This window comes from Carya illinoinensis, chromosome 5 (genome assembly GCF_018687715.1).
Source record: "Carya illinoinensis cultivar Pawnee chromosome 5, C.illinoinensisPawnee_v1, whole genome shotgun sequence".
NCBI lineage: Eukaryota > Viridiplantae > Streptophyta > Magnoliopsida > Fagales > Juglandaceae > Carya > Carya illinoinensis.
The window spans coordinates 25,549,913-25,622,001 of NC_056756.1; the positions used below are offsets into that span (position 1 = coordinate 25,549,913).

Here is a 72,089-nt window from a genome sequence, read left to right on the forward strand (position 1 = left end):
CTCAATCCCGTTCTTTTGATAGTGCGCATACTGTAAGGCCGAACATTAATCGGTTTGGTTCCTTCCTTGAGGGCAATGCCGTGGTCAACCTCTCGTGTTGGTGGTAAGCTTGAAGGCTCAATGTACAAATTTGAAAATTCCTACAATAACTTACGCAAGCTTGGATGAATATTCAATGGAAGTTCCGTTTGGGCAAGCTGTAGTCACACAGCAAACAAAGCATGGCTAGGACGAATCCCCTTAGTTATCTCTTCGATTGATGCTGCTTGAATATTTTGTCATAGTTCATAGGATAGCACATCTCACTGCAGAAACCTTGAAAAGAAAATTTGCATTTTGTTTTGTGCTGGCTCACTTTCTTTTGCTGGAAAGAACCATGTGAAAAATCCTATTAAGTTGAGTTGGAGCAATAAAATGAATATGTTAAACAGGAGGATTAATAGCAATAGCAATCATGATACATTTATTCCTACTGTAATTGTCTGTATCCAATCTCAGCTCTTACTCAAACTCTTAGTAACTATCTGCCAAAATAAATCAACTTTAATAAACTATTATTTCAGTACTTCTAATGAAACAGGTGACGTGCCGTTTCCTTCCATGTTGCTTACTCTCGTTTCGTGATCTCATGTTGTTTTCCTGAATCCTGAGTACTCCAATGTAGCATCCTCATCATGCTATCATCCCTTCATCCATCTTTATTTTTCCCAAATGATTTAAATTTTTCATTAGAAGTAACATATTGAATCTTATTATGTACAAATCCCTAAGTTATTTGAAACTATAATGATTACATGGGAATAAGATCACTACTCATTCTTGTGGTGCTTCATATGAAAGGTCAAGGTAAAGATGGCAAGACTGAACTTATGCTCACCCACAGCCTTGCCAGAAAGGCAGAAAATATGGGAGTAGCTTCTACTACAGGTATTACATGCAGGAAAAAATAAATTTGAAAAGTAGAGGGCAATTTGAGTAGCAAATATTTAAGTAGAGGGCAATTTGAGTAGTAAATATTTGGAATCAACTTTGACACAAAAAAAGACCAGGGGTTGATAACAAACAAATTAATATCCTTGAAAATAAACATTCCAGCATGTACAGTACGGTTTGTTGTAAAATTATTTGTAGGGAAATACCTTTTGGATGATAAAGATATTATGTGCATGCCACACAAATCTAAATTGCAATGCTTTTTATGCATCAACCTAAAACTGATGCAAAACCCACAAATATGCAACGGAAATTTTAAGCATTTTCTATTCCACGCATTGGTTGCAAAAATGTTGTCTAATGTTAATGACAATGGGAATAAACTGCAGTACCAATTACATCCAAATAAAGTTAATTTTGCATCGAGTTATTGTGGATGCAAATTTCCATTCACATCCAAACACATCAGACATTGGGATGACTAATCACAACCAATTTTGGATTATTTGCAGCAGATAAAAATCGATGCAAAAAGCAAAGAATTAGCGATCATGTCATCAAATGGATGCTGAAACTCAGAAAGAACCAAATAATTGCATCCAACTGTCAACGATAAAAAATAGATGCAAAAATTATTTGCATTTGTTATGAAACTAATAAAAAGAGAGAGAGGGAAAGACACAGAGAGAGAGAGAAAGAAAAAGAGATGAAAGAATGCGTAGGATTATTCGATATTGAAAACCTGAAATGATATCCATATATATAGAAGTACAAAGGAGTTTAGGTATAGATTAAGTCTTAATTGACGGCTAAGGGTGGTCAATTATGACGGCAAAGGACGGTCATAATTGATGATTAAGGGCGGTCAATTATGACGGCTAAAGGCTGTCATAATTGACGATTAAGGGCGGTCAATTATGACGGCTAAAGGCGGTCATAATTGACAGCTAAAGATGGTCTTAATTGATGGCTAAACATGGTCTTAATTGACGGCTAAAGATGGTTATACAAATTCGTTTATAACACTCCCCCTTTGGATGACCATACATAAAGATTATATGCCCCATTAAAATCTTACCAAAGAAAAACCCAGTGGGAGAAAAATCAATGGCGAAAAAAAAGAGTACAACATGCATGTGTATCGCTAAGTGCTTTAAGATTGCCTCATTAAAACCTTGTAAAGGAAAATCTAGTTGGATAAAACCTTAGCAAAGGAAAAAGAGTACAATCAGCACAAGTCTTCAAGACATTACTTCCCCTGAAAAGTGGATGATAATAGGTTTTCAAGTCTCCACATTCTAATGTTCTGCACAATCTTCTTAAATGTTGCAGTTGGTAATGCCTTAGTGAATAAATCTTCCAGATTATCACTTGATCGTAGCTGCTTGATATTAATTTCATATTTTTCCTCACGAATTGCAATGATATCTTTGTGTGAATCTGAAAGATAACATGCATTTGCATATCCAACTAATTGTGGACTTCATCCATGTTGATAAAATAATATCATATCAATCGTACCTCGGAGGTAACAAATGACATGTTTAATATCATTTCAATGTTTTTGAGTTGGTGCAGAACTATATCTTGCAAGTAAATTAACTGAAAATACAATATCAGACCAAGTGCAATTTGCAAGATATATTAGGGCTCCAATTGCACTGAGATAAGGTACTTCAGGATTAAGAATTTTTTTATTGTCTTTACAATGATGAAATGGATCTTTCTGCACATCAAGTGATCGAACAACCATTGGAATACTCAGGAGATGGGTTTTGTCTATATAAAAGTTCTTCAAGATTTTATAGTAAAAGGTCTCTGCATTGATGTATCTCAATATGTGTACTAACTCTTAACGGTGGCCACCTTTTTAGACCAAACAAGCATCATAGAATTTTATAGCTCTTCTGTAGCTTTCAGGCGCCGCAGGGCTATGATACTACATCTTTTGTCTCTTGCAGAGAGATGTTTCACGAGAGACGCTATGAAGCAATAGAGATGCTTTGTCCTTCCTTTTACTCACCTGAGGATATTGCTCTTATGATAGGAGCAAAGATTCATTTTGCTGGAAGGAGTTATTCTAATGTCGTTTTAGAATCAAGATTTCTTAATGCTCAATATTCTGCCTCTGTTACGACCATGTCTCGGAGGTTATTAGCTAAAGTGAATGAGATCAACTAAATCAATAATCAAATATCTTAATTGTACTAGGAGCTCTCTGTGAAAAGTCGTAAGAATAAGAAACTGAAGGAGGAGAATAAGGCGCTAAAACAGTATGCCCGTGATCTTCAGGATCAGCAACAATGGATATTTGAAGAAGTCCAAATATTTAGATAATAAGGACAAGCTGCATTTTTATCTCACTGCGGATATCTGACAATGTCCAACTTCTAATAGAGTAGGGGCAAGCTATTTTTAATTTTACAACCTAGTGAATAACTGTATGATATCTGTATTTAGCGTATCCTCTATCAATATATATAATTTTGTCTTGCTTTCATAATTTTCTCTATAAAAGAAAAATTCAGCTCATCTTCATTCGCATCTCATCTTTTTCACTTTTCTATAATTAGTCTGCACTTTTACTCTGCAATCTCTCTCTACATTCTTACTCTGCAATGGCTCAACAACTTTTTGTGGCCAATATATGAGGTATTCTACACCTCGTTCACCAATTATTTCTACTTCTACCACAGGTGCTATAATGCAATACAAAAATGATCTGACTAATAAGTCAGATGATAATGCTATCTACGAGCTTGTAAGTCTCAGTACCCGATACTCATAAACTATTATTGCATTTTCTCAGCGACTATAATCCAAAACTTATGAGATTGACAAACTCAACGAGAAAATTTCTATCTTTCAACGACTTCTTTTGGAGTCCAACATGAAGGTAGGAACAATAAAGCAAGAGAATAGGAATTTAAAATCCTTACTTGACTCTTCTTTTCAATTGCCTACTCCTTTAGGTAGGGAAGCCATGCAAATTTTTGAAGAGTAAGATCGTTTAAAGAATGAGACGAAGAGCTTCAAATTTCTGTAATTTTGTTTTAAGATAATAAAATAATATTTCACAAATATTCACGTTGTATTTCTATCTTCTGGTAGATGTTCTGTGTGCTCCATTTTATTTCTCCTTTAATTATACACATCTCTTACAAAACTGTAATATGAATCTGAAATACTAATTGCATTTAAGAGATGGTATTTCAAAACTAATAATTTCATTCATCTCCCACTCAAAGCCGAACAGGTTTCTGATTTATATTTTAAATATGTGCAGTTTTTATAAGCTCTTCAAGAGTCTCAATGACATTTAAATAATCTATATAAACTGCAATAAAAGCTAATCTAGATACTGAAAATATATAGAAAATAACTTATTTCACATGCGTTTAGATTGTTTTAGATCATATAAAGATTTTTGAAACTTGATAGAATAAGTATTTCAGGAATATATACGTCATGCATTTCATATCTAGTGATCCAAATAAATATGCAATTAATCATGCATATCCAAACTCTCAATAACTATCAAGCTAATAAAAACCTCAATATAATTTCATCAACTTCAAAAGCATATCAATATTATTTCTGCGAGAAACCGACTCATGATTTATTTATCACATTTTCATTTCATTTATACAAATACCCACTGATATTCAACAAGCATCACTTTTAGGTGTTTGGACTAAAAGTCTATATGTATCATATTTTACTAGTGATATCAATTTTACAGGAGTTGTTTCTTTCTATTTTGGCCAATATTTTTACGTCGATATTCTTCGACAGTTCTTGGCTCACTTTCTTCATTATTTCTGGTAATGTCAAATGTCATCTTATATGAAAATAAGTTGTCAACAATGATTTTATTTCTATCAAAAATTTCTCAAATACTCATAAAATATATCGAGATCTCGTTATTTTCAAGTACTTGTGCCTCTTCAAAAGAAGACATTTTATTAAAAATCTCTTTGGGAGGTACTCTTCAGGAAGATTATACTTTTCAAGAGTTTTTATTATGAAAGAATTTTATATAGAAATTTTGGATGGATCTTATTGCTTGTTTTTGTGGGTACAATCTCTTCAAGAGCACCAATTTCTTTTCTTTGTACTTTTCTCTTTCAGGATGCTTTATCTTTTGTATCAATAGATCTCCTACACTTTTAGACATGTCTTATGTTTATTAGACTACTAAATTTCTTAATTCTCCTACAAGGACTTCAATCCTCATTGGGATTTTAGCAGCTAGAATATGAGACCTTTTTATCTTATTGCATCCATAAATTAATTATCATATGAACTTCCAGTTCACTTATAATAATCAAGATAACGTCGAAATATTATTTTATTTTATTTGCTTCTAGCAAATTTTTCTTTCCGCTCATGGTGGGAAGACTTTATAGTAAAAGAATCTTATGGTTCTTTTATAGACGTTCATATGAAAATTATTCAACTTATTGTAATTGATTTCGAATGATCAAGTTAATTATGAAAAATATACAAATATTTTGAACCATATCACTTTTGATGCATCATAATATTTGATTCAATAGTTGTATAATATCATCTCAAAGAAAAAGCTGGTAGTTTTCCAATACGAGCTTCTGGCCCGAAATCATAGAAGTACTATAAAAATATTCATTACCACGTCCAAGCTCTTAGTTTCTTTGAAAAAATGCACAATTCTCTTCTGAGAATAATATAAATCCAATATCATTCACTTCAAATATCATTATTTTGATTAGGACGTGATTAATGATTATTTATAAATATCACTTCAAATATCATTATAAATATCATTATTTATAAATCCAATATAAATCCAATATCATTAGGACGTGATTAATGATTTCTTAACAAAAGTTTATTATTTTGCTCAGCCACTAGAAGACAAGATATAACTTTAGAATATCTTGTAAACTTTTACACTCGATATTACTACTTCAGGAGCACATTTGAAGCATTCATTTTAAACAGATATTCTTTAGTTGCTTTTCTCTGCACAATTTTAATTATACAACTTCAAGTACATTAATCATAACGAGCTTTTGGGAGGAGCCCGATTTTTGGTACACGTATCACTCCCTTAAACTATCTCACAGAATCATTAAATATTTTATTATGAGATACTCAATAAAATTATTGGTTTATGGCGATCCTTCAGGGATGTTCTTTTTCTATTCCAATATAAATCTTATCATCAATAATTCATAACAAGTATAGAAAAAAAATGAATGGAACTTGTATATAAACTATGTGAATAAAAATTGACCACAGATATAGCTAAATGTAAATTGTAAAAATTTTAATTCACCATAGATATAACTGAGATGTAAACTATGTGAATAAATGTAGAATTTTAACAAGTAATAATAAGGAATATAATCTTTAATACTCACATTGGGGATTGCAAATAATATATTGAAAAACTTACTTGAAGTAGAAGACTACTAACTTTAAAATCAACAGAATCTCGTACTGATAACTCATTATAAAACTAATAAAAAGAGAGAGAGGAAAAGACAGAGAGAGAGAAAGAGAGATGAAAAAATGCATAGCATTATTCGATATTGAAAATCTTGAATCATACATATATATCTATATATAAGAGTACAAAGGAGTTTAGGTATAACTTAAGTCTTAATTGAAAGTTAAGGACGGTCATAATTAAGGGTTAAGGATGATCAATTATGATGGTTAAGGTCGGTCATAATTGACGGCTAAACATAGTCTTAATTGATGGCTAAATATGATCTTAATTGACGACTACATATGGTCAAACAAATCTGTTTATAATAATATTGATTTTTTTTTTTTTTTTTTTTTTTTGCAACCAAAATAAACTATGTAAATGACTATATTTCTTGTAGTGGCATGAGCACCGAATATTGCTGTTGCGGGTTGCTCAACAAAAGGACTCCACAAGCTGCTGCATCTTGCCCCTGCTGCCCAACTTGCGTTTCCATCATGAATGAACTCCGCAGTCCAAAAAGCTGTGCTTCCATGTGCTTGCTGTCTTCGTGTTGTGCCCGTGCTGCTGAAATTCCATGTGCTGAAACATGTGCCCATGCAACTATGCTGACTTCGACACATGCCATTTGCTTTCTTTTCTTTATTTCAGGAATGGGTCCCGCATGAATGCTGAAAGAAAGGAGGAGAAGAAAGGACTGATATCCCTAGTCGAATCCATCAAACACGTATACAAAATACCAAAAAAACTACGAGGATAGTTTGTGGGACATTCTCGACGAACATGCCACTATGTTTACAGCGGCCAGACTGTGTTCCCGAGGTAGCTTTATCAGATAAAAAACCAGCTCATCATTTGTTTTGGACTGCACTCTTCTTTCATATAAAACAGTACTTACGTCTGATGTACCCATTTATGAGTTAGATTTTTTTTCTTTTTGGAGTGGAATGTATACTTCTTTATCTATAATTTATTTTATTTTTTTTAAGTAATATCTATGATTTATTTCTATACGGTCCGTAATAAAAGAACTTTTACATTCTACCCAATAAAAATTTATGTGATGAATTGGATGAAGTTATTTTTGTCTACGTATGTCATGTTAGATTGAAATTTCCTTATTACATATGTTAATCCGACCAAGTGCTCTTGCAAGAGACATCATGTATAAGGCTAAAATGTCATAGCCATATATCCAAACTGATTAAATTACCCTTACAAGTTACAACAAATGAAATTAAACACAAGCAGTCTTCATGCAAATCAAATCGAAATCTCTACTGACAACCAAAAATTCCAAAAGCTAGACTAAAAGTCTCTAGAATCGTATTAGAAATATCCAGAAGTAGAAGCCAACAATCTCCATAACGGGTGACCCACTATTGCGTTGACCTAGCAACCCATGATAGAGTTAAATAATCGAAACAAGAAATATTCAAAATGGGTAACCCAGCAACCACATTAAAAACAGATTAATTAAACATTAAACGAATGAGGCTTACGAAAAAAGAAAAAACATTAAACGAATGAGACTAGATCACTTACTACTCAGCTCGAGCTCGGCTCATTGCAACTAGCTGTACACTTGAATGCAATAACATAAAGAAATATTTAAATATTATAATATTTTTTCATCCACAAATTAAATGCGTGGATTTGCTTTCAAACAAGTTCTTGGATTGATAGTTATTTAAGTTATGGTAATTTGGATAGTAGGTTGAGACGATATAAGTTAAGATAATTTTTTAATGATAGTGATATATTTGAGTTGAGATGAGACGGGTTAGAAATAGTTTAAGTTAAAATACTTCATAGATTTTGGAAAGAGAGAGAGAGAGAGAGAGAGAGAGAACAACTTGAATAATAATATTATAAAATCAAAATATTATTATAATATAATTTTTAATATAATTTTTATTTTAATATTTGAAAAAATTGGATTGCTTTTTTCATGTTTTGTTTAGAAGTTTAGGAAAGTTAAGTTGTAATAATTATGTAATGATTAAATGAAAAAATTGAAGATTTAAAATCGAAAAGTATTTGTGTTTATGGTATTTAGATATTGAGTTGAGATAAGAAAAGATATGATAAGATGAGATAAGATAAAAATACATTTTTATTCAAATCAAGCTTAGTACTTTCTTTATATATTTCTATTTGAGTTATGCTATACGACGTGAGAATTTTATGCAAACACATACATGCATATATATATATATACTAGTGAAGCAACACGTGCGATATACGTGTATCGAGTTGATATTCTTTTTAGGTTTAACATCTTTAAAATTTTCCAGTTTAACTATAAATGAATAGAGTTTTATCTAAATTTTAATAATTTTTTTCCTACTTATAATAAATATTATATATATTGTCTGCAAAATATTCATAACTACGTAACTTTAATAAACATAATTACAACTACACACGATTACTTTGTACATACACTACAAGAAATTTAATTTTTAGGGACGAAATTTCTTAGGGACGAAATTAATTTCGTCCCTAAAAGTACTTTTCTGAGACGAAATTTTAATTTCGTCTCAAAACATGGAAAACCTTATAAATCCGTTCGAACTAAAAAAAATTAGTTCGAACTTGAGATTCTGAGACGAATTAGGTCGTCTCCAAAAATCTATGCCGTTCGAACTAATTAAATTTAATTCGAACAGAAAATTAATTAATTCGAATGCAATATTATTTGTTCGAATTAGTATTAACGTGTTCGAACGGTATTATTTAATTGAAAAGATATATTGTTAAAATTGTAAGAATACATATTTTTTCTATTAATTTTTTATCATTTCCAAAGTAAATAAAAAGTTCTATATATTATATATTATGATTTACAATGAATTAAAATATTTACAAATTCATAAATAATTAATTTTATGTAATTAATTTAAAAATATTTTAGTTAACTAAATATTAATTTAAAGATAGTGTCATTTTTTCAATTATCGTGAACACTAAGTATAATGAGAAGAAATGTGTTATTAACAATAAAGAGGCTAGCAAACACTAAAAATAAAAACTATACTGCATTAATTACATTCCAAAATGAGTTAGACGTTCTATACAATATAAAAAAGTAAAAAAATTACTAACAATATTTATTTATTATATAAATCAAAATCCTCCTGTAAAGTTTGCAACCGTCCTTCTAGGTCCTTAAGCTTCTCCATCATGGGCTGAATGAAGTCCCTCAATAAAATGTCGCGGTGGTCCGCCAATATAGCTCGTACCTCATCTGGAGTAGCCCCAGCAGGGTGTCTCTCAATAGGGGCAGCAGCAGTAGAAGCTGGATCAGTAGGCGGAGGCTGATCCTGTAGGACTGGACGAGTCTTCGACAAGTGACCCTTGCTCTTACTGAATGTGATCTTGTTAACGGGCCCCATCTGTGGCGACCTCCGCTCAGTCAAAGTCACTGCAACCCCTGAATGGAGTAAGAGGTTAGATATCAAAAGCGCAAATGGTAGACTACCTCCACCCGAATAGCGTGACTCTGTGCGAATGCGGAGGAAGAAATATAATGCCAGATCAATCGGCTCCCCCTGTGCTAACCGTAACAAAAATCTGGCCCGCTCGATCCCGAAATCAGTCTTGTGTTTTTTCGGATCAATGTTATACCCAACAATCAAATTAAGCATTCTGAAAAATGCTATACAGTCGGCCTGTCGGATCACTTTACCGCCATCATATGGAGGAGCCTCAGGGTCTCGCACTAGGTCACGAACCTGATCGTCTGTGAGACCATCATCAGGTACCTCATCACCGCTCTCGCTATCATCCGAGCTAGCATCCAGCTCTGCGGTCTGTCTATCCGGCACTGGCGATGAGGATGCGACTGTAGTGTCCTCTCCAGATGGTGCAGTCGCTGATCTCGCTGCTGCTGCTGCAGGATAGGCACCGGGCTCTCGCCGCAAATCTAGGAACTCAGCAATAACGCGAGGAGAGAATATAATACTCACTCCCCGGACTACTAAGTTATAGCATAGAGCATCACCAGGCTACTCACCCATGGCACGGTAAAACTCACCGACCATCTCAGGATATGCTGTGCCCCTCTGTTGACAGATCGGGGTCCATCCACGATCGGTGATGATGTCATGTATGCTCCGCCCCTCCCAAGTGAGGTCACGGAAGTCACCTAAAATGATCTCCCGCTCAACTAGTATAGGCCTGACGGCCGGCTGAGAAGGAGATGCGGAGGTACTTTCTACTGTCTGGGGTCTGGAACGTTTTCTTCCGCTGCTGCTTGCCATTAGTATACTGTTGATGTATAAAAGATATATGTGATCTAATTAAAGTGAATTAGAGGAATGATGATATTGTGCTATCATGGTTGACAACTGCTTATTCGAATGGCCTTTAATTCCATTCGAATTAAATTATATTCATTCGAATGAAATTTAAATTCATTCGAATGAACATAATTTTCATTCGAATGACCTCAGATATGTCCATTCGAATTAGCCTAAAATCCATTCGAATAAAATTATATTCCATTCGAATTAACATAAATTTAATTCGAATGGACTTGACTTCAATTCGAATGAAATTTGTATTCATTCGAACGGACCTGAGCCAAACAGACATGGCTGAGTCGACTCAGAACCGAACCGACACATTCATTTTTATGAAGGAATCCAATATTTTAATCGGTAGAAATGATTTAGGAGTAAATCCCTATCATTTCTACCGATTATAGTTGTGTCATTTGCCCCCAAAACAACAAAATGGGGCCGGATTGATTCAAAATCCGACCCCCCCAAAACTAACTAAAAAAATTATAAAAATAATTAACATTTAACCCATACCTCTTGTTCTAGGAGATTTGAGGAGTTGGTCGGAGTTGGTGGCGGCGTTGTGGCTGCTAACGGCGGAGGAAATCGAAAAGTTCGAATGAGAGGAGGCACGAAATCTCCTGGGGAAGAAACTGGTTCGCGGCTTAAATAACGTGATTTCGTTCGAACGGAAGTATAATTAGTTCGAACTAAAAGGGTATAAGTTCGAATGAATTATATAATACTTCATAAAAATATATATATAAGTACAAGAGGTAAAACAATTGAGAAGTATTAGTAATAATAGTATATAATACAGAGTATACTAGTACTAATGGCCAAATTTCTCACTAGTATATATAATAATATATATTAGATAACTATATATCGATAGTATAGAGTTTTATACTAGTTACTTATATATATTGTAAGTATCTAGTATATATATATGTAATAGTATATATATTATGGATTAGATGAGTATAAAATAGTATTGTCTAAAGTATTGCATTATAAAGTAAATATAGTAAGTATATAGTAAAACATTGCATTAATTATACTAGTATAAAAAACATATTTCTAATATGTTTAGTTTGTATATTAATAATAAACCAAGTACTTGGACTATATTATAAAATATTACAGTATTATTAGTTTTCATATTTTGATGGTATCTATACTTTAATATCACTTAGTATTATACTATTAGTGATACTTAGTATTATACTTATAGTGATACTAACTTATAAGTATAACACTATTAGTGATTGTAAATAAAATATTATACTATTTTAAATACTTAATATTATAGATTGATAAGAAACTTAGTATTATGATATTAGTGACACTTAGTATTATATAGTCTATATAATTTTTACATATACACATAATAATATTGGGTGTATTATGTGTATAGTTATATATTTATCTAATTATCTGTTCGAACTAATATAATGTTAGTTCGAATAGAGATAATTCATGTTCGAACGAATTTTTTTTGTTTGGAGGGAAAATTCGCGCCAAGTTATCAGTATATGCTGGAGAATATTCCTTTTTCTGTTCGAACTGGAAAAATATTAATTCGAACGCGAAAAAATTGTGGGAAAAATTAGCGGTATTTGGACTTTCGCGTTCGAACTGATTAAAATTTAGTTCGAACTGAAATGCACATATTATTAATCCGATCCTTTCACTTCATTTTTCACTCGGATTGAAGATTGAGAAAAGGAGAGAGAGCGTGGCAGAGGCTGTGAGAGAGTGTTGTGGAGAGAGAGAGCTTGAAAGCGTTGAGAGAGAAGAGATTCTTGAGAGAGAAAGGAGAAGGACAAGAGGTAAGTTGTGTTTTTTTGTATTTTTCATTTCGATTTTCGTTTACAAATATCTATAGAGTTTTTGCATTTATTTGTTGGGATAGAACAACAGTTTAATGTGTTTTATGTATATATAGGTATTGTGGATTGACTAAAGTTTGAATTGCTAGTACAAGAGGTAAGTTTTATTAGTTTTCTAAGTTTTTTAATAATCATATTTAGAGATATTCATGATGTTTTGAGTTTGTTGTATTGAAATATGGCATCATGAATGCAGAAATTGTGTTTTGTTTATCAGTTTTGTGCTCTGTTTCGTGACTGGTTTCTGGGTTGGTTTAATTCGAACGCTCTGAATACCGTTCGAATTAATTTTTATTTGTTCGAACAGAATATAACTTCACCAGCGTTCCATTCGAACTTATAGAGTGTTTGTTCGAACAGTATCACAGAATTAAATACTTATTATTTGCAGTGATAATTAAATAGCTTAATACTCCAAATATAATAATAAGATATTTAATTAAAAAATTATAATTAAATATGTGAAGATATTTGAGTACTCAAGTAATAAGATGATTAATACTTAATGTATAATTAATTATATCTAAGTACACTAATTAAATAGCTTAATACTCCAAATATAATAATAAGATATTTAATTAAAAAATTATAATTACATATTTGAACATAAGTAAGTACTCAAGTAATAAGATGATTAATACTTAATGTATAATTAATTATATCTAAGTACACTAATTAAATAGCTTAATACTCCAAATATAATAATAAGATATTTAATTAAAAAATTATAATTACATATTTGAACATAAGTAAGTACTCAAGTAATAAGATGATTAATACTTAATGTATAATTAATTATATCTAAGTACACTAATTAAATAGCTTAATACTCCAAATATAATAATAAGATATTTAATTAAAAAATTATAATTACATATTTGAACATAAGTAAGTACTCAAGTAATAAGATGATTAATACCTAATGTATAATTAATTATATCTAAGTACACTAATTAAATAGCTTAATACTCCAAATATAATAATAAGATATTTAATTAAAAAATTATAATTAAATATGTGAAGATATTTGAGTACTCAAGTATTAAATATTTCAAGGCCCATCATGTATACTTGTAATGTAATCTTCCCATGTATTTGTGACATATGCTTGTTATGTTTATTACTAAGTGTTTGGATTTTGTAGTTATTTTACATGCAGTTAAACCTTAGACCCGTTCGAGAGTTGTGGCCAAATATTCTCTTAAAGAATATTTGGGTATAACTCTTGAATTGTCCAAAGTGGACAGTTTGGGATTCTATCATCTATATGACATATATACTTAGTTATAATTCCTGTGTTAGTCAATTTAAATTTTGGTTTAACATTTTTCTACATTCTTCGAGTATGTAGTTCATAAGTTTCTCGGCTCATGAATAGGGTCGACGACTTATCGTGACTAGCATACTTGGAGAATTGTAGGGAAATGCTGCCGAAATTTAAACTAACATACGAGTTTTAGACTGAGTATATATGCGATATAGATGATAGTCTCTCGAATGGGATAGGACCAACTACCTTAAAAGTACATGGTAATTAAACACATGTATTGTAATAGTTGAATGATAGTGTTTATCCCATGATTGTGGTTTTCCTTTATAGATGGATAAAAGTTGGATGTTGTTGGGAGATAGACTTGGTCGAGACTATATACAATATGCACAAGGGGTGAAGTCTTTCTTAGAATTTGCTTGTGGGAGTGTTGATAGTCGAGGATTTATAAGATGCCCATGCAAGAAGTGCAAAAACCTTAGTTCTTATAATATGACGGTTGTGGAGGATCATTTATTCGTAAATGGAATTGATGGTAAATATTCAGATTGGGTTTTACATGGAGAACCATTTCCCCAAGGAGTTAGATTTGGCAGTCACACCAACCAGATGGGTGAATGTAACGAGATCGACACGGAGGACATAAATGTTGATATTTCTGATGATGGTTATGATAATGGAGAAGATATGACTGAAATGTTAGGAGATCTTGGCGCTGGTATATTTGGTGCCAGGGTTGGAGAAGGAACATCTACCCAGTCATTTGGGGGAAATGAAGACTTTGGATCATTGTGGGAGGATGCACAACGAGAATTGTACGAAGGGTGTACCCGTCATAGCAAGTTGTCATTCACTGTCAGGTTGCTCCATATAAAATCTATTTGTCGTATTTCTGCAAAGGCTATCGATATGCTGCTTGAATTATTTAAAGAGGCTCTGCCAGAGGATAACGTAGTACCTCGGAATTTTTATGAAGCGAAGAAATTGAAGCGAGGGTTAGGATTTGATTATAATATCATCCATGCATGTAAGAATGATTGTGTTCTCTTCTGGAAGCAATATGCAGAATGTGAATCATGTCCGGTGTGTCTTGAGTCAAGATGGACATCAGATAAGCGTAATGTACCCCAGAAAGTGCTAAGACATTTTCCGCTTATTCCTCGACTTCAAAGATTATTTACTTCCCGGATGACTGCGAAAGATATGACTTGGCATCACACAGAAAGAGTTCAAAATGATCAATTTCTCACTCATCCTGCAGATTCCTTACAATGGAAGAAATTTGATGACGAGTATCCATGGTTTGCTGAAGAACCTCGCAATGTACGTCTTGGTTTAGCAACTGATGGGTTTAATCCATTTGGCAACATGAGCACTTCTCATAGCACTTGGCCTGTCATAGTAATTCCTTATAATTTGCCACCATGGAAGTGTATGAAGGATCCTTATTTTATGATGACTCTATTGATTCCAGGGCCAAGGTCACCAGGAAATGAAATAGATGTATATTTGCAGCCAATGATGGAAGAGTTGAAAGAGTTGTGGGAACAAGGTGTCAATACATATGATGTGGCCGCTTCGCGTGAATTCAAAATGCATGCTGCAATACTTTGGACAATTAATGATTTTCCGGCATACGGGAACTTGTCTGGGTGGAGCACAAAGGGAAAAATGGCTTGTCCTGTTTGTAACAAAGATACACAGTCTCAGTGGTTAGCGAATGGCCGGAAATTATGTTTCATGGGACACCGTCGATATCTACCTCATGATCATAGATGGCGAAACAATAGGGTAATGTTTGATGGAACGGTTGATCGTAGGTCATCACCACCAGAGTATTCTGGCAGTGATATTCTCACTCAATTGGCAGATGTCCCAGACAACAGATTTGGAAAGAATGCAAGATGCCTAAAGAGGAAAAGACAAGCAGTGGAATTGAATTGGACCAAAAAAAGTATTTTTTTTGAGTTGCCATACTGGTCTACCTTAACACTGCGTCACAATCTAGACGTAATGCACATTGAAAAAAATATATGTGAGAATATTTTGGGTACCCTGATGTCAATACAAGGAAAAACAAAAGATACAGTCAACTCTCGTAAAGATTTGAAAGAGTTGGGAATCAGATCAGAGTTGCATTTGCAAGATACTGGGTCATCAGCTTATATGCCCATTGGATGGTATACACTTTCAAGTGATGAGAGAAAGAAATTCTGTGATTGGTTTATGACAATCAAATTACCCGATGGTTATGCTTCGAACATGTCAAGATGTGTCCGACCTTATGATTGGAAGATAACTGGTCTAAAAAGTCACGACTGCCATATATTTTTACAGCGATTGTTGCCAGTTGGTGTGCGGGGAAAGCTTACTCCAGATGTTCGTACAGCTATCACAGAATTAGGGCGATTTTTCAGAAATATTTGCAGTAGAACGTTGAAAGTTGATGCCTTATTAAAAATGGAAGCTGACATTGCATTGATATTGTGTAAATTGGAGAGTTTGTACCCGCCTTCATTCTTTGATGTAATGGTTCATTTGGCTGTGCATCTCCCTCGTGAGGCTTTAGTTGCTGGCCCCGTTCAGTATAGATGGATGTATCCTATTGAACGGTTTTTGGGAAAACTTAAGCGATCTGTGGGGAATAAGGCTCGTCCGGAAGGATCGATCGCAGAGTCATATATTCATAATGAGTGGCATACATTTTGTTCAATGTATTTTCGTGGGGTTGATACTAGATTTACGAGACCGGATCGAAATTATGAAGGTGGACAAATGGGAGTTTCGTCAGCATTTATCGTGTTTTCCCAGAAAGTACGTCCTATAGGTGCACAAGGGGGCTATGACCTATGTGGGCGAGAGTTTGAAAGAGCTCGATGGTATGTCTTAAATAATTGTGAAGAGATTGAACAGTATTTGAGGTTCGTGATGATCATCTAATTTGGTAGTAGTATTAAGTGCATTTCTAATAATATAGTATATATTGATACAAATTAATAATTCACATTAACATATGCAGCGAACATATACAACTACTTCGCACGAATGGTGTGACTGACGTAGAAAAGACGCATGAAGAAGAATTTGCCTCATGGTTTGAACATACGGTATTGATAGTATAAAAAATTATGCTTGAAAGTATTTTAAACTTTATTTAATTTGTAGGTGTCATCATATTTATATATGATATTGATATAAGTAGAATAAAATTTATTTATGTAGGTTGCATCGAAATATAATGAACATTCAGGTGAAATCTCACCAGAAGTATATGCTTTGGCATGTGGTCCGTCTAAGCGGGCTATCCAATATTCAGGATGTTTGGTGCGTGGATATAGATTTCACACAGCAGACAGAGAACGATATAGGAAAACTCAAAATTGTGGGGTTGTTGTCGAAGGAAGCCATGGGGATGAAAATATTGATTTTTACGGAATTGTGGAGAATATCATAGCATTAAAGTATGTGGGGGGATATATGGTTTGGTTATTTAAATGTAACTGGTGGGATGTCTCGAATCCTAGATTGGGAGTGCGTAAGGATGAATATTTTGTAAGTGTCAATACATCTCGCAAATGGTATGAGGACGACCCATTTGTTCTCGCATGCCAAGCAAATCAAGTTTTTTATTTAGATGATCCGGAGTTCGGAAATCCATGGAGAATAGTCGAGAAATTTGCGCCGAGAAATGTGTATGATTATATTCCAGAGGTAGACAAACCACATGAAGAAGTTGATAGTCCAGACCATGAAGAAGCATATCAAGAAAATGAATCAGGCATCAATCTATTTGTTGATCTCAGCCATTATGACATGGTCCCATTGCGCAGAGAAGATGTTCAACCCGAAGTAATTGAAGGTGACATGTCGGAAGAACATGAATCAACTGAAATGTCTACTGAGGATGAGAGCGATTGGTCCAGCAATACTGATACCGAATGATTTTCAAACAGATATTTGTGTAGGTAAAATTCTTATAAAAATATTTCATGTATTTTGTTCGAATAATAATATATTGTGTAATTTCAAACAGATATGCCTCCTAAACGCAAAAGAACACGTGAGCCATCCCCACCACTTAGCGAATCCCCCTGTGCTTCACCTGCCAACAATGGTGGGCCACCGTCAACAGAACCAGAACAAGGTATTTTTTCAATGTATATCTTTCAAATAAGATTAATTTAATTAAAATATATTCTAAGCCATTTGTATATATAGCTGTTGTAAACCAGCGCCGAGTTAGAGGCATTACGAGGGGTGTCTGCATAGAAAAAGTAAGGAAAGTGGGTAAAATTAAAGTTGATATATCTGATGATCACACCGGTGGCTCTGGGGATTCGGCAGCTTGGCTTGCTTCTTATGTTGGTACACTTACTCGCACGTATGCACCGATGGCTACATCATCCTGGGCTAAAGTTCCCCAAGATGTGAAAGACCACATAAAAAATCGTTGTCTGGTAATAAGTTACTTTGTATAACATTTTTACTTAAATGCGAATGTTTGAAATTATACTAATTGTTTATAATTCTTTGAAGGACGAGTTTGAACTAAATTTTGGTCGGCGGGAGGATCGACTAACGATTGAAGAACTCATGTCGAATGCATTTCGGAGGTACAAAGGTCGATGCCATGCACACTACCAGAAGTTCAGTACTACGATAGAGGCGCGTCAAAATCCATTCTAAGCAATGCCACCAAACGAATGGGAGAAAGTTTGTGATCTGTTTGAAGATCCTGCTTATCAGGTAATTTCGCTACCATCTTTTTTTTAATAATATATAATAGATGTATTAAATAAAAATTATAATTCTTTTTTTTAGAAACGGAGTACAGTGAACAAAACAAATAGATCAAATTTAACGATACACCATCACGCGGGTTCTCGATCTTTTCATCGCTTGGCAAAAAAAATGGTTAGTTCTTATTGTCTCCAATAAATCTTAATATATACACTTTTTTCGTATAAATTATGATATTAATTTTCATTTTGCAGCAAGAAGAAAATCCTACTGATTATGATCTGACCCAATTGTATGCTAAAGCACATAAAAATCGTGATGGTGTTTGGAGCAATCCTGAAGCAGAGGCAAATTATGTAAGTTTAAGTTTATTTAATTTCATTGTCTAAATATATTTTTGTTACATATACTAATTTTAATGTTTTTCTTTTTCCAGGACAAGATGATATCTCTTAAAGACACTGTTGCGGATCCATCTAATGAATCATCTGTCAACGATGCTCAAATCTTTTCTCAAGTTCTTGGATCACGTTCTGGATATTTGAGGGGCTTAGGACGTTGCGTGAAGCCATCCTCAACATCTTCATCATCTTCTAAAGCCAGATCGAATGACGACAACACTAAAAAATTAGAGGAAGCTGCACTTGAGATAGAACGATTGAGATCGAAGGAAAAAGAGTTGTTGACCCGATTAGATCAAGCAGCAGATTTAGAAGCAAGATTAGAAGAGAGGCTACAATTAAATAACCAAAAAATGTTTGAACAATTTCAATTAATGATGTCCCAAAACCCTATACCACCACCACCACCACAATCATAATTCATTTGTTTTTTTTTTAATAGCCTTTTATATTTACGATGTTTGTAAACATTTGAACAATTGATGTATATAGATTACAATTTGTATTAGTATCAATTTCATTTTGTTTGATCAATGCCGTTTGAATGGTAAATTACCATTTATGCATACATTCGAACAAAAACATATCCATTCGAACCAATAAATTCCCATTCGAACAAAAATATACCCATTCGAACTTACCGGGAAATACAATCCATGCGTTCGTTCGAACAACTAAATACTCGTTCGAATAAATTCATTTCTAAAAGTCCGTTCGAACAGAAGATTTCTGTAAATAGATTATTTGTTCGAACAGTTAATATTTTTCTTCGAACAAACTTGGTCAGATATGGTTATTGGTTCGAATTAACATTTCATGTTGTTCGAACAAAAATATTTCCGTTCGAACTAGATTCTGAGACGACATTCTTTTGTCTCAGAAAAAATTTCCCGTTCGAACGGTTTCGACCGGTTCCGCCCAATTTCGTCCCTAAAAATACTTTTCGGAGACGAAAATCAATTTTCGTCTCCGAAAACTTTCTGAGACAGCCTTTTTGAGACAAAATAGAGACGAAATTTTTTCGTCTCCCAAAACTTTTAGGGACGAAATTTCCATTTTTTGAGACAAAATTTTTTGTCTCAAAAAATCATATCTCTTGTAGTGATAGATATTACAACAGTCGAGAATTAAAAAAGAAGAGTCTGAAACTTATTCTACTGTTACTGGAATGTTATTAACAGATGTGAGGAATAAAGAGAGAGAAAAAGAGAAGAGAAACTTCAAAACTGTAAAAAGCAGTGAAAACTTTTACACCAAGCGACGAATTTAACCTACTATAAACACGTACACCCCATTTTGTAATCGTGTCATCAGATTTCCTTGACTAAGTGGCAAATTTAATCTAGCATAAACACGTACAACCTATTTTGTAATCGTGTCATCAGATTTTATTTTATAAACACGTACAACCAAGTGATGCCGATGACATGATTAATCCTAATTCTCTTCCCCATCTGTGGTCGGACAAGTTTCTTCCGCTCAGCAGGTCAGCACATGTTTTTTAAAATTGTATTTTTTTAATGAGTTCAACGGACAAATTGTGATTTTTAAATTAAATTAAAAAAAAAAAAGTGTTTATCACGTATGCAGAAATATTAATCGTTGGAAGATATTGGATTGAACATAATTTGGGGAAAATTCTGTGATCTATGGAAGGTGGTCGATGTAAGTGGAACTGGTTACAATGTTGCATCATGGGTTGCGTCCGGATACACCGCGTCATTGACGGCAACATGAAATATTTATATTTTTATAGATAAGAGTCCAAGACATTTGTGTTTTACGGCAAGGTTTGCCGTAAAACCATGCCGTAATTGGAGCAGGTTTGCATGGCGTCATGGCTTGCGTCCGGATACAAACAAAGAGAAATAGTGTTTTATAAGAAGTCAGTGTGAAGAGGGACAGAATGAGTGGTGAAGCAGAAAAGGTACCAAGGAGAGAATGAGTGTTGGAGCAGAGAAGGTAGTGTGCGTAACCGTCAGGATACATTGCGTCGTGGCTGGTGAAACTCTTGCTCCAACGCGGATACACTGTTAATGCCTCTGTTCGTGACCCAAGTAAGTACTCGAAAGTATTATCACATATTATCTGATTCTCTCGTCAGATTACATAAGGGTTTCTTCTATAATCGATGTTTTCTTTAATTTTGAGCTCCTTGAGTTGGGAGTGTATAGGATTTTCCTTTGCCATATGAGAGGGATACGGCTAATACTACATATATTTTCTGTTTTTTTTTTTTTTTTTAAAGCTCCTTGAGTTTCTTGGAACCAACTCTTATAGATTAAAGTAGTTGAACAGCTTCGATCAAATGTCGGTTCACTTTGCTCCAAACTTTCTTATAATCACTAAGAAAAGATTATTTTTCGCTTTCGAAATTAGATGCTTTAATACTTCTTTTGGATCTCATAAACTTGATGTTTAAGAAGGGAAAGATATGAATATTGGTAATGCTAAATGGATGATTGTCCCCCCTGAAAGGATGCACTATATGTAGACATTTTATGGGTTCAACTTTAATTGTGTGCCACAGATGACCCAAAGAAGACAGAACACTTGCTCATGCTGGATGGAGCTAAGGAAAAACTTCATTTGTTCAAAGCAGACTTACTGGAAGAAGGATCGTTTGATTCCCTGGTTGATGGATGTGAGGGCGTTTTTCATACAGCCAGTCCTGTTTATCTCAGTGCCAAAGATCCTCAGGTACGTTCTGTTTCATGCTAATTGAACCAATGCAAATGTCATGTATTATCCCAATGGGGCGTATAATGCTTAGCTGTTCACCAAAAGTGGATTAATTTCAAGTCCCCTTATAATTTGAAGTAGTCCATGTTGTGACTTTATTCTTTCATGGGTTTATTCAGATGAAATTACCCTCTTGGGCTGTCACATTTGCTTGTTGATATTCATTGGATACATCTTTTATCTACAATTAATACTACCAATAGATCTTCTCCAATGTTCACATGCAAGTCTTTGTTAGCATCTCTTTGAACTCATTCAAATTTAAGATGGAAAAATGCCATAGTCTGTCCAGATACTTTGCAAGAGTTACATTTAAATGCACTGGTGCATTATCAACTTACCCAATTCAATGCCTTTGTTTATGTAGACGTGATTTGATGAAATAATATTATGTTATTTTAATCACAATGTACACACAAGTGTATATATATACCCTAAATACAAGAGACCCATATACCCTTATACAAACACATTATAGACAATATATTCTAACACTCCCCCTCAAGCTGGGGCATATACATCATATAAACCCAGCTTGAAACAAATAGGTTTTAATCGACTCCAACACAATGATTTAGTAAACACATCTGCGAGTTGATCTGCGGACTTCACAAAAGGTGTAGCAATGTCACCACTTAGTATCTTATCTCGAATGAAGTGACAATCAATCTCTATATTTTTAGTCCTCTCATAAAACATAGGGTTAGAGGCAATATGCAGCGCAGCTTGATTATCACAAAATAGCTGGAGAGGGATAGGAGCTGGAAACCCAATCTCTTGAAAAAAGTGTTATAACCATGTCAGCTCACTAGTAGTATGTGTCATTGCCCTGTATTCAGCTTTCACACTAGAACGAGCTACTACTATTTGTTTCTTACTCTTCCATGTAACCAAGTTACCTCCTACAAAGGTATAATATCCCATAGTAGATCTTCTATCTGAAGGAGATCCTACCCAATCAGCATCTGAAAATGCTTCAATTCTAAGATGTCCATTTGGTCGATATAGTATTCCAAGGCCAGGTGCTCGCTTGAGATAACGAAAAATATGAGTTACAGCATTCCAATATGAGATCCTAGGCATTTGTAAAAATTGACTCAGTACACTCACTACATAAGAGATGTCTGGTCTAATGATGGTAAGATAGTTCAATTTTCCAACAAGTCTTTGATACATACCTGGATCTCTAAACAACTCCCATTCTTCTTTCAAGAATTTACAATTAGGATCCATAGGGGTGTCAATAGGTCATGCACCCAACATGCCGGTTTTTTCTAAAAGATCAAGTACATATTTCCTCTGAGATAGGTTAATGCCCTCTTTAGATCTACTGACTTCAATTCCAAGGAAATATCTAAGCTTGCCCAAGTCTTTCGTCTGAACTGATCATGTAAAAATTACTCTAGTCTAATAATTCCAGTAGAGTCACTCCCAGTAATTACAATATCATCCACGTATACAACCAACAAAATGTGACCTGCATCACTATGCAAGTGAAATACCGAGTGATCTGTTTGGCATCTATGAAGACCAAATGTTAATACAGCATCAGAGAACCTTCCAAACCATACTCGAGGAGATTGTTTCAAACCGTATAATGCCTTTTTCAACTTGCATACAGTACCTCGATACTCCCCCTGAGCAACAAACCCAAGTGGTTGCTCCATATAAACTTCCTCATGCAAGTCGTCATGGAGGAATGCATTTTTTACTAAGTTGACACGCTTCACAAGAAAAGAGAGACACACTTCCCAAGTTCCTAATTTGACACTTCAAAAGAGAAAGTGAGGGATGACCCAGGCGACAGTGCCATTCAAAAGCAGATGATGAGGGGGTTGTAAGGGCTCGAGTGGGTGACTGTTGAACATCAAGGTAATACAGACCACCAACTTCATGCCCCATACCAATCTTGTTCCCTGTCTTGAGATCCTGAAAAACACATGAAGATGGATAAAAAGTCACTGAACATTGTAGATTTTGAGTAATCTTACTAATAGACAACAAACTAAAAGGAAAACTCGGAGCATGTAGGACAGATGACAAGGATATGAAGTCAGTGAGTTTAGTGGATCCAATGTCTGTAACTTTAGCAAGAGAGCCATTAGCAAGAGTGACACTTTTTACAGATGGTACAATATTTAACTTAGACAGGGCAGAAGACAAACCGGTCAAATGTTCATTAGCTCCTGAATCAATGATCCATGGACCTTGAGTGGATGAGACAAGACATGCGGATGCTATACCTGAGTGGGTAAGAGTAGCTGTGGAAGATGAAGCTGTGTGACCCAAAAACCGCTTATACTCATCCTTTGATATACTAATCATATCTGAAGATCGGTTGGAGCTTGTTGACTGTGGATCATCTTGGAAAGTGGCTTGATTAGCAGACTCAGATGGTCTACCATGTAGATCCCAACAATAATCTACTAAGTGGTTAGTGCGACCACAATGGGTGCACTTACGAAATTCACGACCTCGAGTGCGATTATCTCTTCCCCCACATGCACCCCCACGTGCACCTCTACCACTCCGACCTCCACGCCCAGCAGGAGCAACATAGGAAGTAGTTAAAGCAGATCTCTCATTACTCTGATTAGAAGACAATGTAGCTCACTGAAGTCGGGAGAATACATCGAGAAATGAGGGAAGCTGTGGACTTGCCAAAATTTGAAAAGGCACTGACTCATACTCTGTTTTAAGCCAACAAGAAAGCGAACAATATTAAAATCCTCTCGTTGTTTTAGCATACTTGGAACATCAGAAGTGATGGGTTGATACATTTTGAGTTCTTCATATATGCCCATTACTTGAGAATAATATTCTTCCAGGCCCAGAGCATTCTGTTCCAACACGAAGAATTGTTTACACAACTCATAAATACGAGTTATGTTTCCAGCACCTGAATACATCTGTTTGAGATGCCCCCACACCTCTTGAGCAGTATCAAAATGTATTAAACTTGAGCAAATACTAGGTTCAATACTAGTCAACATCAGAGATAATATTTGAGCATCTTCCTGCTCCCATTGAGCAAATGTAGAACTAGTCGAAGCAGGAATTGGATCAATCAGATGAGTACGATGAAGACCCTTGCCTTTCAAAAACATTTCAACGGATCTTGACCACAACATGTAATTCTTTCCATTTAACTTCACCGAAGTCATAGGCATACTAATATTTGGTACAAGTGACATTGACTCAAATTTAGTTGCCATGGAAAAGATACCAAGATATCACAACAATCCACTTAGAAACAAAGATTTCACACAAAAAATATGAAATATGGACGAAAAACTGGAAATACAATCTGGAAAAGTAGAAATCTAGATTAAAAACCCAAATCTCGGGCCTGTATCGGGTGAAACAAGTCTGAACCGGTCAAAAAAGTGTTGTACCGGTTCGGAACTGGTATGTATTGGCCTGAAAGTGGCCAGAACCGAACTGTATTGGCCGAAATCGACTCTATATCAGCCGGCATCGGCTCTGTTTCGACTGATATATGGCCGATATGGACCTGTCTCGGATCGAGTCCGGGTCGGTCTTGGGTCCGGGTCGGTCTCGGATTGGGTCCGGGTCTGGCTCGTTTGGATCTATCTCAGATAAGCCTATCCTAACCCAGGATAGGTTTAAGTTATCCATGTTACCAAACGGGTTTTATTCCAACCTGGAATAAAACCTTATACAAGTTCAGGGTTATGCCTATTCCAGAACTGGAATACGAACTTACCTGTAACCAAACAGTACTGGATTGGCGACGGTGACTCCTTTCGGCGGCTGAAGACGATGGTAACCAGGCTTGGTACCCACAGAATTCGCCAACGAGTTCACCCCTAGTGTCTAGTACCGGAGATGATGCCGGAAAGTGGCCAGAAAGCACTTCAAACCACCACAAGCCGCCGACGAGCACCCAAACCACACGGAAACCACACAGAAACACGCCGGGAAACATGATGCGCTCACAAACTACACCTAAAAAACATTCTCAAACCATACAGAACTCAGATTCATGAGAATCGCGCTCTGATACCATGTAGACGTGATTTGATGAAATAATACTCTATTATTTTATTCACAGTGTGCACACAAGTGTATATATATACCCTAAATACAAGAGACCCATATACCCTTATACAAACACATTATAGACAATATATTCTAACAGTTTATAATACCTTTCAGGCTGAATTAATTGAGCCAGCTGTGAAGGGAACACTTAACGTTCTTAGATCATGTGCTAAAGTTTCATCGGTTAAAAGGGTGGTTATAACATCCTCAATGGGAGCGGTTGTATACAGTGGAAAACCCCTTACTCCTGATGTGTTAGTTTATGAGACTTGGTTTTCAGATCCAGCTTTTTGTGAGGAATCGAAGGTTCACATATATATGCTAATTTCTTATTACATATATCTTTTTCTCAAGTTCTTTGCTGAAGCTACATATGAGGACTTAAAATGATTTTGTGACTGCTTCTCACTATGAATTAGATCATTTAAGTATAAAACCATTTGAATGGTCACATCATTAAATATTAGATTATTTGGGATTTTTAGAGTCTAAAACACTTTGCATTCTTTTCTACGCTTCTTCTTTTTTCCTTTATATTTAGTTTTTTACATGCCGCTTTTAGAAAATGTCACAATCAAGTTCTTAATAAAAAAAATAATTAATAATTTTAGTATTAATTATATTGCATCAAACTGTTATTGATAGCTTTGAAGAACACATTGTTTTCCATTAAAACTTATTTATGCTTTCTGTCTCTGTCACTATATTTGAATGATCAAGTGAACCATTGCCCTGAACTTGGAGCCAAGTGTTGGCTATGGCAGAATCTTAATTTGAACATCCAATTCACTTTTGGCTTCTAGAAGTCGTATATGCCGTAAATATTCTGCCCACGCTGCCCTTGGGCCCGGGGGCATGGAAGAATGTTATCGGAAGCATGCATCGTATTTGCTTTAGTAAATATGGTGTTCAAATGTTTTGTATTCAGTTTAGTTGGGTAACATATTATTTATCAGTAGCAATCTTAGATAGTAGCAATGCTTTCTTCAGCTTTGGTATATGCTTTCAAAGACCTTGGCAGAGAAGGCTGCTTGGGAATTTTCCAAAGAGAATGGAATTGACATGGTAGCAATGCATCCTGGGTGGGTGAGTGGTCCCCTCTTACAGCCAACTATCAATCCAAGTTTGGAGCTATTTCTCAAAATTGTGAAAGGTATTCTTCGGCCAGTGAAATTATTGTTTACCTTTCTATTTGAATATTGTTTTTGATCGGTTACCTTTTTATTTGAATATCACCAAATACTTGTGCTTATTAATTGAAAAATAATCTATTGAAGAATAATAGATTATTCTCCTCCCCATGCGAGTAATTGGTGGAAAGTGTTTGCCATGGGTTTAACCTATTAAAGTATGACTCTATGGCAACCTGTTTTGAGGTGTATGCAATTATTTGTAATTGTTTCATATGATACGTTAGATCTACTTTAAAACCAAAAGTAGATTTATAATCTAACGGATCACATCAAGTCACGTAAGTTTGTGGATTTATCTTATGAATTTCTTTATGGCTAAAACATTTCTCAATTGGAATTGTGTGGATAATTATTTAATTTTTGATTTACTTTCTATTCTTCTTCTCATAGTTCATAGGATAGCACATCACGCTGCAGAAACCTCGAAAAGAAAATTTGCATTTTGTTTTGTGCTAGCTCACTTTCTTTTGCTGGAAAGTACCATGTGAAAAATCCTATATAGTTGAGTTGGAGCAATAAAATGAATATGTTAAATAGAAGGATTAATAGCAATAGCAATCATGATACGTTTATTCCTACTGTAGTTGTCTGTATCCAATCGTAGCTCTTACTCAAACTCTTAGTAACTAACTATCTGTCAAAATAAATCAACTTTAATCAGCTATTATTTCAGTACTTTTAATGAAAGGGGTGACGTGCCATTTCCTTCCATGTTGCTTAATCTTGTTTCGTGAACTCATGTTGTTTTCCTGAATCCTGAGTACTCCAGTGTAGCATCCAATCATGCTATCATCCCTTCATCCATCTTTATTTTTCCCAAATGATTTAAATTTGTCATTAGAAGTAATATATTGAATCTTATTATGTACAAATCCCTGAGTTATTTGAAACTATAACAATTACATGAGAATAAGATCACTGCTCATTCTTATGGTGCTTCATATGAAAGGTCAAGGCAAAGATGGTAAGACCTAACTTATGCTCACCCACAGCCTTGCCAGAAAGGCAGAAAATATGGGAGTAGCTTCTACTACAGGTATTACGTGCAAAAAAAAAAAAATGTCGATCACCAGATGGTTTATCTCACTGCATAACATCCCAATTATATCAAGTTAATACTAAATAAATCTTACAAATTTCATCTTGAACGATTTTTAGTACTTATACACATCTATTGGAATTGCTTGTCTTCTTCATTATGATGAAACTCTTGCAACGACTATGTGGCATGCAACTTTGCTTCGGACTGTTTGTAAAAGTTATAAAGGGTTGGTTTAAAGATTTTTTTTTTTTTTTTCTTTTACAAAGAAAGAATCATAGTTCAATGGTAATTTCATTCTTTAGGGATGTTTCAAAAAATTGAAAGTTATCAAGATCTAAATGCATTTCCTTTTAAGGTAATTTTGGAAACTATACAGTTCATAATCTTTAAAAACGTCATAGTTTCTTCCATAAAGTGGTTTCTGCTTGATTCCCTCTTCTAAAAGGCACAATCTATTGTGATGCAAGCAGTTGACATTCTCTTATGCAGGTGCTGAAAGTATTCCATTAATGTATTACATATGGGTTGATGTTAGAGATGTTGCTAATGCACATATACTAGCCTTCGAGAATCCATCAGCCAGTGGAAGATATTGTTTAGTTGGAAGGGTTCTCCAATTTTCTGAGTTTGTGAAGCTTATGCGTGAACTCTTCCCTAATATAAACCTTCCTGAAATGTAAGCGATGTATCCATATACCCAATACTAGCATGAACTTGTCAATTTTTTATTCACACTGGTTACACATTGCAGATTTACTTTCATACATGCTTACTACGGGTGTAAAAAAAAACCGATAAACTACTAAACCGGACCGGATTGACCAAACCGGTGAGATAGGTCCGGTCCAATACCGGTTTTATTTTTCTTAAAACCGGTCAAAATCGGTCCAATTTCAATTTTTCTTTTTCTAAAATCGGACCGGTTTATATATATTTTAATTTTTTATATTCTATATAATATTTATATATAATATATAACTATATATAAAATATTTTTGTATTATATAATAAATTACTAATTAATATAATATTAAATTTAAAAATCTTATATCATTTTGTTTATTGTATTAATAGTTATATTAATATTATATAGTGCATATTAATAATTATACTAATACTATATCACTATATATTATAATATACTATAATATGCTATAATATATAATATACATTAAAACCAATAAAACTGGACCGAACCGGACTAGAAACCGATAAAACAGAAATCCCGATTTAGGAGGATAATTGGGATGTAATCGATTTTGAAAAATGTAAAACCGGTGTATACCGATTCGGTCCTAAATTTTATCCAAAACGGGACCGAACCGGACCGGTTACACCCCTAATGCTTACAATACAAAAAGATAAATATAACTCTTTTCTGAACTGCCGTTTACCTCAAACCGACGGTTTTGAAGTTTTTGTAGTTGGTTTATGCAACCTGTTAATTAGATAGTGCATTCTGTAACATATAACAGCTACTACCACTGTAATAGAATTCAGACACAAATTGACCTACACTTTTTATATTGCAGATGCAGAGATGACCATCCTTTTGCATCACCCTACATGGTATCCAGGTAGAGAGCAAAAAGTTTAGGCATTAACTTCACTCCTGTGGAGGTGACTTTAAAGGACGCTTTTGAAAGCTTGAGGGCAAGTAACTTCTTCAATATTTAATTCATAGCACATAGGCAACTCATGCTAAGTTGTTATAAATAAACTTTGCCTACCCTTCAATTCTTACGTTTCAAACATCACTGGCATCAGTTGGAATATTGCAAAATGCATTTCATAATAATGATGTCATAAAGCAAGTGTGACTTCTACACTTTTGCTTTTCAAACATAATATTTATGCATTTTCAAGTATATTTTCTATGATAATATTGAAATTGTTTTAGTTACTATATACTAAAATCTCTATTTTTTATTTTTAAATAATATTAATGCCAATATGCCAGTATTGATTTAACAAATGGTACTTCACAAACTTGAGGGCAGGAGAGTATCGGACTAAGAACAACTGTAAGTTTTTATGGCTATGAAACTACACCATGTTGCCCATTTTGAATTACAAGGAAGCTTCATTGTTCTTAAAGTAGTTGGGAAGCTTTTGACACAAGGGTGAAGGAAAACAAGACAATCCTCGAGTCGGAAACAATGAAGCAAGGCAGATGATCAGAACAAGTGCACAATAACTGTACTGGAACTCCAGCAGCAACAAGGACAAATTTTCAAAGTTATATTTTCTGGAAGCAAAATTACTTCAAATTACTTGTATGCATTTTACGCTAAATTCATTATCATCACCTCCTCTTGCATGAATTTCTTTGGTCCCCTAGCAAGAAACAAATAAATACATAACAATGTAAAAGTACATTTATCATCACCTTGTCTTCATTCGTGACTCTTATCTTCACTTCTTAATTCCATTTCACAATTTATTTTGAGATTATCTATCCATATTAAAACTTAAGTCTAAATGTGTCGTTTTTAAATAGAGGACCAATCATAAAGATTTTAATCGTTCACTTCTCTTTCCTTGCGAGATGGTTAGTGCATGAAACACCATTTTTGGCCTATGTGGGACTAGAGTGAGTGATGCCTTCCAAAACAGTGCATCTCTTAACATGTTGGGAAAACATAGTTTTAAGAACCATCATTAATGTGCATCATTGTGGGAGATGGCATCAACTTGTTTATTGTGCATTTAGATAGTGAGAGAGTGAGGGGTTACACCCTCTGAAGTTATTAATAAAATCATATCTTACTCATCATCACTGCAAGTAGTGCAAAAAACACTATATGGTATCTGATAGCTAACGCAATAGTTGCACACCGATCAAAGCACTAGAATAACCATATTCAAAATTTCAATTACGTATTGGGGCTCGGTCAATTTAACCCATCCATAACTTCAATACTCTATCTTTACCACCTGAAGCTACCTTTTCACCATCTGGACTCCAATCAACAGCATAAACCTTTCCAAAAGCAGTAACCAACATGTCAATTTAAAATTCAAAATAAGATATGAAAGACCCTTTTTTTAGACATAGAAGATACCTCATCTGCATGACCTGGAAGGTCTTGTTTCAACTTCTGTGCCCGGATATCCCATACCTAGACAATTTTAATAAATTGCAAAAATCAAAGGTCATGTAGATGCTCATCCTTGGCAAAAGAATTAGCACCACATCAACTAAGGTCCACATCTACATATACATGCTTTTTAGTAGTGTTTACACAAATCCAAACCTAGTCAAATTTAAAAATTTATTCATACATAATCGACTACAATTTGTTCATTGTTCAAGTCATGGGTGCTGGGGTACTTCATTTATTGGTATAGAAGAAGTTATTCGGGATTACAAACTCAATCACAATCTCAGAGTACAAACTTAGTCAAAGGCTATAAAACGAACCTTATGGCAGTGCATAGCATTCTGCGATATCTTCAAATTTTAAAGAGATGGCATTATATACATTTATACGAAACCATTTTTTGACAATGCATAATCCCTATACATCTATTCTTGTTTCTATAATGCCCAACTTTAGAACTATTTGTCCAACACCTTATGGAGCCAAAAGCACTTAGGCAATTCAAGACTTGCAACTACCAGAAGAAAGAGTAATAGTTGTAGAAGTTACCTTGAGTGTGGAATCTTTGCTGCCACTCAAAAGAAGCCTACTGTCTGCAGACCAGCTGTGGGACAAAATGCAACATCTAGATTAGCTGCAAAGTCAGTGAACGTAGATGCATAAATGATGGAAATCATTCAAACCTAATCTGATAGACAGGCCCAACATGACCTCGAAAAGCAGCGACGAATTTCCCTGTAGTACCATTCCATAACTTGACAGACTTGTCAAATGAGGCACTTGCAACCCATTGTCCATCAGGTGAAAAATATACATGATTGACAAGCTGTTTGAAAGCAACAAGAACAAACTTTAGTTTTCCACTAAAAGAACAAGATTCATGCAATTTATATGTTGAAATATATATACATCAGAACATTTAAATACAAAGGTATCTGTATTTGCAATTCCAGCAACAAATAGAGTAGCATATATCATTTGCCCTATGCAAAAAAGTTGGGGGGGAATAGTCGTGGATATAAAAAAAAAAAAAATGAAACAATCTGGAGGCAGAAGGGGAAACACAAAATAATGAATAATTTGGGATTGCAGTTGAGGACAGATAATCAAATTACAAAATATTTTAAATATTTTTACCTGTTGATGACCTGTCATGCGAGTTTTGGGGTGCTTGCTGACAGAAGGTTCCCAAAGAAACATGGTAAAATCATCCGATCCAGAAACCAATCTTTCAGGACCATTGCCTTTCATTTTGTTATACCTTTCCAAAGCAACCTGTAATTAGTAGCACAATGGGAAATAATTAGTTCCACCAAAAACATTCGTGTATGAAGCGAAAGTCTAACCTGACAAAAACATTACGGCTACAACAACACATGGCAATAATTGAGGCAGTGAGGACAGTAGAAGAATAGTGGGTAAAAGTTTTCGAGAAATGATATTTGCAGTCGTGGTTTTGCAAGCGGTGTGCAGTCGCTTTGAAAAAAATAAATTAATATGAGACCCACATGAAAAAAAAAAAACTAACTTTTTAATTGTGGACCCCACTCTTTTTCAAAGTGATTGCGCAGCGTTTGCAATTCCACGACTGTATGTAGCATTGCTCAAAGTTTTCACCTAACGATTTGATACTAAAAGGCCAAAAAACTAAAAGTCTATCCATAAAAATGCGCTAAAACTGAACCCTTAAACTAGTGCATCCTGTCCTCTCCAAATTCATTTATATAAATAATTAAAAAATGATTAAAAAGAAAAGCTACGTCACTAATTATTAAGGGTAAGACCCAATCCAGTAAATTACTTCAAAACAAACAAAATTTCTTTTTTCGGCTTTACTATTCTCTCTATAAATGGAACAAAAAGACCCTATAACCGTTTAAAATTTGGCTTCATAACCATTATCTCATTTGATACATCCAGCAACTGAACTCCACCTCTAACTCAAAGAAAAAGAAGCAAAAAACTATCATATATACTACTCAATGACAGTTACCTTTTTCATTTCCTCTGGTGATGTATAGTGTTTGCCCGTATGGTCAAAAGCCCCAGTGCGAAGAACATATTCAGTGCTCAATGCAAGAGAATTGACCCAATGCCCATGACCCTAAAACAAATATAAAAAGAGGAAGTTGGTAAAAAAAATAAAATAATAAAATAAAAATAAAAAAGAATAAAAGGAAAAGAATTATTAGCAACCCAAAGGACAACAATAGTAGATAAGAAACCATAACAGTGGGGGACAATAACTAAAGGTATAAGGTGACATTGCAGTGGCCTATTTACATTCAGAAATCCAAAAAGCCAACATCATGCATTTGGTCAAATTTCACCAATTTATTTCTCTCTTCTTCCGATAGAAGAATAAGTACATCATTTGACTCAACCAAAAGGGTGCATATCCTTGAACCATGTTATTTCTCAGGTATAAGATAAATAACTATAACACATCCTAAAATGAGAAGTGCATGTTCTTGAGTAGCAGTATTAAGAAACAAAAAACAAATACGTGTTTCCAAGTATCACAATCTCAGATTGAGGAGATTAATAAAATCATAAACGAACAAAGGTTTTAGATTATGCCTATTCAAATCACACACACACCCCCCCCCCCCCCCCCAAAAAAAAACACAAAAAAATAAAAATAAAAAAAGATTTGAAAAGGATCTAGATAGAGTAACAGAATTCTTTCATTAACTTTTTTTTTTTTATAAGTAGAAAACTTTCATTAACTATGGTAAAACGTTTTGATAAGTTAAACTATGGTCACTACAAGATGATAATAAAAAATTGATAAGTTTACAAGAGAGTAAACTGGCCTATAGAAGATTGGAAGGTGCTCAATGATATATAATAAGGAGCATACACATAAGCAATTACAAATCTTATATAGCCAAGCAAAGATTTATCTAGTTACCTTCAATTCTTTAATTAGCTTCCCTTGGGTAGTTTCCCAAACTTTGATAGTACAATCCTGGGAGCTGCAATGGTTATAATGAAGGTATAATTGTAATTTGTAGGTAAAACAAATAAAGGCCATACTGAGAAATCTAATCTCTAACTTAATTTTTCTTTCATAAAAAGAAAAGCAAAATATATAAGCACAAACAAATGCATGTGGATACATTACATATTTAAGCATTTATCCAGAATGTATATTTCCAAAAAAAAGGTAAACATGGAGATCGCATAACTATCAGATTTGTGATTCACAATTCAGCAAATAACACAGGCTGCAACATGGAAGGCCACAGTTGTAAGTTTCCTCACCATAAAAAAATAAAAAATAAATAAAAGAAAAGAAGAAGAAGAAGAAGAAGAAAGAAAGAAAGAAAAACCAAAAAGAACCATCATATAGCTATTCATATATATTGTAATCTTGATTATGTACTGACAAACCAACTAAGGATTAACAAAACAAATAAAGAAGTGACAAGAGGTCAACCAAAGTAAATATATATTCGTTCACTAAACACTCAAAGCAGAATTGTTCCCCAACAACCAAAAAACAAAAGCACAAATAAAAAAATAGCAGAGCAGCCACATTGTTTCAACATTGAAAAGTCAATGAAGCACTTATGTGTCCTTGTAAGACTAAGGTCAATGGTCAATCTAGTCAGCCTGTCAAAAAAGGGGAAATAAGTTGTCTAGCTATATTTTAAAATAAATTATGATTTTCTTGTCCTTAAGGATCATCTAAAAAGGATGTCTTCAATTATTGCAATTCTTAAGATATAGAGCTAAACTAATAAGCATAGGAACTTAAGAAAAAGTTTTAACTTATAAAAAAAGTATACCCTGTATAAATTACTCCATCTCCACCCCATTTCACACAAGTTACTGCTAGTGTGTGACCACTAAGACAAATAATGCATTTCTTTAATGGAACATCCCAAATCCGTGCATCACCATCTTTACTGGCACTTACAAACCGTCGACATGGAGCATTCAGATGTGCCGGTTCCCAAGAGATACCAGTAATCCACTTTTTATGGCCCTGTGGCATTGCAGATACCAAACATTAGAGTCAATAGAGAAGGTATTGGTAAGTCCACTAATTTACCAAACCAAGCAAAAGAAAAATAATTTTTTTATCAGTAAATAAGATAGGTGAAGCCAAGTACAAGGGACATATACAAGAGTAACACCTATATATGAGTGTCTGAAGATACAAACAAAAATTTAAATAGTGAACCAACATGAGTCAAAGAAAATTTGTTAAACAATGAAGCAAATACATCCAATGATCAATAGATCAAATAAAAGACTTAACAGTAAGTGGATTGCCTGATGGAGTCCCTGTTTGAGGGTCCCAGCATTGAAGTTCTCCAGCTTTGCTCCCACTTACAAGATGCTTACCGTCTGGTGACCATGCAATACATAGAACCCAATTCTTGTGCCCTGGATATGAGAGGAAGGCTTACTATTAACAAAATAAGAAGAATGATTGGCCATCCATTATGCATAAACTAATATCACAACTCTATGATATATGGACAAGAAAGAGATCTAACCGAAGTCTTATTCTTAAATAATAGGCAGCATTCAACAATGAGAACAAAAATCTGATAAAAAATAAATGTTTTAGTTTGGAGGATATACAGTGATACTTTTAAAATATCAATTGTATATACTTCCATACAGTACATTAATCCCTTCAAAATACTCACTATAAAATAAACAATCACATTTAAAGCTCATGCAAGTCATATAGGTTAAGTTATCCATATTCCCTTTTCATTTCCTAATTATTATCCTTTCAGGTGTTTGGATATCGATTTTATGTTTAATAGTCCCAGAGACTGATTAGAGCCTTGACCTCGAACCTGTACATGTAAACAGCGGTGTCTGGGTGTTGAGGTCCCAAAGTCTGACAGTGGTATCGCCTGAACCACTTGCCAAATGTTTCCCATCAGGACTAAAGGCAACTGAAAGCACAGCTTCTGTGTGACCTGCACCAGCAATATTACAAAACCCCCATATAATTTAACATATTGACCACAACGAGTCCCTAGACCGTTAAAAGCAACCAATATAATAAAGAAATGTTGTTCGTAGCTCATACCAGAAATTGTGGATGAGCAACGATTAACTGGGCGAATTCTGAATATAGCTTGTGGTTGATAAACTATTGAGAGCACTTTCTCCACAGAAACTGCAAATTGCCACCCAAAATAATTCACAAATAAAAAAACCTAGTAAAATCCACGAAAAGCCTATAAATGCCTAGTACAATGGAATGTAAAAAAATCCAATTAAAAAATCTAAAATATAAACTTCAACTATCTGTTTCATCTGACTAACCTTTATTCTTCTCCAAATAAGTGCCAAGTGGCACAATAAGCTCCTGATCTGATATATAAAAAGCATAAGGCAACTTCTCCTCCTGAGAAAAAAAAAATATTGACTTTCATGTCTGTTATATTCATAGAAGCAGAAACACAACCATTTCAGATATCATATACAAACTCAGGCAATTTTTCCTGACACACTTATAAAATGTCTTGCCACTTTATAATAGAAATCCTAGACAGTATCCCCTGAGTGCAAGTCCCTAAACCCATTACCTCCTAAAATGAAAATAATCAGAGCTTCCATTTTGCACAAGCCGACATCGGTTACATAGGAGTCCAATCTGGACCCATAGTGCAAGAATGGTAAACTGCTTGTCTGCTACTAGACACTAAGAGATTTGGCTCGTTGGCAAAAATTTGGAACAAGAATGAAACTGGGAATTCATTCTTGTAACAAATACGTGCCATATAATTTCAACAAGCACAACATTTTCTAATCAACTTGAAGTTTCGAGATAAAAATAACTAGAAATAAACAAACCAAGAAAATATTCAAGGAGAAGCATGTAGCAGGAAATTTTTTCTCTTGTTATTCTCCTCCTGAAGTTTAACTAATTCAGCACAAAACTCTTCACAAATAAATTTCAAAAGCAAGTGAACTTCAGATTTGTTATTTTTTCTCTCTACAGATTCGAGCTTGATAATTTGATAAAAAACAGTTTGAGCTCGTCCAATGTACTGATTTATTTACAAGCAAAGCTTACATTGTTGAGAAGCTTGTTGACCATTTGCTGGAGCTGTTGGTGCCCGGCATTTTGGGGAAGGTACATGGCAGCTCCCAGAGGCGTTCCATCTGGATCTGTCAAAAGGCACATCACTTTGTTGGTAGTTGCTTCTCTCTGCTCTTCTTCCACCCCCATCATCGCACCTCAATCCAAAGTATGCGGAATTGATGGTTTGGAGTTGAGCAGTGCTACAAGGAATTTAATGCATGCAGAACAGGTTGGTGGTGAGCATTACAGATTCGCTAAGCTAAGTAAGTTCAAGAAACTGACATTGGAAGATACTTAGAAAACTGTAAAACAGAAAAGTTTTTGGAAGAACTCGAGGACAGACTGTTTTGGGACTTTTGGAAGGACTTTGAAACCCTCAAAGGGAATGGCTAATCTCTCATATTCCTAGGGTTTCAAGAGCCCTTGCGCATGGAATTCTCATGTGTCTAATAGTGAATTTTGATCTACCCCATAAAGATCTCCATACAAACCTTCAACTTGTTTTCAATGGTTGCCAAAAATAATGAAAATCGCATGAGTCCTCGACATGAATCCAGAACACATATTGCCACCATAATGTTTTTAAATTTTCCCAAGTGATTTAGAGAAATTTCAGAAAATGATAAAGAAAAACAAAGAAAAAAGCTTCAATCTATATCTTCATACATTGGCATTTTTTGGTAGTGAAGAAGACCCAGACCTGACAACTAATCGTGGATAGGGCTGAGCACCGACCAAGTCGGAGTTGGAGGGCCCAAACTCTGACTCCAACATGGACTTGTCAGAGCAGAGTCCGATTTTTGGATTTTTTTGTCTTTTTCAACGCATATTTGGCCCACTTTCTTTATTAAAAAAAAATGTGCGGGCTTTCAAATTTCAATTTTTTAATTTTTTCAAAAATTACAATCTAAACTAAATAACTGACTTTTGATTATAACAAAAAATACAACTAACTAAAAACAAGTAACATACTAACATGCTTTCAAAAATTCAAAATAAAAAATAAAAAGAAAGTCCTATTGTTACAGGTACTCCCATCATCCATTGTCCACATCCAACTAATCACTGCAATAAACATCCACACCCTAATTCCTGTTAACGCTAGTAATACAATTGCATGGGGATGTTAAAAGATATGAGAAATGGATCAGTAGAGGTTTCTTCCCATTGTGTTACTAGAGGCTAAGAAACCCAAAACTCAAAGACTCCTCCCAGAAATAGCCAACGGTGCATTGGGATATGGGGGTAAACATATAAGTAAATCACCAGTACAAATACAAGTGTTGATGTCTGTTCTAATAGTTTTTTACAGGATACCATCATGTACCTTAAAATCTATTCGGTGGCGTAGCTCACATCCAGGATATGTGCATAATCCGAAGTATGTGTCAACACCATGATCAGTATCATGTGCACATTTTTCATAAAGAAGTTAATGGATCATATCACTGCAAGTCGGAAACATAAAAGGATACATGCATGACTTGGATAGTATATAAAATGACAAGCTATTTCGTTATCCCATTTATCATAGACTTTATTACTCAAGATATTCTTTTCTGACTGACCTCTTGATATATAAAAGCCGACAAGTGACTGGAACTACTTAAAATAGAATCAGACAAGTGTTGTAGGATCAATTATTCTAAAAACTTAAAACTTTAAAGCACAACTGCAACAATACATATCAAGCTAACACAAATTGGCACCACCTTGCCTTTATATGTGCAGCCAGAATCTGCACATGGAGCCCAGAAACAGAAACAAAAGCAAACAAGTTTCCTAGGACTCAAAACAGATGTTTCATAGACAAGCCATTTCGTTATCCCGTTTATCATAGACTTTATAATTCAAAATATATCTGCTGGAAAACGAAAAAGAAATCGGTAGATATACAGGCAGACTATGTCAAACTCAACGTAGACATACAGGCAGTAGGCACAATAAAAGTGGTCAGGTAAGATCAATATCAAACTCAAAAAATGTTTTGAATTCCATGGATTCTTAACACTGTGAAAAGTCATAAAAATAAATAAAATAAAGAAAGAAAATATAATCTTCAATCAGGCAGCTGTTAGTGGCATGGAAGCAACCGACATGAATCTGGAAAAGTCTCTTTCTTCCATTAACGTTCCGTTCCATTTTTAGGCTTATTAGTTGACGCAAAAAAACCAGAAAGCCAGCCTTGCAAACATGCACTGATACCCCCACCGAGATATCATTTACATGAGAGATGTTTGAGCAGTTGAAATAATTCTTAGCTGATCAAATGGAAATTATATTTTTTGGTCATGTTTAGAGAGGCAAATACAACGAAGGGAGAAGAGAGAGATAGCCTTTACCAGAAGAGAGAGAGGCCGTGCAGGGGGAGGAGAAGCTGAGCGGCGATCCTAGCGTTAGAATTGAAGAGTGAAGGAGATATGAGAAGTGATGAATGGTTTCGCCGAAGGTGGAGGGAAACCCAAAGCTTAGGGCTTTGTTACACGTAACACGGCGCCGTTTGTAATATAAAAACGACGCCGTTTTACATGGAGTACGGGCTGACATTTTTGCCCTTTCGGGTTGGGCTGCTGGTTTTTTTTTTTTTCTCCCTCTAAACCCCAATTCTAAATCAATTTTAACCCTAAGTTTTTTATTTATAGATTTTATAATTCTTTTATCACTTAATTTTAATTTTCAGTATTTATTATTAATAATTATTATTTAATTAGTGTCAAATTACAATATTATTATATTATAGTATTACATGTTATTAACTCAATACGATATTTTATACTCATTTCTAACTTATAAGTTATTCCTATAATATTTAATAGGCTGTTAGTATTATAAACTTATACTATATATTATTTAAATTATAAGTTATATAAATATGATAAGTTATTAGATGTTATTATACAATACTATTATCTATTATTATACTTTTTTTTTAAAGAGATAAATGTCACGTGTCCATGAGTGACTCCCTCCTAATTTATTAAAAATAACATTCACTTATAGTGGAGGAATACCATAAAACCAATCAAAAACATCAACACCTTCCCCAAAAAAACAACTAGCTCAAGAAAGAATAGAGAACCTCAAAACAAATAACAACAAAAAATAAACAACCTCAAGCTCTAATATTTGGCAATCCCAATTTATCCATCCTAAGCATACCCCTTAACGTCCTTGGAAGTGAACGCCAATCCGTATAATGCCTCACAATACCCTCTATGACGCCCCCAAATCCCCACGCCCGAACACGGGGAAATCGAGACGTCCGGATGGTGACAACCCAGGTCACCATCCTATCGACGGGTGCCAAGTGTGTGCAAAGGCAACAAATGTGCACGAAAGAACACGCAGCGGATAACGAAAGTCATAACTAATTACCAGAATTTTTCTTAACGTAATACAAGCTGTTTAAAACTGACATAGATAAAATATTACAAAACACAAATACAGTTTTAAACAAATATAAAACATAGCATCAGCAACCCGGCGGAGCCGCATCCTCGGGCTCAGCCTCCTCCTCTTCGTCCTCTAACTCTGCACCAAAAGCTACGGAACCAAGAATGGTACCGCAGGTAAGCAAAACCCAAACACTACCAGATAAAAACACATAAAACTCAAACAAGATGCATGAAACATGCCCAATGCACAAAGCCCATAAAACACCAGTTTTCCACACACGCCAAAAACCCATTTGGCCCAAAAACACACAACCTTTCTAACTAACACGCCAAAAGTCACATTTGGCCCAATATCTCGCCAAAAGTCCATTTGGCCCAATACCACGCCAAAAGTCCCATATGGCCTCTCAAACCATTATCCAACTTTAACCGCGTGCACCATGACCTCCCCTAGGGGTCATCCGCACACCCTGGCTCCAGTGCCACACCGCAGAGTACCACCACGCGTGTGACACCTAACAAGCGATGCCCAGTTCCGCGCCCCGCGCGTGCGTAGCCAAGCATCCTCTAGCCCTCACCAGCGAAGGGCCACGGAGTCGGTGTGTAGGGCGATGCCCGGTTCCGCGCTCGGCGCGTTCGTAGCCAAGCAACCCCTAGCCCCCGCTCCCGTCGTCTAGCGACAACTCAGGGGACATCACTCAGTTTATTCCGCTCCTGAGTGACCAGAGGAGCTCCACCGGGATAATACCCCATCCCGGCTTGGGGTCGTGATACACACGCACCCGTAAAACCACTCACGCCAAAACACAGGCTTTTCACACAACTCCACAAACACACATGCATGCACCATGCAATGCCATAACAATGCATAATAAAATAATCAAACAACATAAAACAATTAAACAGACAACTCCGTCCTCCATCCATCCGACCCCCGAAACTCCTCGGACTCAGTCCGGAATCAACAACCAACAACAATAAATAAATTGTATGAGCGATATATATTTAAATCTAAAAATAGGGTTTGGAAAATACTTACAGCGCTATATGGCAATTTTAGAAAACACGCGGCGTTGCAAACGGCGCCGGAAAAGTAACGTCACAGTGAAAATTCACTGTGGCCGTGGGTTGTGAAAAACCCACTTTTGAACGGGGACAAACTAGGACACGAAATTGATAGGGAATGGTCTAGGGATGGTTGTGAAGCTATTGGAAGTGATGAACGGCCGTGGGTGGCAGCGGAATCGCCGGAAATGGCCGGAAAGTGCAAATCGGAAACTAAGCTCGTAGGAGCTGTTCCGGTGGTCGTTGGAGGCCGAAAATGGGTGGGTTTGGACGGCAAGGAGTTGGTGATGAAGTGGTGAAGAAATGGTGGCCGGAGGTGGAGCGACGGCGGCGGATCGGAGCAAAATCCGTGGAGGCTTTGGAGAGCTTTTCCGGCCAAACGGCCTGCCGGTTGGGGGTGGGCTTTGGAGGGGTGGTGCGCCGGAGGGAGGGGAAGAAAATGGGACCGGTGGTGAGCCGAGTGGTGGCCGGACGGCGGTGGGCCGGTAGAGAGAAGGTATCGGCGTGAGGGAGAGGGAGGAGAGAGAGAGAGCCGATCGGGGGGGTTCGGACGCGGGAGCAGGAAGGAAAAAAGAAAAAGAAGAAAAAAGAAAAAGAAAAGAAAAAGAAAAGAAGGGAAAAAGAAAAAAGGAAAAAGAGAAAAAGGAAAAAAAAGATGCAAAAAGAAATGAGGTCCAATCCTCACTCCGGGAAAACAAAACAAACCGCCGAAAAGGGATTAAAAACCACAAAACAACTTAAAGAAATAAAACACAACATCAAATAAATTAAAAACCAATTTTAAAACGCAAATAAATTAAAATAATAAACTAATATATTAATTAAATAAAAACAATTATTTCAGCGAAAATACACTCAAAAGCGGGTCATCACACCCTCCTCCCCTTGTTGCACAAGGAAATCAACCGGCTCATTACCTTCTCTAAATTGATGAGCAACGATGAACCAAAGTCCCGTTACAAACTAAGAAGCTCTTCCCAGTAATCCCATAAGTACCAGTTCAAGCACTTCTTAGCCGACAGCTAGTTGACTACTAACATTGAATCACACTCTATCTCCAGCTGTGTAGACCTCATATCCTTACAAATGCACATGCCAAGTAAAAGGGCTCTCAATTCTGCCATGTTATTTGTACCATGTCTGGAGTGTGCCGAGAATGCATTAATAAAGTTGCCCTCACGATACCGTATCACACCGCCACCTCTACAATTCTCAGGATTACCTCTACAGCTCCCGTCAATATTGATCTTAACCTACCCCTCCATTGGTTTGCACCAATAAATCAGTTGTGCCCTTCTCCTCCAAACACTATATAATGGAATATCAAGTGCTTTCAAAATGGAGATGTCCTCTGCTGTTATGGACCTGGAACGTATTAGCAAACCAGACAACTTTCGCAACCATACTTTGACTACTAGCCAAACATTCTTTTTTGTCTCAAAGCTTTCCTCCATCCTTGCCTTACAACATCGCACCCAAAGTTGCCACGTGATAATGCAAGAGAGGATACCGATGATGACACCATGCTGAGACGACTTCTTTGCGAATGAAAACCAATGCATCACCGTTGTCCACCACGAACGATTTACTAGACACGAGAGACCCAACGCTGTCTCAACCAAATCCCAGATCTTTGAAGGAAATTCCCTTGTAGCCAACACATGATCAATAGATTCACAACTGCCCATTGAGTAGCAACCACAACATGAGACAATCGGAATGCTCAGGGTCCTAATTCGATCATCTCTAGCTAAACCATTGACCTTGGCTTTCCACATGCATATAGCAATCTTCTTAGGCACAATAGAGTGCCATATCCACTCCATCCCTGGCTGGTTTACCCCTCTTAGAATGATTTCTCACACCATTAAATAGGAAAAACATCCATCACTAGCAGGTTGCCAAATGACGGAGTCTTGACCCTCCTTCCCAACTATTATGCTCTATACAATTTCCCGTGACCTAGTTTGGGTGGAAGGGTAAGGCCTCAAAAACAGATACTTGATTTTTGTATTGCACTAGATTATTATCATCTTAAAAGTCTGAATACTGCAGAACCATTTTTTACATGGAGCAATTTAAGAGATGGGGGGAATTGATACATAAAAGATTAGACCGCTTTACTAGTACTCTTGATTGGTTAGAGCAATATCCCTACATCTAGATCTGACCACAGTTGTTTATTGTTGAATACTATGGATATAGGTTGTCATCATTACAATTTTGCACACTTATTTAAATTTGAGGTAATGTGGGTAGGCATAAGGGGATGTGAGGAAACAATTGAGCACACCTGGGATAGTATAAAGAGATGCCCTTGGTTGAGACTTTGAAACAGTGTGGGTCAACTTCAAAAAATTGGAGCCACTCTCATTTTGGAAATGTATGGAGGAATTTGGCTATGAAACATAGGGAATTTGAATTATTACAAGTTTCATCTATACTTTCCTATCAAGCTATGTGCAATGTTAAGAGGGAGATTGATTTTCTGCTGGAAAATGAAGAGCTAATGTGGAGACAAAGATTTAGAGTAAACTGGTTGGGTGCTGGGGACCAAAATACTAAGTATTTCCACTTTAAAGCATCTCAGCAATGTCGGAGGAATTTGATATTCAGTCTAAAAGATTATACTGGTCGATCACGTGAAGATTCTAACTTGTTTTCTACAGTTGTGGGTTACTTTGCTGAGTTGTTTAAGTTCGCAACTCCTACTGTTGTTGATGATTTTTTGAGTTCTATGCAGCAATGACTTTCGGATTCAATGAATGTTGATTTGATGAAACCTTTTAGTGACATTGAAATTAGGAATGCTTTATTTCAGATGCAAGCCCAAAAAGCACCGGGACCGGATGAGATACCCCCATTATTTTTTAGAAGTATTGGCACGTGGTGGGAGGAAAAGTGATTGCTACAGTGTTACAAGTTCTTCATTATAATATTATGCCCGTTGACTTGAATTTAACACATATGGTGTTAATTCCAAAGAAAAAACAGCACAAGTACACAAAGGATTATAGACTTATTAGTTTATATAATGTGGTCTATAAGATCATAGCAAAGGTCCTAGCCAATCGGTTGAAGTGGATTTTACCAAAGATTGTTTCACCATCTCAACGTGCTTTTATTCTAGGTAGGCTAATTACAAACAATGTTTTGGTGGCATATGAGACGGTGGATGCAATACGAAGAAGAAAAAGAGGTAAAAACAATTGTATGTCGATTAAATTAGATATGATCAAGGCGCATGATCGGGTTGAGTGGCTGTTTTTGGAGAAAATGTCCTTCAAGATGGGCTTTGCTCCTACCTTTATTCAGCTGCTCATGATGTGTATCATTACAACTTCTTATACAGTTCTTATCAATGAGATTCTTTCGGATTTGATTTTACCAACTCGCAGACTACTGCAAGATTGTCCACTTTCTCCTTATTTATTTGTTATATGTGCTGAGAAGTTATCTTCATTATTGCAGTAGGTTGAATTAAATTATTTGGTGAAGGGGGTTCAGGTTTGTAATAAAGCTCTATAGATTAGTCATTTAGTTTTTGTTGATGATAGCATTATATTTTGTCAGGCTTCGTTGGTGGAAAATTTGCAACTTCAGAATATTTTATCTCTTTATGAAGTTGCATCAAGACAACTTTTGAATAAGGAAAAGATTGAGCTATTATTTAGTATGAATGTGAATGATGAAGTAAGAGATGCTATAAAGGAACTTTGGGGTATTTGTTCTATCCAATCTCATGACCGGTATCTCAAATTACCCTCCTTTGTTGGGAAATCAAAACTAACTACTTTTCAAGACATTAAAGATAAGGTCTGGACAAAGTTCCAAGGCTGGAAAGAAAAGCTACTATCTTAAGCTAGTTGTGAAATTTTGATAAAGCTGTAGTTCAGGCCATTCCCACATATGCCATGAGTTGTTTTAAATTACCAAAAGGGTTGTGTCAAAATCTAGAAGGGCTAATTGCATGTTTTTGTTGCGGACAAAAAGAACAAGAAAGGAGAATTCATTGGATGCGTTGGAAACGTTTATGCCCCTCTAATTTTCTGGTGGAATGGGTTTTCAGGATTTGGAAGTATTTAACTTAGCTCTCTTATCTAAGCAAGGCTGGCAGTTGTAAATTGATCAAACTCTTTTTTATTTGGTTTTTAGAGTCAAATATTTTTCACAGTAATTTTTTATCGTCTAATATTGGCTCTAATCATTCTTATGTATGGCGTAGTATATTTGAGTCTAAACGTGTTGTTCAATCTGGCCATTTATGGCATATAGCAAATGGAGAACAAGTGAGGATTTGGGCTGATAATTGATTTTCAGGCACTACTAACTGGAAAATCATTACTACATGCAATGTTCTTGATGTTGAGGCACATGTGTGTGATTTACTAGACTCTTCATTGCCGAGTCAATTGAGGACGAATTTGATACACCAGGTATTTCTCCCTTTTGAGGCTGCTGAAATCCTTAAAGTCCCTCTATTTCCTTATTGGAATGTTGATAAAATGGTATGGGGTTGTACAAGAAATGGCCACTTTAGTGTGAGGTTAGCCTATCATTTAGTGCTTCAATTAAGAGATGCTACTATTGCTAGCAGTAGTTCACATGTTACTTGTACTATAACATTTTGGAAGGACATTTGGCATCTGAAGTTACCTAAAAAAAAATTGTGGGGAGCATGTAATGGTAGTTTACCCACTAAGAGCCAGTTACATCATCGTAAAATAGTTGATTCATGTGTTTGTGATTTCTGCCTTGTAGAAACTGAAAATGTTTACCATGCATTATGTAAATGTTTTAATATTTAAAGAGTTTGGGTGACTTATTTTGAGAAGGATTTACATTTTTTGGATGAGCATGTTCCCATTTGGATAGATTGGTTGAGGCAATTATGGCTCTTGATGATCCAAAAATTTTGTCTTGTTTTGCTATTACTATTTGGGGTATTTGAAAATTTAGGAACTTAAAGATTTTTCAACATGCTAAGATTTCGGTTTGTGATGTTGTGAAGAATTCTTTTCCTATGTTGAATTTTATTTGTAAGCTTGGTAATGTTTACAAGTTCCTCAATTTTAGTAATCTGTATGTTGGAAATCTCCACCAAGTAGGCAGTGCAAGTTGAATTTTGATTGAGTTATTTTCAGTCAATAGTATAAATTTGGGGCGGGTGCAATTTTAAGGGATGACAAAAAGAGTATGATTATGGCCATGTCGAGAAAGAAAAATGCATTTTTTTGGTGGAAGACATTGAGGCGTTAGCAGCTTTAAGGGCCTTATAGATGATCTCTCATATGGGAATTTCACATTCGATCTTGGAAGGAGATTCCCTTATGAGATTTGCTAAATACAAGCAGTTTACGTAACAAACCGTGTACCGAAGATAATGTGGAAATGTTAATTTTTTTACTAAAAGAAAAAATAAACAAAAAAAGAGATGAATACGAAAGAAGAATAGGCTTGGATTAGAAAAGAAATGGAGAAAAAAGAAGAGGCTTGACGTTTTCGTCTCCACTCTGCTGGCCATTTTCACCATTTCTCTTTTACATTTCATATCCTTTTTTACCCTCAAGTCGAGTCAAGTCCCTTATGCTGCATACTGTACCACAAACCACTCCTGCATCTGTATTTAACAGTCCCAGCCACCTCACCCATACCCAATTGAGAAGAGACTATTAGACTACTGATGCAAACTTCTGAAAAACTCGGTTTCTATTTTTCTACCGCACTCAGCTTGATTCATTATACTACAGTTGGACTTGAGCTTCAATGGCAAGAAAAAGTTGAGAGTGGTTGATTTACTCTACAAACCTATTAAGGCTCTCATAAAAACTAGGAAGTTCATGACCAACAGGCTCCTCTCCCGAAAGCAGTTCGTCATCAATGTTCTTCATCTAGGAAGGCCCAACGTTTTCAAGATGGAGCTAAAGGAGAAGCTGGCAAGGATGTACGAAGTAAAAGACCCAAACTCGATCTTTGTTTTCAAGTTTCGAACTCATTTTGGCGGTGGAAAATCAACTAATTTTGGGTTGATTTATGATTTTGTTGAGAATGCAAAAAAATATGAACCCAAGCGGAGGCCCATCAGTAATAAATTTGATACCACTATAGAAAAGTCAAGAAAACAACTAAAGGAGAGGAAGAACAGGGCTAAGAAAATCCATGGGTGAGGAAGTCAAGGCTTCAGATGCTGCCAAGAGTGGGACAGAAAGAAAAGAAGAAATGAGATTTCAGTTTGTGGGTCCCACGACGAGTGCGCAATTGGTGCGCAATGGTTGCTTGCATTTAGAGTTTTTCTTCCCTTATAGTTATTGACGCCATTAAATCAACCAATACTCAAGAGTTTAGCTATAGCCCTATTATTAGAGAGATTCAATTATTGTTGTCTTATTTCCAATCTTTTGATGTTCTTCATTTTGGACAACAGGGAAATGAGATAGCACATTTATCGGCTCGGAATGCACGGGCTGTTTTAGATACTCTTCAATGGTGGATTGTTCCTCCTAACTTTATTCAAGCAAGCTTGGATGTGGATGCAATATATTGTTCAAGGGTGTAATACAAAGACTAATGTTTTGTATTTTTATTATTGTATTTTCATGAAACTTGCTTCTTTATGATGAATGAAGCATATTTGAATCTCAATAATAATAATAATAATAATAATAATTAGACCAATGATCAAGCTCCAGATAGATTTAATAGTTGCATGAAAGGTGAACTTGTTCTAGGGTTTTGAAGATATCGACTTTCAAGAGTAAGATTCGAGAAGTGTTTACTGGGCCTGCCTCTGGCTCTTGCTGAAGGTTACTCCATGCCAATGCTTGTGCTTGTTTTAAGAGTTTATCAATATCTGATTGTTGGATGGACATTATGGTAGTGAGGATACGGTTTTGTTTTGGATTGGATGCGTTATGGAGGGATTGGGAGTGGGGGGTTGGGGATGTTTGTATGCTTGATGGGGGATGGGCATGGCTTGTGGAACTTGAATGGGTTGTAGTTTGGTTTATGGCAAGAGGTTGTAATTTTCTAGGAAGGGCTACTGATAGGGAAATAACTCACCCATGAGGTAGAGAGCACTCATCTTGGAGAGAGAGTTTGGTTTTTTGCGTAAAACAAAAGAAACCTTTAGAAGTGGTAGGGGTGTGCATCCGGACCGGATTTTTTCGGGATCCGGTCTAGAAATCCGGATCCGGGTGAATCCAGGCGGTTTTTCGCCCGGATTACACCCGGGCGGTTTTATTAAATCTGGATCCGTAACCGGATCCGGATTTATAATCCAGTAATCCGTAACCGGGTTTATAACCCGCTTGGTTTATTATCTTGCCGAAAACGATACCGTTTCAGGCTTTGATTTCTTTTCCCCTCAACTCTATCGAACGAAGAACGGAATGCAAAACTCTCACTTCAAAGTTCAAACTTCAGTCTTCTCTCAAACCCTAGCCGTGCCGTCTCTCAACCCTAGCCGTGCTGTCTCTCATCTGTGCCATCTCTCAACTCTCTCGAAGCCTACAATATGGTAATCTCTCTCTCTCTCTCTGTTTCTCTGCCGGTTTGGTTAGATTTTTTTTTCTGGGTTTGTTTAGATTTTTTTCTCGGTTTGGTCTCTCTGTCTCTGCCTCTCACTCGATTTAGTTAGATTTTTTTTTCTGGGTTTGTGTTTGACTTTCGCATCTATTTGGGTTTATATTTGATTTGTTTTGGCAAAGCTCTTTTTTGTTCGTATTTTTTGCTGGAACTGACATTGAATTCTTTATTTATTTGTTTCTGTTTTTGCTAGTGACTGGCATTTGGGTTTGGTGGTTATGATTAATAATTAATATTTCTGGATAGGAAGTTGTAAAACATGGGTTTTGGTGTTTTTACTTTTTAGTGTTTAAGTTGTGGTTGTAAAACATATAAGTATTCAAAATTTCCTGACGTATATGCCACATCTGATGAGATGACATTTCCATTGATGAACATCTTAGATGATTGTTATGGTTTCATTTAAGATGGATAAAAACTTCAATCAAGGGGCACTGCCGATTTCTCTTTCTTTTTAATATCAGGTAGACTCTTCACAAAGATATCATATAGACCTCCATGTCATGTCATAAGACAGTTTAAAAAATTATTCCATCACCCTTGTTATTCTTTTCAAAACATGAGACAAATGGCCTGTAGCCAAGACTCTTAAACACTAACAGATTCACAAACACTTGCACTGCATGTAATTAAAATATCACATGAAAATTAAATCCTAATTCTGCTTTTACAATATACAAAGAAAAAGAACATACATATATATATTGACATATAAAAATAGGTGATGACATATAAAAATTGGATTTAGTAGCATGCCTTTGCTACTAAAGTTGTTTAAAAAAAAAAAAAAATTGAACCTGTTGGAGGAGTTGTCAGTTTCAGGCAGGATTGTTGCAACAATGAACCTGTTAGATTTTGAACTCTATTTATTAGAGATAGTGTTATTACTGAAGTTGTTTAAAAAAAAAATCAATTAATTATGTATATTGTTTTTTTATTAACTATTATATATATATATATGTATACAGAAACTCTTATAGTCAATTAATTACACATTTTTCTGTTATTGTTAGCTAAAGAAAAAGATGTGGAGATCTCATTGGTCAATGCAAGTTTCCATCCGTTTGTGCAATGGTGGTACTTTTCATATAGTAATTATGTTGGCATGACAGGACTAGAAAAAGATTGTTCACTAGGATTTTTTTACTAGAGTTCTCTAAAGCTACACCTAACAGCTTTATGAAACACTAACCTGCCTTTTCGCTATTACAAAGACAAATCAATTTTCTTTTGTGCATATCTCCTGTATTCTTATATATTTGCTGAATCAAAGTTTGCATAATATTTATTAAAGCGCTAAATTGACAAATATTTATTATATATATTTTTTTTCTTATGCTTAAAACAGATGGAAGGTAGTTTTAGTGATAGTGTTGGTGGTTCTAGTTCAGCTCATATTTCATTAGACATGGAGGAAGACACTAGTCCTTTAGTGCCTTCCTCCATGAATACCCCAAACCCCAGGCCGGCACCATCTCTTCCCCCAAAACCAAAAAGAGCCAAGAAGGCTACCAACCAATCTCATGTATGGGATCATTTTACAAATATTGAACCTGTTGATCCTATTGCACCGAAAGCTCAATGCAATTATTGTTTCAAGATTTATGGATGCCATTATAAAAATGGTACTTCATCAATGTCGCACCACCTAGAATATTCTTGTCCTGAGTCTCCCATTAGACAGGATAAAAATCTTGAGAAGGATAAATCACCATCACACACTGGAGTTAGAATTGATGGTAGAGGATCTAGTCCTCAAATGTTAGGACAATATGATCGTGAAAAATTAAAGGCGATGATTTCTAATTTGTTTATCCAGTGTGAATTGCCATTCAAGGTTATAGAGCATCCGGCATTTGTTAAACTCTTGAGTTATTTAGAGCCTAGACACAACTTGCCATCCTGAACCACCTTCCAAAAAGAGTGTATTGGTTTATATAAGGAGGAGAAGAAAAAGTTGAAGGCTTTGTTGAGCAATCAAAGAGTTTGTTTGACCACCGATATATGGACATCGGTGCAAAACAAGAATTATATTTGTGTCACGTGTCATTATGTTGATCAAAATTGGGTACTACACAAGAAAATCATAATGCTTTTCAAGATTCATAATCATAGAGGTGAGACCATTGCTTGGATATTAGAGTCTTGCTTGATGGATTGGGAGATTAACCGCCTTTGTACAATCACTGTGGATAATGCCACCTCTAATGATGTCGCTATTGATCATGTGAGGAGGAGCATAAGAGATAAAGAGTTTATAATTTTGGAAGGCGAGTTTATACATGTGCGATGTACTGCACATATTTTAAACCTCATTGTTTGTGATGGTTTAAAAATTATATATGATGCTATAAATAATATTAGAGAAGCAGTAAGATTTGTGAGGTCCTCACCGGCAAGGCTTGATATGTTTAGAACATGTTCAAAGGAGCTGAATATTGTGTGTGAAAAAATGGTGTGTCTAGATGTTTCCACTAGATGGAACTCCACATACCTAATGCTTAGTATTGCTGAAAAATATGAAAAAGCTTTTGTGTTAATGAGAGTGAGGGAGTCACAGCTTGCGGCGCCTCCATTTGAAGATTGGCAAAGGGCTCCTGTTTTTATTAAGTTTCTTAAAGTTTTTTATGATGCCACTTTGAAAATCTCCGGCTCATTTTATGTGACATCTAATATGTTATTTCAACAAATTTCTACAATTGAGCACAATTTGAACAAAATGGGTCAAAGTGGGGATGATTTGTTGAGGAAGATGGCGTCTAATATGAAACTTAAATTTGATAAATATTGGGGGAACATGAATAAGATGAACATGATTGTTTATGTAGCTTTTGTCCTTGACCCTCGATATAAGATCACAGCCTTATCATATTGGTTAAAAAAGTGCAAAGGGGATGAATGTGGAGATAGAATTGAGGCCAATGTAAGATTGCTCATGAATCGTTTGATTGAGCAATATCACAAGTTTTATGGGCGAGATAGTGGAAGATCAAATATGGCACAAGTTTCAAGTTCCTCAAGTATTATTGGTGACGACTTGGAATATGAAAATTTTGATATATCTCTAGATCAATATCTTGAGGGGCAAAACAATTCGGTGTTTAACTTGGACTTAGAGAGGTATTTGTCGGATGTGATTGAACCAAAAGTATCCGAGTTTGATATTTTGGATTGGTGGAAGAGGAATTCATTTAGATATCCTATCCTTGCGGAGATCGCACATGATATATTGGTCATCCCTATTTCGACCGTTGCATCCAAGTCCGCATTTAGCACCGGTGGACGTGTAATAGACCCATACCGAAGCTCATTAGCGCCGGAAACTGTCCAAGCACTAATTTGCACGCAAAATTGGTTGAGTTGTGAACCACTTAGTTCTTGGGAGGTGGAGGAGCATGTAGAAGACGTTGCCATCGAAGGTAAATGCTTTTGTTTGTTAATTTTGATTTTTTATTGCCAGTTTATTCATTTAACTTAACCTCTACATTTTTTTCTTCTTAAGGTAACCATCTTCCTTCAACTTCAGCAACTTAATTTTTTGTTATTGATGGTGTGAGCTTTGGAGCTTCTGACTTTGCATACACTGCATATTCAATCATATGGTATGAAGCTTTTGACTAACCCATTGCTCTGTTTATTTTTTATCACCATGGTTATTTACTGCCTTTGTCTAATATTTATCATCCGCTGACCACAAGAAGCAGAATATTTTGGTGTTCCATTGCCAAACATATCAAAATATTCCATTGCCAAACATATTGAATTTGGACCTAATTAATGACTCATTGTCCCTTGTGCTGGTCAATGACTCATTGTCCCTTGTGCTGGTCAATGACTCATTGTCCCTTGTGCAGCTTCCTCAATTCCAGATAAAGTGATGCATACACTTCTGAAAACTTTTCCACCTAGGAATTATGTAGGAACAATTTCCTTACCTTTTTCTATTTGGCATTGGTTTTACACGGTTCAATTTGTTTTCTTGGTTTGCTGTGAAAACCAAATCTATGTTTCTATGTCAATTTGTTTTTTTTTTCTCTTCCTTCGTTAATGGTGTTTGATGAATGTGGCTGCAGCCTAATATATAGGCATTGATTTCCAGGAACCATATTTCTCATGGAAAGCCTCAGGCCCTCAGCAATGGGAAAGAATGTCTCAAATGCAAAAACATTCCTAGAGAAGAGGTATTTGATTAGAATTTGGTTGCCGCTTTGTTTTTTCAACCGTTTTAAGTTTTTTTTTTTTTTTTGCATTGCTGGATAAAGGAGCAAATAATGGCAGTGCCTACCCAGGGCCTTGATACATTCTGAAATCGAGAAATTTGATAAAGTACATCATCTAGAAACATAGCATTCCAGAATATAGAGATATCATGACCTGTACTATTTTGCTGTTGGTCCATCTAGTGTGAGTATGGATACTCGCAGTGGTGAATTGGTGTTTTTATCTGACACCTATTGCACATTTTATTTCCTAAACACTCTTTGGATGTGCTGATCGCACTGCTTCACCATGTTTTCTTTTCATATTCATTATTGCTAGAATAGTTGAAATAAGCTCCACATGGCAAAGGAAAATTTTGTGAAAGGTTGGCTGAAATCCAAACTTAGGGATGATCTTGTGAAGACTTTTATCCAAATATATGAGTTTATAATCCACAGATTTATTCTTGTTATAAGTTTGATCCTTTACAATGAAAAGAATTAATGTCGTTAGCAATACTTTTCTTTTTTTTTTTTTTTGATAAATTCGTTAGCAATACTTGAAACATTTATGAAGTTCCATTTCTATTGACTTGGATCCGTATTCTGCATTTTCTTGATATCTAATGTTGGATATTTTCTCTCAACTTTATTATATATCATCCCGTCCCCCAATTCAGTTCAGCATGAGCATTCTTTTAACTATTACTTGCTTATGAGGTTGACCATGTTTCCTTTTTCTATTTAGGTATATTGATGATATGGAGCTTGATGATGCTGTGCATACATCTATCCTGACGCTGAAGGAGGGGTAAATAACTGTTCTTTTTATTATTTTCATGTGCAGTCTATGCCTCATCTGATTAGATTTTTGACCATTTTATTAACTACTTGTTAAGGTTTCCTCTCTAGATTATGTTATTTGTATCTGGTACTTTCTCATGCTACCTCCTTGATTTAGAGACTTGCTATTAATTTAGAGACTTGATATAGATTATGCTTGTGCAGTTGATGCTTGACTGTTATCCTCCCTTGTGCAGCTTCCTCAATTCCATATTCAACTTTCAAGATGTGAAGAGCATTGTATTTTTTTTTTTTGAAATAGTAGCAGCATTGTAATGTATTATTATTTATTTTGTTCTTTGTAATGGATTGTATTAGTTTAATTAGTTGTAATGTATTATTATTTATTTTGTTCTTTGTAATGGATTGTATTAGTTTTTAATTAGTTGTATTGTATTATTATTTATTTATGTTTTGCATTGAGATGTAAACAAAAATTTATCTATTTTTGCATTTTTATTTATATATATCAGATATATTTTTTTTGGGGTTTTAAAGTCTGAAAAAAAAAAAAAAAAAAAAAAAAGAAAGAAAGAAACCGGATTAGACCCGGTTATAACTCGGATATCCGGGTTTTAAGGCAAAAACTACAAAAAAACCGGATATCCGGGTTTTAAGGCAAAAACTACAAAAAAACCGGATATCCGGGTTTTAAGGCAAAAACTACAAAAAAACCAGATATCCAGTTATAATCTGGATTAGACCCGGTTATCCGCCCGGATTGGAATCCGGGTCAATCCGGGCGGATAACCGCCCGGTTTTTAAAAGCCGGATCTGGATCCGGTTATGGCCGGATACCCGGATCCGGATCCGGTTGAACACCCCTAAGAAGTGGTGGTAGCAACCGCACATAGGACGTTGTGCAATTGCGAGGATGATGTAATTTTTGTGGTGAAATGTTGTCATAAAATTGAAATGACAAATTAGGAAAAGTTAGAGCACTAGTAATGGTGTAGGCAAAGATGTAAAATTTAGTTAAAATCATATATTTTATCTTTTTCTTTTGTCATTCAAAAGAGATTTTCACATTGAATTATCTATCTATTAGTCAAAATAATAATAAAATATTTTTTAATAATAATAATTTTTTTTTATTTTACAATTAACTGATCATTTGTTAATTAATAATTTAATTTTTAATTAAATTATTGTTAGTCAATTATCTTTTCTTTGCCAACATAATCATCCAACAATCATATCTATAATTCTTGAATCCAATAAACACATTTTTTCAACCCTTCTTCTACCAAAAAATTACACCTACAATTCACTGTGAAAGAAAGGGATCATAAATGAATTACGCGGAGGAAAAATAGAGAATCATTTATGATTTTAATTGAATAAAAATTAGCTTTGGCTCCAAAAGAGGATGCCAAATATGACATTTGCCTTCCATTCATGTAACTTACTCAAAATAGATTATTCATCTTATCTTTCAAAATACATCAAAACTCATTTTTTCTATTTTACATACTAACTTTTATAATATACCATATATTAGCTTATCTATTTTTTCTTCATATCATTTAAATATTATACTTTTTAATATATTTTATTCATTTCAAATAAAGTAAAAAGTAGATAGAGAAATGAATAAAGAGTAAAAAGTAGAGAGATAAATGAATTAAATATTTATACAAGTGTGTACATTGTTCTACAGATGTAGAGGAGGTATTGTAGCAAACTAGATATTAGTGATAAAATATATAATCCATTGGATGAGCTATTTTGAGCTATTTTCTTCAAATTTTACAAAAACATGGGTTTTACATAACCCATTGGGAATGCTTGGCCTTTTTAGTTTTAAGAAAACTTTTCATCTCATCTCATCTCATCATTACAACTTTCTCAAATTTTCATACAAAATAATATAAACAATTCAACATTTTCAAATCCCAAAATAAAAAATAATATTAAACAAATATATTTCAATAATATTTTATTTAATTTTTAACTTATATCTCAATTAATCTCATCTCATCTGCGAAAATAATGCCACTTTTTACCTTTAGCTAGTTCAACAGAATTTTTAATGACATATTTTGCAATTCACTTCACCGGCCAGTGTTTTTAGGAAAGGTAGGGGGAAGCACAGCAGGGGAAAGGTGAAGACAAGCAATGAAGGTAGAAAGAAACCACCAGAAGATGAAAGAAACCACCAGTCCACCAGTATATTCAACACATAGAAGAATTCCAAAAGGCTAAATGCAAAGGATCAACTTCCAAGGTAATAAATATGAGGAGTTGGCAAGTTGGTCTTCTAACTTAGTGAGAGAAACTTTAACTTCTCTCTAGACTGAGTTGAGGAGAACTGTTTTGCTAAGGTTAAGGTTGTCCTCTAGTTTGCTTTTTCGAACTAAGAGGGAGGAAAATGTCTGAGGCTTTGCTCGAAAAATGGGGTAAGCTTAGGCTTATTCAGGCTAAACAGATGAAGATACAGGTTGAGTTCTCAGTAGATGAAATGGTGTCAAAAAGAGGCAGAATGAGTCTGCTGGGTCTTATAGTGATGGATAAGCTAATAAACAAATAAGCATTCAAGGGCACAGTGATGAAGATATGGAAGCCAAAGGGAGTGATACATTTTAAAACTGTTGGGGACAACCTGTTCTTAATAGAGTTCAATAATGCAATTGATATGGAGAAGGTTAAAAAAGGGAAGCCATGGACCTTTGATCGAAACCAATATGTCTTAAGGAATATGATGGGATGATGGCTGCAAAAGATATAGTTTTTGATACAAAAACAATATGGATTCAGCTTCATAATACACATCTGGGGGGAATGACTAGAACTGTTGATGCAAAGATAGGGAGCAATGTGGGAGAAATATTGGAAGTGGATGTGGATGTGGATAAGGAAGGGATTGGATGGGGTCCTTACCTACTTGTTCATATCAAAGTTAACATCACAAAACCTCTCATGAGAGGTATTATCAATTCTTTCAATGGGAGCAAGGTCTGGGTTTCTTTCAATATGAAAGGCTTTCAAACTTCTGCTTTTGTTGTGGTACGATCAAACATGGTACAATTGGTTGCCTTGAACCTATTGCAATTAGATCAATGCATGGGAAGAATGAAACTCAATATGGTGCCTGGCTTCATGCATCAAACCAAAAAGAAGGTGGCAAGCTGAAACAGGTTTGCAAGGATGGACTTGGCCATATCCATGAGAACTGTTCAACAAACAAGGTTGATGGTGATGACATGGATGCATCGAGAAATTACAAGGGTAAACAGCCTGATACGCCTGAAGGTGTGGCAGACTCTCAGGAAAGGACCAAAACTTGAAGAGAAGACATTGCTCCTATCAAGTCTTAGGGTAGGAAGGACAGCCTGGGCAAAAGGTCAAGTATGGTCTCAATTACTTTATTTGAGGCCCTTTCTAAGGAAAAGGACAATACTAGCATGAATGTAGGGGCTCTATGTGACACCCACAGATTCCATTTGGAATCGGACAGACATTCAAAGTGTTGGGACATGCAACACAAGGTTACTTACCCTCATTCATGACATATAAGATGCAATGTTTCTAACATGTATCTATCATTATGCAATATTCGTAGCGGATAATTTTTTTTTTTGTAGCAATACTATGCATCAAACTTATAATATCTCAAATTGTTAAATAGTAATCCAAGCATACTTAACAAAAATAAATATCCACGATTTCAGCATGAGTCTCAAAAGACTGTAATCTCAAAAACATGGGAGGCCAGAATTCATATTTAATTACCAAAATACAATATTGAAGAAGTTCATTGAGTAACTTGTGTAACTTGACTAACGAGGACAGAATACTATCCAAAAACTAACTATGGAATCTGTAAGCTCCTGTCGTGTTTGCGGCGTCTAGCCAACCTCCTTTAGTCTACTAATGTCCGCTCCTTGCTCTGATCTTGACACATCGTCTACTATTTAGGGAGAATAGTAGTTGGGACTACCAGAGTGAGATTTGATTACAAATCAGATTTGATTACAAATCTCAGTAAGTTAACAAAAAACTCCCACACAGGTTAATGATGTATGCATGGCAGTAAAAACATGAATGCATAATTAAAATAGTAAGTAAGCATAGCATAACTTTACATATAGCATGGCATAACTGACATAACATGAACTGAAATGTGAACTGAACTTGAACTTATAATATAACATGGGCTAGCAACATAACATATGAACGTGAACTTGAAACATAACATGGACTTGAATCATAGCATGAATGTGAACATACATAACATAAACATGAACTTGAATTTAACATAAACCTGAGCATAACATGACATAAACGTAAACTTGAGACATAATGTAAACATAAACATAACATAACATGAATGTGAACTTCAACATAATATATACGTGAATATAACATGACATGAACATGAACTTGAACATAACATAAATGTGAACATAACATGATATGGACATGAACTTGAAACTTAACGTGAACATGAACATAATATGTACGTGAACATATCATAACATAACATGAACTTGATCTGAAACTTATTCTTATCTCATGTGTTCACCATGATTCCTTATTCTTATCTCATTGGATCACCATGATTGCTTATTCTTAACTTCTTGACATGAACTTAGAATCTTGTGCAATAGACTTAATTAATAACTTGAGCATATGGGTGCCACATGGGTCCCCTTGAGCTGTGTGTCCCTGTCGATTATCGCATCACAACATAGGTATCTACACCAGCTGTGAGTACGTTAATAAGTACTCCAAAGTTGTTGTGGTCCCATGTATTCTGTATGTTACAATTGCTGTATCTCATGTAGTGTATGCTTCACAGTTGTTGTGGCCCCACACTTCATGCTCCACAGTTGTTGTAGCCCTATGAATTTTTTGTACCTCACTTGTTGTGAACGCACGTAAAATAAAATATGGCTCCATCGGCGTTAGTGCCCGGCGCTCCAGTTACCAGCTAGTTAGGCCCCATTTGCAAACTGTTGACTGTACTTCGTCAACCTAGAGAATTTCACACCTATTTAGACACTCCATCATGAACAAAAGAGTTCCACTAGGATATTACCCCATCCTAGCACTTAGGGTCGTGATTGACATGAATAACTTAACATAAACGTGATTTGAAACTTAACTTAACAAAAACTTGATTTGACTTCTTTACTGAACATGACATACTTATAATGGTGAATATTACATGATATGACATGCATGTAACATGTGGCATACTTATAATATATAACAATATGTGACAGAATAGATTGTGTAACAGATAAATATTAGTGACAGAATAAATCATGCATAACAAATAAACATGCAATGACGTGGTATGACATAACATATATGATAACATGTATACATAAATTGTAGTTTCCTAGCTTTTCATACATACACAGTAAATTGCTAGTAAGTTATAAGCCAATTTACCTCAATCGTTGCGTTTTACGAGAATAAAGTGTGAAACACGAAGAAATATAAGAGGGTATTCTAAAAGTTAGAAATTTAATTACTAACCATTAGAAATGTGTAAAAGAGACAACTTAGAATAAAATTACCATTTTACCCTCTATATATGAAAAAATGACCATTTTACCCCTAACTTAAAGATTTTACATCCTAACTCCAAAAATTTTCAAAATTTACATTACTCATATAAATTTTGTCTTAAACTCAAATATCAACTTGTAAAAATTTAAAAACATTTACAACTATAGAAAACACACTATGGCCGAAACATCCATAGGTCAATTCTCTTTATTTTTGTTGCAATTCCTTCCAACTTCAAAACTCATGCTTAAGCCAAAATTTTACAACAAAGATCTTCCTATCCTAAGTTTAAAACCATACTTAAAACATCCATTTAGAAAAAACTAATAATTAACACCAAAATGTTTTGTAAAATGATCCAAACACTTGAATCACAAGCTTTGACCCTAAATCTAAAATATATCCAAGAATTTCAAAAAATCAAATCTTACTTCTAATATATTCATAACATCATCCTAAGATCAACCATGCTTTAAATCATCAAACTAAAGTCACCAAAATCACAAAATAACACTTGGAGTTTTTGGTTTTACACTTAGTCTAAAAACAGAAACTTTTTTCTTAACTAGGTTTGATCAATCTCTTGATCTATGCCTTAAAAATATGAGATCTTCAAACTAAGACATCACATAGTTTAAAAATATGTCCTAAAGAAGATCCAACCATCAAAATTAAAATTACATGGCTAAAAATCAATAAAACATGGATCTAATTTAAAAACATCAAATCTTAGGCCTAACCGAAATCCTCTGGCATAGAAAAATCATATATTTGAAACTAATTCTAAATATTTTCAAAATAATATCATAACATAAAAATAAGAGACTTAAGATCATCATATAAAAGTATCAAAGTCTTTAGAGTAAGATCAAACCACGAAATATTCAAACTTTTTCCAAACAAAAACTGTTTTTCCACTTCCAAGTTTCTAGATCTAACAAACTCTATCATCAAAAACTTTATTCATGCAAAAACTCTTCAATGTAAACTCAAAAAAATAATCTAAAAACACTCCATAAAATTTTTGGAGCAAGATATGTCCATTAGCTTGGTCAAAAACTCCAAAACATAACATACTCTCCAATTTCACTACCAGAATGACCTTTCCATGGTTAATAAAACTTTTGACCCACCAAATGACCATGTAATGATACGAATAATATATCTACGGAAACTATACTCAAAGAGATTCAATTTTATGAAAGAGTTATCATGTGAAAATACTTACAAAGGGTCAAGAATCTCCACGCAAAAAGACCCAAAAATCTGCCCGAAAAAGCTCTTTTAGGTTTCTCTCTAAGAACGGGGTGAATAAGTGATTAAAGGGAAAGAAATGTGGTTTGCACGAATCTAGACTTCTAGAGGGGGAAGATATGGGCTTTAATGACCTTTGATTGGAGGTGGTTATGTGACATAAAGTGGAGAATAGTAAGGGGAAAGGACTGCTTGTAGAAGTTGTGAGGTATGGAGGTTGATGAGGTGGGTTTCTCCATCTCATCAAGGCACTGTTGGGTGCAGCCAAGGGTAGTGGATGGTCTACCATGTGAGGGAGGAAACTTCTTCAAGAAGCCTTGCCTATGTGGCCAAATTCGTGGGCCTTGGTGGGACTCAATCAAGTGGACTTCAATTTGGGGTTTAAAGAGGGTTTGGTTATGTTTTGAGATGCTATCAAGCCCAAATTCAATTTTTCTTGACCCAATCAAATTTACAAGTTTAAAAGGTTGAATAATGATGTCATAATAAGAATTGAGAAATTAATAGTGTGTGAAAGTGATTTAATCAAGTGATTGAACACAATGCTAGAAATTGGATCAAAAAGGATTTGAAGACCAACTTTAGGGTTTTGGGAAACTGTTTAGGGTTTCAGTTTCAACCAAGTTTTTGGGGTTTCAATTGGATTCCAACCATTTAGGGTTTCACCAGGGTTAAAACCCTCTTTGATCTGGCTCAATTTGGTAGATCAGATGAAAAAAATGTTTTGCTTAGATGGCATGATATCACACCTTGATTTCCTTCACAAATCCATCTAATGGTTCCTCTTTGTGCCAAGTGTCTAATACTATTCACTATGTGTAACTAAGATCTAGTGTCCAAATAAAACTTCTCTAACCTAATTTGGACATTCCACACTGTGATTTTGAAAACATTGTACTTAGTACGCTTATCGAGGTTACTATTCACTCCACAAAAATGCGTAATAAACTTAGTACTGAAAAATATTAAATATTCATATTAACATACAATGAAAACCGTTTACCAAAACTCAACCCCGAAGTGCCCTTAAGAATAAATTCACAGTTTCGAAATTTTGTTTCGTCCGAAATTATGAAAATGAGTTATTGCGCCATAAAATTCTAAATATTCAACTGAGTCTAGTGGCGTAGACCATAACGTATTCTGACACTTCTAACTACCTCAAATAATTAAAATCGCATTTATGACACCATAGCGAGTGATAACACTGACTATATTGACAGGCTAAAACTTTTGTGATTAGTTTATTCATGAAAACTTATGGAGTTTTTATGAGATTCCTAAAATCTATAAAAATTCCATTATTGAATTTCTAGCTGGCTGTTACACTTTAGATAAAAACTTATTAGAGACCGTTGGTTCAAAGGCTATGTCTTTAGACCAAAGTGGACAAACATCCCCTACTTTAGGGGGAAAAGCAAAAAAGTGTACTGAATAGGCAGTAGGGATTTTTTGGGTACCTGTAATACAAAATAGAATAGGAGTTAGGAACAAAAGCCATATACTCAAGGAGGTAAATATGAACATGACCTTAACAGACCAACCCAGGAAGTGGAAGCGCAGGGCCCGAGATATAAACTTATTAGAACATGATAGACAACTTGACAAGAAAGGCAGTTTCTAAGGCAACAACCAAGAAGAAAGGAAAAATCACATTGCAACAAGATGAGAGTTGCACCAATGTTTTGGCAGAGGCTGAGTTCCACCCCTGCCATTTTAGATGGGTATTTTAAGTTGGAATTGCCAAGGGCTTGGGAACCCTCAGATAATTAGAATCCTTAATAGGTTAGTTAAGGAAAAGTGCCCAAACTTGGTTTTTCTCATGGAAACCAAATGTTCCAAAGCAAGGATTGAGACTACTAGGAGGTCTCTTAAGTTTGATAATTGTTAGGTGGTAGATAGTAAGGAAAACAGTGGAGGACTGGCTATGATTTGAAAGGATAGCAATGAAGTTCAGCTAATTAATTTCTCTAGATGGCACATCAATGTCTTTATAAAAGAAAAAGAAAATGTAAATGATCCTACTTGGATGCTAACTGGTTTCTATGGTCATCCAATGACATAAAAAAGGGCACAAAGCTGGGCCCTTCTAAAAATTCTACAACCTACAGTTCCCATAGCATGGATGTGCATTGGCGATTTTAATGAAATTACTAGTCAAAGTTAAAAGGTGGGGGCAGTGACTAGACCATATAAACAATTAGAGGCTTTTCATGAGGCCATTGAGTCTTGCTCTTTAACTTCAATCAATACAAAGAGGGTTTGAAGTTCACATGGTCAAATAAAAGGAGTGGTAGGAGGTTCACTAAAGAAAGACTTGATAGGGGTCTAGCCAATGCAAATTGGAAAATGAAATTCCAAACTGCCACCTGCCTTGTGCTACAAGCTATAAAGTCTGATCACTCTCCTATGGTAGTACATTTAGTCAACAAGGCACTAGAATGCAATAGGACACAACCAAAGTTTAGATTTGAAGCTGCCAGGTCTTTGAAAAATGATTGCACTGGTATTACACAAGCTGCATGGTCAAAGACAACAGGGGCCTTTGATGCTAGTTCTGTAATTAGCAACAAGATTGCCAACTATTCTAAGCCTTGAAGACATGGAAATCAAAATGGAGAAGAGAAGGGCAGGCCTCACTCCAACATAAGATGGAGAAAATTACAGAATTACAAGAAACTGATACAAGCAACTAGGGTCAAGCCATCAAACAACTTCAAGAAGAGGTGGAACAAGCTATGAATCAAGAAGAACAAAAGTGGAAGTAGAGGACTAAACAACATTGGTTAAAGCATGGTGATAGAAACACTCACTTCTACCACTTGCATGCTAACCAGAGAAGGAAGACCAACTCCATCACCCACCTAATGGATCAAAGTGGCATGATGACTGAATACAAGGAGGAGATAGTTGCTATTTTCTATGATTATTTCTCTAACCTTTTCTCATCTTCTGGTCCAACTGATTTCCAAGAGTGTCTACAAGGAATGGTTCCAACAGTAATAGAAAGTATGAACCACAAGTTACTAGTCAAGTTTACAAAACAAGAGGTTAAAGAGGCTATCTTTCAAATGAATCATCTTCGATCACCAAGTCCAGATGGGTTCCCAGCCCATTTTTACCAGACTCATTGGGATAGCATTGGCAGAGATACCTACCAGTTTTCCCTTGCTACCCTTAACTAGAGAGGCTTCTTAACAGGTGTTAATGATACAATCCTTACACTTATACCCAAAGTTAAGGACCCAAAAAGAGTAATTAAGTTTAGACCAATAAGCTTATGCAATGTCAGCTACAAAATAGTTGCCAAGGCTTTGGCTAACAAACTTAAGCCTATCCTACCTAAAATAATTTCAGTGAACCAAAGTGTCTTTGTCCTAGGTAGACTCATCACTGATAATGTCTTAGTTGCATACAGACACTCCACTCTATGCAAACAAAAATGAGAGGTAGAGCTGGATACATGGCCCTCAAGTTAGACATGAGTAAAGCCTATGATCGAGTGAAGTGGGGATTCCTCAAAGCTGTGATGGAAAGGATGGGGTTTGATCATAGATGGATATCCCTAATCATGAACTACATATCTTCCGTTTCATATTCTGTTCTAGTTAATAGAGAGGCCACTCCCTCTCTAACTCCCTCTAGGGGTATTAGACAAGGAGACCCTCTCTCTGCTTACTTATTCATCATAGTTGCTGAAGCCTTAACTTGCCTATTGAATCAAGCTGAATTAAAGGGTGGCATCTCAAGTATTCCTATTGGATCAAGCCCAACTTGTGTTAATCACCTACTTTTTGCAGATGATAGTCTTCTTTTCTACAAATTTAACTCCTTAGAATGGAGTAGGATGATGTACATATTGGAGGTTTATGAAAAGGCATCGGAGCAGGTAATAAACAAAGAAAAAATAAATATTTTCTTTAGTAACAACACTCCTACAAAGATACAGAGAAACATATTAAGTATTTCACGAGTTAAAGCTTTAGTCACCTTTAAAAAATACCTAGGATTACCAGCTATTTTAGGCAAATCAAAAGGAGAAGCCTTCCATTCTCTTATTGACAGAACCTAGTAAAGAATTACATATTGGAAGACAAACTACCTCTCAGCAGCAGGGAAAGAAGTACTCCTAAAGGCTGTCCTACAAGCTATCCCAACATACACCATGGACATATTCATGCTCCCCATGTCAATCACCAAGAGACTTAACCAACTAATGATAAAGTTCTGGTGGGGTTTTGAGGAGGACCATTCAAAAATATAATGGATAAAATGGGATCAGCTAAGCCAAGGAAAGGACAAGAGTGGATTAGGTTTCAGAGATGTCAAGAGTTTTAACCTTGCTATGTTGTCCAAACAAAGTTGGCACCTATTTCAGAATCCAAGTTCACTGCCTACTCTGATACTGAAGAAAAAGTATTTCCCTAATGGGAAGTTGCTAGATTCAAAAATGGGTAACAGACCATCCTAAACTTGGAGGAGTATCCAAATGGTCTACACCTATTGAAAGAAGGGCTAGTATAAAGGATTGGTAATGGTCAGCGGGTCAACATATGGGAGGACAAGTGGATCTCTCAACCTCATATATACAAAATCCAATCAATCAAGCCTGAGGCAACAACACAGTTTCTAGTAGCAGACCTTATTGATCCAGAGCTGAGACAATGGAAGGAACCAATTCTGGGCAAACTTTTCTCTCCAACTCAAGTAGAACTTATCAAGTCCATTCCCATTAGCATAAGTCGAAGGGATGACCAATTAGTATGGAGTGGTATAAATAATAGTAAATTCTCTGTCAACAATGCATACCACCTACACAGAGAAATGGAGACCAGACAAGTGGGGGTTCCCTCACATCATGACCCTCTTTCTAGCATCTAGAAAACCATGTGAAAGTTTCCAATACCCCCAACAGTGAGGATGTTCTTGTGGAAAGCTTGTAGTGAGGCTTTGCCTACTATGGCAAACTGATGAGAAGACATATTGTTACCAATACCAACTGCCTAGTCTGCAAGATCGAGAGTGAAACAACAGAGCATGTATTATGGAGTTGTGAGGCTGTAAAGGATGTATGGAGTCAATGAAGTAGAAAGATCAAAAAAATGAGCCTCAGCTATTCTTCCTTTAAAGAAACTTGGAGCTATCTATTTCATCATTTACAGAGGGAAGAGCTAATGGAAGTGGCAATGCTCAATCGATTAATATGGGCTAGAAGAAATGGCTTTATCCATGGAAAGGGTTTTATGCACCCTAACAAGATTATCAACAAAGCTTCTAGTGAATTAGAAGTATATAGATCTAGTCAACATTACCAAGAACCCTGCCCAAACAGCTCAAATGAGGGGTCCACAATTGCTTGACTCATGCCTCCAACAGGAACCTATAAGATGAACTGGGATGTAGCCATTAATGCTACTAAGGGACTAGTGGGAATTGGGGCCATTATGAGAGATGATGCAGGGAGGAGTATTGGTACCTTTCAAGCCAAGAGAAACCTACAACTGAATGCTTTTAGTGGAGAGACTTATGCTATGATGATGAGTGTTGATTTTGCATGGAGATAGGTATATCTAACTTTATACTCAAGGGAGATGCACTAGAAGTTATCAGGCTTCTAAATGGCAACTGACTCGACTAGAGCTAAGGTGGATTATTAGTGGAGGATGCCGAAAGAGTGCTGAACCAATTTGCTGTTTGGACTGCAGTTCATACCAAAAGAGAAGGCAACAAACAGCACATGCACTTGCAAAGAATGCCCTCACCCTTTCTGAAGATTTGTTAGAACTTGAAGTTACTCCAAGTTGTGTTCAACAGATTGTAGGAAATGATATGTTTGTAACCTCTTGTTAAAGAAATGAAATGAATTGACTTTTCCTCAAAAAAGAAAAAAAGAAAACAAGGAGTCGAGATTTTTTTATTTTTCCTAATCAATATAAGGAGTCAAGATACTTCAACAACATGAGGCCTAATTTCTTATATTACCAAAAAAAAAAACTACTAAGGCAACATACGTCGTTGAAGATAAAGTTGGAAGCCTCAACAAAATTTTTATCTCAAAGTGTGTGCAATCCCCGTTCTAGATTGTTTTACTGATCATTTAAAAAATTTTCATTTTCATTTACAAGATAAAAAATTACGTAATTAAAAACGAAACATGCATGAAAATTAAAAGAAGAAAACGATTTTGTCCTGAAAATTATTAAAACTTAAATTACAAAATCTTTATACTAAACAAGAGTTTGTGGCCTTGTTGCTTTTCCTTTATTTGTGTTCGGCTTCATTTCATTTCTAAGTGGGTACACATAAAATAATTAGTCGAGTACTCAATAAGTAAGCAATATTTTGTAATGTAAACGTATGCTAATATAAATTTTCATTCATACATTCTTCATTCATTTACATACTTTATATAAAATATTTTCTCTTGCAAGATGACATTTCTTTCTCTTTTAAAAAAAAAAAAAAAATCTCTTTCATGTTGTACATTTCTATTATACAATTACATAACATACAATTAGTTTTTATCATTCTTTTATCAACTGGTACATACTATTATCTTATGTGTGTTGGGATTAGTGGTCTATTCTATCTGTAACCAAGAATTGGAAATCACGTAATCTAAAGGGTAGCATTGGGATGCACTACCAATACAACCTATCCATTATGGGGTATATATCCATTATGGCAAATGCCTTTTAAGTGGCAAAAATACCAAAACACGAGGCTTGAAAAGGAATCCAAATAAGGGAATAAAAGGGGCAAAACCAAAAATCCGCATGTACATGAGCGTTGGAGCCTTTTCCCACCATCACCTATTGGCAAGCTCTCCTTGATTATGTTACTCTTGAATTGAACCAAACTTGATTGTATGATTGAATGCAAATAGTTTAGACGAGGCTGCAATTGCATTGTCAAGGAAGCGATCCAACTTAGAGGAGATCAAGTTGGAGTTTGCATTCCTTCTTTCCACCAAACAAACCAAAATGAGTAGTGGGTGGAGGTTTGGTTTGAATGCATTTGCTGCTAAAATGGAAGGGGAAAAAAAAACTTTTAAAAGATAAGACAAAAAGAAAGAAAATGTATATAACATTATAATAACATTAGATATAATCTTAGAATATACAAATTTCATATATATTCTTTGAGTAGCACTACAGCCCCTGAAAGAATGTTCCGAGAAAATGTAAATTCTCTTTTTTATTCTTCTTTTCTTTCTTTTTCATATCTTTTTTTAATCATCATAAACATTTTTTAAAAACTAAAAAAATCATAATATTATTAACAAACACTTCATTAATCATTAAATAAAGAAAGAGTACCAACTTATTCTTTTATCAAATAAGAAGCCTTTAGAGATTTGAGTGGGATCGAGTATTCTCTCAACTGCTTTCTTCTTTTAGAAAGCGACTGAGGAGGAGCAGTTAGTATTCTTCCTCGATTGAGGAAGGAGTGTTGATCTCTGTTTGCGAGTGTAAGCAGAGGAGTGCGATGGAAGACATGGAGGAAGTATGGAGGAGATTGAAGCTGAATGATGAGGAGGATGGACCGATTGAAATACAGCATTCTGATTCGAGTATATTGAATTTGAAGAGTGAATGAAGTCTGGTTGGGAAGGTGATTTCAATGCGTCGGATTGGGAAGGAAGTTATCAGATCTATGATGGAGAGAATCTGGAAGGTAGGAAAACTAGTGGAATTCCAGGCGATTGGAAGTAACCGCTATGTTATAACATTTGTAACTCGGAAAGACAAGGTGAGAGTTCTTGATGGTTGTCCTTGGCTGTTTGATAATCATCTATTTGTTCTAAAAGAATTTGAAGGTAAAGTGCAACCTAATCTGTTTGACTTTGATCATGCTTGCCTATGGGTGCAAATGTTAAATTTACCTTTGAATTATATGACAAAAAGGATGGGAGAGGAGATAGGAAAATCGATAGGGAAGGTTGTGGAGGTGGATGTGCAGGAAGATGGCTCGGCTTGGGGGAGATACTTAAGAGTTAAGGTGGAGTGTGACCTTAAAAAATCTATAGCTCGAGGAAGGACAATTCTAGTGGATGGTAGGAGAAGCTGGGTGCCTTTTCAATATGAGAAGCTACCTAGGCTTTGTTTTAATTGTGGAAGAATTGTACATGAAAAGGAGGGGTGCAAGGGTAGTGATGAAAATGCTGGTCAATATGGAGTGTGGCTTAGGGCACGGCCTATAAATAGAAAAGTAACTACTAAAGGGGAAGAGGAAAAGATAAAAAAGAAAAAAGAAAAAGAGAAGGATAATTCAAGGCAGGAGTATGAGGAAATGGAGAAGGAAGGGGAATCTCAGCAGGGAAGGGAGGAGGATGAGTTAGTAGAACAATGGGTGATTGATGTAAATTCAATGTTGAAGGTACAGGAGGACCTATTTCAACCTATGATGAAAGTGAATGAAGAGGAAGTTAGTAGACCAGATGCTTGTGTGAATGTACAAGATGAGAAGTCTAAAGTGATTGAAAATAAAATGCTGCAATTGACTGATGAGGATGTGGAGAGCAAGAGGTCATCAAGGTCGAAAAGAAGGGCTAGGGCTAGGCCTGAGTCAGGTAAGCAAACTAGCTCTTTTTCTCAACTAAAAAGAAATTATGATGCTATGGAAGATGATAGTGAACAGATTGATGGTGGCAAGAGAATTAAGAAGGGTGATGAGGTAGTGTGTGATGAAAATATACTAAGGGTGGTGGCTGCTGAGCACCACCACCTGGAAGCATGAAAATCCTATGTTGGAACTGTTGAGGGCTTGGAAACCCTCGGACAGTTCAAGACCTTAGTCTTATGGTTAAGGAAAAGCAGCCCATTCTGGTTTTTGTTTGTGAAACAAAAATCAGGTCCTGTAAAATTGTTGGTTTGCAAAGGAGGTTAGGGATGGAAGGAAGTTTTGCTGTTGATTCTGAGGGAAGAAGGGGTGGTATTGTTCTGTTTTGGAGAGATGAGAAAGGTGCTGAGATTGTAAACTACTCAAAGTGGCATGTTACTGTAATAGTAAAAGGAGAAAGGCAAGAAAAAGACTGGTGCTTCACAGGGTTCTATGGTCATCCTGAATCAGGGAAAATAAGGTTATCATGGGACCTATTGAGACAGTTAAAACCTACAAATGATGGTGCCTGGTGTGTGGGGGGAGACTTTAATGAAATATTATGGCATAATGAGAAAGTAGGGGGAAAAAGGAGAGCTGAAAGTCAGATAAACCTGTTCAGGGAAGTATTAGAGGACTGTGGTCTGGTTGATGTTGGATATAGGGGAAATGGATTTACCTGGTCTAATAAACATTCGGACCAATCCTTTACAAAAGAAAGATTGGACAGGTTTGTGGTGAATAATAAATGGAAGTCCATTTTCAAGGAAGTGGAGGTGATGGCTCAAACAGGGAGATGCTCAGATCACTTACCCATTGTAATCTCTACTATTGATGAAGGGAATGGTAGAAGGAGGGGGTTCTTTCAGTTCAGGTTTGAGGCTTGTTGGTTGCAACAAGAAGAATGTGAGCAAGTGGTTAAAGAAGGGTGGAGGAAGAGTCTCTTAGCATCAGAACCTATACAACAAGTTCAAACCAGACTGTAGTGTTGTAGTCAGGCTTTATTATCATGCTTCAAAGGAAAGGATAAAAGAAGAGGAAAGGAAATTGAGCAGGTATCAAAGAAAATAAAGGAGATACAAGGGGATCTTTGTCAGAATAACATGGAGGAGTTGAAAAGATTGCAAGAGAAGGTGGGCTTGTTACTTGACCAGGAGGATGTGAAATGGAAGCAGCGTGCAAAGAGGAATTGGTACACTATGGGAGACAGAAACACCAGGTTCTTCCATGAGTGTGCTAATCAGAGAAGAAGAAGGAACAAGATTGTGTCAATATTGGATGGTCAATCTATTCTAAGAGAAAAAGAAGAGGAAATTGCAGCAGCTTTCAGAGACCATTTCTCTATGGTTTATACTAGTGCACAACCATCTACTCAAGATATTCATGAAGGTGTAAAAGCTTTGGAGCCTAGGGTGTCATCTGATATGAATAATTTTCTGGAAGGTACTTTTACAAGGAAGGAAGTTGAGGAAGCCATAAATATGATGGGGGCATTAAAAGCCCCGAGTCCTGATGGGTATGGGGCATGTTTTTTTCAAAAATTTTGGCATGTGGTAATAAAGGAAGTAAGCAATGCTGTGTTGGGCTTTTTAAATGGGGGCAGATTGCAAGACTCGATAAATCAAACTTATATTGCTTTAATCCCAAAGGTTAATGAGCCAAGAAGTGTAAATGATTTCAGACCTATAAGTCTTTGCAATGTGTTTTATAAGATCATTGCAAAGACTCTCTTGCTAATAGACTGAAGAGGGTGATGGATGCCATTATTTCCAAATGTCAGAGTGCCTTTATTCCAGGGAGATTGATATCAGACAATGTTATAGCAGCCTATGAAATGTTACACTCGATGAAATGTAGACAAAATGGTAGAGTTGGAAGCATGGCAGTTAAATTAGATATTTCAAAGGCTTATGATAAGGTGGAATGAGATTATTTGGAGGCTGTTATGAAAAGACTGGGGTTTGGAGATAGATGGGTGGGTCTAATCATGAAGTGTATCTCATCAGTGTCTTATGCTACTCTTGTCAATGGTAAACCAGGTGACTTTTTTTTTCCCACTAGAGGTTTGAGACAAGGAGATCCATTGTCTCCTTATCTTTTTCTTCTATGTGCAGAGGGCCTAAGTTCTATGCTTGAAAAAGCCCAAATCAGAGGTGATTTAAGAGGTGTTTCAGTGGCTCGAGGGGGTTTCAAGCTGACACACTTATTGTTTGCTGATGATTGCTTGATTTTTGGGAAGGCTAATTGGAAGGAATGGAAGACAATTAGTGGCATTCTTGATACCTATGAGAAGGCATCTGGACAAAGCTTGAACAAGCATAAAACAACTGTTTTGTTTAGTCCTACAACTGGTGCAAAAGTGAAAGGAGATATTATGAGGGATTGTGGGGCAAGAATTCAGAACAATTGTGAGAGATATC

At 35.5% G+C, this 72,089-nt stretch overlaps 2 protein-coding genes and 1 pseudogene across 4 annotated transcripts; 2 read left to right on the top strand and 1 right to left on the bottom strand.

Annotated features, from left to right (window-relative positions):
- The first annotated feature begins 20,927 nt into the window (after window positions 1-20,927).
- On the top strand, window positions 20,928-30,428 carry LOC122309934 (annotated as a pseudogene).
- Window positions 30,429-30,754: 326 nt separating this feature from the next.
- Window positions 30,755-39,710, bottom strand: LOC122309932 (notchless protein homolog). Of its 3 annotated transcripts, XM_043123738.1 has the most exons (15): window positions 39,551-39,709; window positions 38,536-38,656; window positions 37,200-37,408; window positions 36,446-36,527; window positions 36,207-36,296; window positions 35,968-36,093; window positions 35,415-35,542; window positions 34,939-35,138; window positions 34,059-34,122; window positions 33,138-33,248; window positions 32,282-32,419; window positions 31,828-31,970; window positions 31,694-31,748; window positions 31,106-31,162; window positions 30,755-31,023 (listed from the first exon to the last, which is right to left on the bottom strand). In XM_043123738.1, the coding sequence occupies exons 3-15, from the start codon at window positions 37,356-37,358 to the stop codon at window positions 30,940-30,942; spliced, it is 1,437 nt and encodes a 478-aa protein (XP_042979672.1). In that variant the 5' UTR covers window positions 37,359-37,408; window positions 38,536-38,656; window positions 39,551-39,709; the 3' UTR covers window positions 30,755-30,939. The 3 variants fall into 3 exon arrangements, 2 of the variants coding, with proteins under 2 accessions (XP_042979672.1, XP_042979671.1); XM_043123737.1 differs by lacking the exon at window positions 38,536-38,656 and having other exon boundaries at window positions 39,551-39,710; XR_006242558.1 differs by lacking the exon at window positions 38,536-38,656 and having other exon boundaries at window positions 30,942-31,023; window positions 31,856-31,970; window positions 39,551-39,710.
- A 28,981-nt stretch (window positions 39,711-68,691) lies between these two features.
- On the top strand, window positions 68,692-69,807 carry LOC122310225. The gene has a single exon (XM_043124107.1). It carries the CDS (start codon window positions 68,692-68,694, stop codon window positions 69,805-69,807), a length of 1,116 nt encoding a protein of 371 aa, XP_042980041.1.
- The last annotated feature ends 2,282 nt before the right edge of the window (window positions 69,808-72,089 follow it).

What these genes read in the sequence shown, in the direction of transcription:
- LOC122309932 (XM_043123737.1), bottom strand. Translation starts at nt 37,358, where the DNA reads ATGATGGGGGTGGAAGAAGAGCAGAGAGAAGCAACTACCAACAAAGTG. An exon ending in TCAACAAGCTTCTCAACAAT is followed by an intron (nt 36,528 to 37,199) that starts GTAAGCTTTGCT and finishes TTTTTTTCTCAG; the next exon opens with GAGGAGAAGTTGCCTTATGC. An exon ending in GATGGAGTAATTTATACAGG is followed by an intron (nt 34,123 to 34,938) that starts GTATACTTTTTT and finishes TAACCATTGCAG; the next exon opens with CTCCCAGGATTGTACTATCA.
- LOC122310225 (XM_043124107.1), top strand. Translation starts at nt 68,692, where the DNA reads ATGCGTCGGATTGGGAAGGAAGTTATCAGATCTATGATGGAGAGAATC.